We start from the raw sequence: 68,518 nt of genomic DNA, 5'->3' as shown, positions 1-68,518 counted from the left end.
AGGAGCCCTGGACCTGGCCGGCATCCAGCACAGCCTGATGCGAATGAAGCCACGAAGGAGCTCAGTGCAGCCGTGCCAAAAAGGACATCATCGGCACAGACCAGCAGTCTAGCAGTACCAGCAAGCCCAGGCCAGGACGAGCCCACAGAGCAGGACAAAAGCACAGCCCCTGCAGCTCAGCAAGGGCCTGATGCCCCTGCTGGTGGGGGCAAAAGGGAGGTCAGCGGGGCCGGTGCACCCGCTTCCCCAGGCAAGGGCGGTGCGCCAGGGACCCCACGATGCCCCCGGGCAGGGCAGGGCCCAAACCAGCAGCCTTTGGGCATCATCTGCCATGTGCAAGGACAGCCTCTGCGCGTGCACCCCGACAACACCTCGCAGTATCTCGCAGTGCTCTCCATCAAAACAGAGCCGCTGGAGGAGCTCGAGAGGAGCAGCCTGGCACGCACCGGGCACACCTTGGCCCAGCTGCGAGAAGCCTGTTTCCAGAGGAAGAAGCTGAGCCTGCAGGAGAGCGAGGGCGAGGAGGCCAAGGGGAAACGTTTCTCCCTGACAGCGTCAGGATCCCTCAACGTCAAACGCAAGGAGGTGAGTGCCAAGGATGGGCTGGGCCAGGTGGCAACCCTGCCTGCGCTGGGGCCAGCCGCTGGGCCACACTGCAGCAGCGTGACTCTCCCAGTGGGAGCAGGGCCCCGGGAGGCCTTTCGTGGTGGGAAAAGCAGCACCCTTCACAAATGTGCCTCTTTTCTTTTAGCTGCTCGCCAGAAATTCTTTCTATAATTTGTGGAAACCAGAGATAACGCGAGTGGAGCTCCTGAAGGATGCCAGGTGCAAGTGGGAGGTGCTGGAGCGGCTGTATGCCCATGCCCCCAGGAGGGAGCGGGAGGTGGGAGCCAGGAAGAGAGTGCTGGGAGCGGCGCAGGAAGAGCAAGGGGACTGGAGCCCTGAGGAAGAGGAGGAGGAGGCAGATGAAGAGCTTCTGCAAAGGGAGGAGCTGGAGGAAAACACGTCCTTGCGCGAGATCTGGGTCAGACCTAGCCTCAGGAGCCTCTTAGCAGACGAGGAAACGTGCCCCCAGAAGGTGCCTTGCTCGCCCAGCCTCAAGGCCAGAGACACTGCCAGGGAGGCAGCTGGTGACATGGAGAACATGCCTCTGGAGCCAGCAGTGCTCGGAGGAGCCGAAGCAGGGGCATGTGCTTTGGGGGATGGCTTTCAGGAGGCAGGGGACAGCGTGTCTCTGGCGCCATCAGAGAGCACAGAAACAAAGCCAGAGGCCTGGCCTGCAGCCCGAGACCCTCAGGAGGCAGAGGAAAAAGTGCCTGCCTCTGCAGCAGAAGCTGTGCCAGAGGCCCGTCTCTTGGCTGGAGGCCCTTGCGAGGAGAGCATCAGCCTGCCTCTCGAAGCACCACTGCCCGAGGGAAGAAAAGCAGTGTCTTCTGCCTTGTGTGGAGGCCCTCCTCCCCAGGTGAGCAAGGAGCACATCATTGGTCTCCCCATCAAAGGGGTCTGCTGTGTGAGCTGTGTCTGGGGTGTGCAGGGTGGCTGCAGAGAGCTGCCCCGTCCTGTGGGACCCCCCTGCCCATGGTGCCAAGCTGTCACCCTGAGGCCTTTGCCCTCTGCGATATCTGCCATGGGGGAGCTGCCTGGTGCTCTCCGTTTCCAAGTGCCCAAGGCCCAGGGCTGACGTCCCCTCCAACGCCTGCACTGCGGTCAGCCCTGGGCCCTGGATGCAGAGCGAGGAGGGAAGGGGTGACCCCAGCAGCAGCCCCCTCCCACACCCAGTGAGCCAGCCCCCTTCTGCCACCCACCCGGCCACCTCTGTTCCCCCCTGCCCGTCACAGCCCCCAGCCCAGCCCTGCTGCTACAGCCCCACAACAAGCCTTATCCCGTCTCTGTGCCACCCGCAGGTCCCTTGCCTTGGGACTCACAGCTCTTGGCAGCATCCCACAACCCCAAACCCTTCCCCCCGTCCATCCCGGGCACCAGTGTCCTGAGCATCGCCAGCTGATGGCACGCGGTGTGTGTGCTTGCTCTCCCCTTGCAGGTTGCATCTGAGCCCAAAGAGGAGGAGAAGTCATCTCCAGCCTTCAGGCACACACCAGAGGTGGACCCAGGTAGGTACCCAAGTCAAGAGCCCTTCTGGGCACGGCGGGCCCGTCCCAGCACAGCGAGCGGCACCGAGGCCGGCAGCAGTAAGCGCTCGGGGGCTGGCCGTGCCGAGGCCATGACCCCTCGGGAAAGGCCTTGGTGGTGGCGACAGGCAGGTCCTGCACCCCCACAGCCCCTCGCCCACGCCTCTCCTTCCCCCACAGGCATCACCACCCTCCCGGACGCCGCAGCGCCCAGGCGACGGCCCTCGCTGCTCAGGACGGTGCTTCGGGCTCTGCGCAGAGCTTTCTGCTGCAGCTGTGCCACGGGGCAGTGAGAGCAACGGCGCCAGGAGGCCAGTGCCCGGCAGGTGCCCTGAGATGGGGGCTGGCACAGGGCAGAGAGGCAGAGCGACGGAGACTGTCCCGGTTGCTACAGAAATGCTGCTCCATCATGTCCTGTAGCACCCATGTGCCCACACCAACCCTAGCTGGCGACATTTTCTGCTGTGAATAAAACCCTCAGAAGCCTTTTTTCCCCCTGTGTTACTTGGTGTCAGGCAAATCTCCACAGCAAGACTAGTGCAGGCAATGGCAACGAAGCCAGGCAGGTCTGGAGAGAAAGCCGTTCAAGCAGTCACAGAGTCAGAGAGCAGCTGCGGTGGGAAGGGGCTTCTGGAGGTCTCAGCTCCAACGTCCTGCTGCAGGTGGAGGCAGCCAGCGGGGGTTTCCCAGGGCCTGGCAGGGTCAAGCTCTGACTGTCTCTGTTGCACCACCCTCAGGCTTCACAGGCTCTTGGTCCTCTCTGCTGGGAATTTTCCCTGCTGCCACTTGTGTCGTGGCCCCTCGTCCTGTCCCCAGGCACCTCGGGAAGGGTCTGGCTCCATCCTCTCCCCACCCTCCCCTTCGGCAGCTGCAGGCAGCAGCGAGATCCCCCTGCGCCTTCTCTTGTCCTGGCTGAACAGACCCAGCGCCCTTGGCCTCTCTTCAGACGTCCTGTGCTCCAGCTCCCGACCAGCTCGCGGTTGTCCACTGGGCTCGTGCCAATGTGTCCATGTCTGTCTGGGAGTGGGGAGCCCTACCTGGACCCTGTGACCAGACGTGGTCTCTCCCGTGCCGACCCCAGGGCAGGAATGCCTTCCCTCGCCCTGCCGGCTGCTCTCTGCTAACACAGCCAAGTGTGGGGCCGGCCTTGCTGCCCAGGCACGCTGCTGACCCCAGCTCAGCTTGTGCCCAGGACCTGCAGGACTTGATCTGCGGAGCTGCTCTCCAGGGACCAGGCCCCTGCCCAGCCTGCTGTGGGGCTTTTACTTTTCCCAGCAGCCCATTTCGGTGTCCTGTCAAGGTCCCTCGGAAGAACAGCCCTAGGTACCTGCTGCTTTTGTGACCATCCGAGAGTGCCCTGCCCACTTTATGCTGTGAGCTTCCCCTAAAAGTGTCCTAGCTCCACCCACTGCTGGGAGCTTCCTCTGACGGTGCCCTGCACCCACATGGTGTTTCCACCCAGGCTGGTTCCCTGCCCAGGCACCTCCACAGCAACAGCGACATGAGTCTCAGCTCCTCTGCTGTGGCATTATATGCAGCAACATTTCCCTGGCCTCTGTGGAGGGCCCGATCGAGAGCTGGGCATGGACATCCTGGCTCCGCACAGCCTCAATTACCGCCCCGCAGGGCTTGGCACATGGCTGTGCTGCAACCCCAACTGTCCCTTTGGCTCTAGTGGCTGCCCCCACGGGGTTCCCCAGGCCTCCCCCACACCTGGGCACACCTTTGCATCCCAGGGCTCTCCTGACAGTGCTGGCTGTGACCCAGGCCACCCACGAGGGCCTCTGCTGAGGTGCCTGTGAGACCTGGCCCTCCCATGGTGAGCGTGGGACACCTAGATTGGGATCCCTCACAGTCAAGCTGTGCCACCCTAGGGACCTGGTGTTCAGCACAGGGCCGGTCGACCCCTCCTCGTGTGTCCCGTCCTGCTGGGAGGGCAACAGAGGGAGAGCGAACAGCCTGAGTCTGCCCTGGGCAAGTGTGGGACATTTTGGGAGGGAGGCAACTGCAACAGCTGCCACGCTGCAGCAGCACCAGCTGTGTCCCCTCCCTGCAGCCCCTGCCACAGCCCTGCCCACCCCTGCCCCTGCCAGGGCTGCTGCCCCCTCACTCCCAGCCCCCAGCCCCTCTCCTGCCACCGTGGGGACCAGCTCTACAGGCAGGAGCTCCCCAGCCCCTGGCCCTCCCCACCTCTCCCCACACCAGCCATCCAGCCCCAGCTGGATGCCCACCTGCCTCCGTCTTTCCATTCATGGAGTCCCAGAAGAGTTTTGGTGGGGAAGGACCTCTGGAGGTCTCCACTCCAACCTCCCATGCAAAACAGGGCTGCTTGGAGCCCTACGGTCTCAGCCTTATGGTGATCACTGGGCTGTGCCTGACCCCGGTTACCATCCCCAAACCTGCTCTGCTCCTCTTGCCCACGCACTGCGGGACAGCACCCCTCATCGGTGGGGCACTGCCCTCCTGCCTTGCCAACACCCTCAGCTCCCGCTTCCCCTTCCCGTACGAAGCAGCCCCACCCTTGCTGCTCCCAACAACAGACTCTTTGGAGCAAAACCATTGGAGCTGTGATACAGCAAAACCTGCCCTCCTGGCTACCCATCATCAAATCAGTTCCCACGTGGCTGCCCTCCCCGCTAAGGCTCTGTGTGCAGTGTTACCTGGCTAGGGGGTCCAAATCTGAGGCACTCCTTACACCTTTCAATTGGCTGTCAGGCAAGGGTTGCTGTTTGGCATATATGGTCACCTTGGGGACCTACAAGCTGCTTCTGCTTGCATCCCAGCTTCCCTTGCCAAGGTTTTCTTGACTGTAGTGAAGGGGGCAGGTCCAAGGCAGAGATGGGGAGTCAGGTCAGGAGGCCGGGGACAGGGTCAGGTCAGCAACCAAGAGGTGCAGGGCCAGGCACAGGCATGTCCATGACATAACTCAGGCCAGGCCCAAGGACAGGGGCAGCAGCTCCCCAGCAAGGGGGAGGAGGCCCCACAATACACTGGTCACTTTCTGTCTGCCCTGCTCTTGTGCCCAGGAGATCCCCCTCCCTGTCTGCCTGCAGCCCCTCCATGCCCACCCTGCTCCCCAGCACAGCACAACAGCCCTGGCCCTGCAGCCCCTCCACAGCTCCTGCTGAGCCAGGAACAGAGCAACCTAACCTGAGCTGGTGCCCAGGGAAACCTGTTTCTTCTTCTCTTTTTCTACCTGAATGCTGCCCTGCTTTTCTCTAGGGAGGTTGCTGCTCCCCAGAGAGCTTTTCCCCAGGTGAGTGTGTCCGTGCTGGCCTGGCTGGATGTTCCTGCACCCCTCCCCTGTGCTCCCTGCAGGGCCTGGGCTGGCATTGCTGCTCTGCAGAGCGAACGAACTGTGGGGCCACAAGGCCACGAGGTGACTCCTGACTTCACACTGGCCGTGCTGCTTGGGGCAGGAAGCAGACCCCACCAGACAGGGCTAAACACTCATGACACCGCTGGCACATCTCTGTGCTCTTGGATGGTGCTCAGAATGGCACCAGGCTGTTTGCAATGGCAGGAGATGTGTCTGGGTGTGCACTAGCTCCAGCCTGTGGTTTTTCCCTGAGGGTGCATGAATCCCTCTCCAGTTCCCCTTCCCTGGGCTTCCTGGGTCCCTACTGCCTCTCCAGGGATTGCAGAGCCCTCATTTCCCTGTGCAGACCTGGATTTAGTGCTTTACCTTCTGGTTACTCCACCATGGACTGTCTCTACTTTGTGAGACTCCACTCACTGTCCATCCCCAGGCACACACTATGCCTTGAGATCTCTGAGCTCTCCTGAGGGCTCAGATTCCCCTCCAGCAGGATGGGCATCTGTCATCAGCACTGTCACCTGAGAGACAGCCCTCAGCAGACATTTCAGAGACCATTCTCCATCTCCACTGGCACTGGTTGTCTCACTTCATTTGGAAGGAGAGTGTTCCCATCTGCTGACCTGATGGCTGACCAGGCATCCAAGGTGGTGAGGGAAGCCTTAAAGTGGGAGCAAGTGTGGGGAGAGGGTGAGTCAAAAAAGAGGGAGGAAGTGCTGGCCTGGGCTGGCAAGGAAAAGGTGCAGGGAGATGTGGACAAGAGAAACCCCAGAGAGAGAGCAGTGGGAATGCAGGGAGCTCTGCCTAGGGATGGACGATGGGCCTGTCGAGAGCTATGAGTGAGGATTAGCAGGCAGACCAAGAGGGGTGGCCTTGTAGTGGATGTGTACTATGGACTGCCTGAAGAGGGGCAGCCTCTGCAAGCTCAGAGCTGAGGAGAAGAAAACTCTTCCTGCTACCTAGATAGCAGCTCTCAGCTAGGCTCAAAAGCTGAGACCGGAGGCATGGAGGCAATAGCATGGTGCTGTGTGTCTCCAAGGGGACTGCCATGACACTGTGATGGGGGTCCCCATGGCGACCACCAAGGCACTGTGATGGGGTCCCCACGGCGACCACCAGGGCTTTGTGATGGAGGTGGCATCATGCCCACAAGGCCATTGTGATGAGGCGGTCCCCATGGTGACCGTGTCCCTACTGGGACCAGAGCCCCCAGGGGTCCCCACTCTGAGGAGAGCAGCTCGACCAGGAGGGAGCAGCTCCCCCTTGGTGCCAGAGTAGCAGGTCCTCACGAGTGCATCCCGGAGATGGACAAGGAGCGGCAGGCGAACGCCTGCTCCCAGTCCACGGACGAGCACCCAGGCACGCAGGAGTGCAGGAGGAAGGTGAGTGGTGGGGCTGGAGGGAGAGGCAGGCAGCAGGGCTGGGACCTGCGTGCAGAGCACGAGGATGGTGGGGAAGGGGAGGTGGGGCAAGACAGCCAGGCATGAGCTCGCCCAGTGAGGGGGCATTTATTCATGGCCCTGGAGATTTTCTCTCAGATAAAGCACACAGCAGCCTGGATACTCCAAGGCCCACAGGGAGCCCGTGAGCTCTGCACTGAGGGGCAGAGAGCAGCTGTGGGCCAAGCACAGCTGGGCCATGCGTGGCCATGAGGTTCCCTTTGACGTGGGGCTGGGGTTTCCTGTGCTGCAGGGGCTGCTCGTACCAACACAACCACCTCCATCATGTGCCCCCTTCTTCCCGCAGGTGGGCCAGCAGGAGCTGCACACAGTGGTGCAGCGCAGCCGGACCCCGGCTTCGTCCCACCAAAGGGACAGGCTGCCTTCGCTCCCCGGCCCACAGAGCTCGTGGGCCTCTGAACACGGCATCGTTGCAAAGGTACAGAGCTGAGCAGCGATGGTGGCAAAGCCTCTGCCTGACTCCCCGGAGGTGCCAAGAAGCGGGTGGGAAGTGCTGGGAGAGACCAGGAGGTCTCTGCCCCCAGCAAGCTGACTGCCTGCTCTGCCCAGCAGTCTGCAAGGACATGCCTTGGGGTGTCCGAGAGAGCTGCCTTTGCCTGTCTCTTGCCCCACGGTGACAAACCCTCTCCCCACCCGGCCTTTGGGAGCAGAGCAGCAGCCGCCCACATGGGAGAGTGCAGCCATTGGCGAGGCCATCGGGGCCACAGGAAGTTTCCATGTGGGAAGGATGGAGGGCAGGGGGGAGGATGGCAGGAACTTAGCCTTTCTCATGGGCTTTGATTGCAGGTGGTGGAGGACACTGCCAGGGACGTTCCCATTGTGGTACAAGCTCTGCATCGCTCCACTGGCCTTGTAAGGAAGGCTCCTCTGGGGCACAGGGAGACACTGCCTGGCAGGACTCGCGCAAGAGCAGGGACACCACATCTGCCTGGCTTACCACCTCTCCCAACCAAGGCAGCTCGGCAGGCCCATGGAGGCCTGGAGACCTCTGCAGCTAAAACTGCAGGATCTACAAGGCAAACCAAGCTGCCTGCTCTCGAAGCATCCTGCAGGTCTTCTCCCCGAGGCAGGGCCAATGCCATGGACACCAAAGGGGTGGCCAGGAGAACCCTGGAGAGAGAGACCAAAGGATTAGAGAAGCTGGCAGTGAATTCCAGCACAGCTGCTGCCAGGGAACCCTTCCCACCTGTTAGTGCTGCTGGGAAGGCTGTGGACTCAGGGAAGAGCCTGGCAGAGGAAGAGCTAAAGCCATGCCCTCTTTCCTTGCCTCCCCTTCCAAAACGCAAGCAGGAAGCTCACGGTCCCACCCGGGCAATGCAAGAGCTCGTCCACTGCTTGCCTGAGCCCAGGCCTGGCTCTTGTGCATCAGCACTGGAAAAAGCAAGGCTCTTGCTAGATGACAGTACCAGGACAACTCTTCCCCTGACAAGCCAGCAACTCTCCAGAAGCTCCTTCGTTGTCCCAGCAGCACAGGCCATTCCTGAAAGGGAGATGCGAAGCACGCCAGCATACAAGGAGCGGGACGAGCTGCTTTCTGCTCCCGGAGATGCCTGTGCGCAGGAGGTCAAGGCACACTGTTCAGGCACGCTGGTGCAGAGGCAGGACTTGGTGCTAAGCAAGTCCTCAGTGTCCCAAGGTGCAGACCTGCAGCCTCGTGAGCTGCAAGTGCCCCCTGCTGAGACGTGCCAGGGAGAAACAGCCTCTTCTGCCCCGCGTGATGCCCTGCAGTGTGCGACAACAGCCACAGGTGTTTCAGGGGAAGCTGGACTCCCCATGCCCTGCTGTGCTGAGGTGTCACCTGGCTTTGAAGAAGACATCCCTGCCATCTCCCACAGTGACAGGGCCCCACCATCGCCTTCCGTGCCTGAGCCTGCCAGCCTTGTGCAGAACATCCTTGGCGAAGCTGGCCTGGAAATGATGGCTGAGAGCCAGGGCCCTGCCCCACAGGGCCCTGCACCGCCTGCTGGGGCTGTGGAGGATGCAGGCCTGGGGCTCGAGTCTGCTGCCTTGAGCCGTCCTGATGACAGGAGCCCTGGACCTGGCCGGCATCCAGCACAGCCTGATGCGAATGAAGCCACGAAGGAGCTCAGTGCAGCCGTGCCAAAAAGGACATCATCGGCACAGACCAGCAGTCTAGCAGTACCAGCAAGCCCAGGCCAGGACGAGCCCACAGAGCAGGACAAAAGCACAGCCCCTGCAGCTCAGCAAGGGCCTGATGCCCCTGCTGGTGGGGGCAAAAGGGAGGTCAGCGGGGCCGGTGCACCCGCTTCCCCAGGCAAGGGCGGTGCGCCAGGGACCCCACGATGCCCCCGGGCAGGGCAGGGCCCAAACCAGCAGCCTTTGGGCATCATCTGCCATGTGCAAGGACAGCCTCTGCGCGTGCACCCCGACAACACCTCGCAGTATCTCGCAGTGCTCTCCATCAAAACAGAGCCGCTGGAGGAGCTCGAGAGGAGCAGCCTGGCACGCACCGGGCACACCTTGGCCCAGCTGCGAGAAGCCTGTTTCCAGAGGAAGAAGCTGAGCCTGCAGGAGAGCGAGGGCGAGGAGGCCAAGGGGAAACGTTTCTCCCTGACAGCGTCAGGATCCCTCAACGTCAAACGCAAGGAGGTGAGTGCCAAGGATGGGCTGGGCCAGGTGGCAACCCTGCCTGCGCTGGGGCCAGCCGCTGGGCCACACTGCAGCAGCGTGACTCTCCCAGTGGGAGCAGGGCCCCGGGAGGCCTTTCGTGGTGGGAAAAGCAGCACCCTTCACAAATGTGCCTCTTTTCTTTTAGCTGCTCGCCAGAAATTCTTTCTATAATTTGTGGAAACCAGAGATAACGCGAGTGGAGCTCCTGAAGGATGCCAGGTGCAAGTGGGAGGTGCTGGAGCGGCTGTATGCCCATGCCCCCAGGAGGGAGCGGGAGGTGGGAGCCAGGAAGAGAGTGCTGGGAGCGGCGCAGGAAGAGCAAGGGGACTGGAGCCCTGAGGAAGAGGAGGAGGAGGCAGATGAAGAGCTTCTGCAAAGGGAGGAGCTGGAGGAAAACACGTCCTTGCGCGAGATCTGGGTCAGACCTAGCCTCAGGAGCCTCTTAGCAGACGAGGAAACGTGCCCCCAGAAGGTGCCTTGCTCGCCCAGCCTCAAGGCCAGAGACACTGCCAGGGAGGCAGCTGGTGACATGGAGAACATGCCTCTGGAGCCAGCAGTGCTCGGAGGAGCCGAAGCAGCGGCATGTGCTTTGGGGGATGGCTTTCAGGAGGCAGGGGACAGCGTGTCTCTGGCGCCATCAGAGAGCACAGAAACAAAGCCAGAGGCCTGGCCTGCAGCCCGAGACCCTCAGGAGGCAGAGGAAAAAGTGCCTGCCTCTGCAGCAGAAGCTGTGCCAGAGGCCCGTCTCTTGGCTGGAGGCCCTTGCGAGGAGAGCATCAGCCTGCCTCTCGAAGCACCACTGCCCGAGGGAAGAAAAGCAGTGTCTTCTGCCTTGTGTGGAGGCCCTCCTCCCCAGGTGAGCAAGGAGCACATCATTGGTCTCCCCATCAAAGGGGTCTGCTGTGTGAGCTGTGTCTGGGGTGTGCAGGGTGGCTGCAGAGAGCTGCCCCGTCCTGTGGGACCCCCCTGCCCATGGTGCCAAGCTGTCACCCTGAGGCCTTTGCCCTCTGCGATATCTGCCATGGGGGAGCTGCCTGGTGCTCTCCGTTTCCAAGTGCCCAAGGCCCAGGGCTGACGTCCCCTCCAACGCCTGCACTGCGGTCAGCCCTGGGCCCTGGATGCAGAGCGAGGAGGGAAGGGGTGACCCCAGCAGCAGCCCCCTCCCACACCCAGTGAGCCAGCCCCCTTCTGCCACCCACCCGGCCACCTCTGTTCCCCCCTGCCCGTCACAGCCCCCAGCCCAGCCCTGCTGCTACAGCCCCACAACAAGCCTTATCCCGTCTCTGTGCCACCCGCAGGTCCCTTGCCTTGGGACTCACAGCTCTTGGCAGCATCCCACAACCCCAAACCCTTCCCCCCGTCCATCCCGGGCACCAGTGTCCTGAGCATCGCCAGCTGATGGCACGCGGTGTGTGTGCTTGCTCTCCCCTTGCAGGTTGCATCTGAGCCCAAAGAGGAGGAGAAGTCATCTCCAGCCTTCAGGCACACACCAGAGGTGGACCCAGGTAGGTACCCAAGTCAAGAGCCCTTCTGGGCACGGCGGGCCCGTCCCAGCACAGCGAGCGGCACCGAGGCCGGCAGCAGTAAGCGCTCGGGGGCTGGCCGTGCCGAGGCCATGACCCCTCGGGAAAGGCCTTGGTGGTGGCGACAGGCAGGTCCTGCACCCCCACAGCCCCTCGCCCACGCCTCTCCTTCCCCCACAGGCATCACCACCCTCCCGGACGCCGCAGCGCCCAGGCGACGGCCCTCGCTGCTCAGGACGGTGCTTCGGGCTCTGCGCAGAGCTTTCTGCTGCAGCTGTGCCACGGGGCAGTGAGAGCAACGGCGCCAGGAGGCCAGTGCCCGGCAGGTGCCCTGAGATGGGGGCTGGCACAGGGCAGAGAGGCAGAGCGACGGAGACTGTCCCGGTTGCTACAGAAATGCTGCTCCATCATGTCCTGTAGCACCCATGTGCCCACACCAACCCTAGCTGGCGACATTTTCTGCTGTGAATAAAACCCTCAGAAGCCTTTTTTCCCCCTGTGTTACTTGGTGTCAGGCAAATCTCCACAGCAAGACTAGTGCAGGCAATGGCAACGAAGCCAGGCAGGTCTGGAGAGAAAGCCGTTGAAGCAGTCACAGAGTCAGAGAGCAGCTGCGGTGGGAAGGGGCTTCTGGAGGTCTCAGCTCCAACGTCCTGCTGCAGGTGGAGGCAGCCAGCGGGGGTTTCCCAGGGCCTGGCAGGGTCAAGCTCTGACTGTCTCTGTTGCACCACCCTCAGGCTTCACAGGCTCTTGGTCCTCTCTGCTGGGAATTTTCCCTGCTGCCACTTGTGTCGTGGCCCCTCGTCCTGTCCCCAGGCACCTCGGGAAGGGTCTGGCTCCATCCTCTCCCCACCCTCCCCTTCGGCAGCTGCAGGCAGCAGCGAGATCCCCCTGCGCCTTCTCTTGTCCTGGCTGAACAGACCCAGCGCCCTTGGCCTCTCTTCAGACGTCCTGTGCTCCAGCTCCCGACCAGCTCGCGGTTGTCCACTGGGCTCGTGCCAATGTGTCCATGTCTGTCTGGGAGTGGGGAGCCCTACCTGGACCCTGTGACCAGACGTGGTCTCTCCCGTGCCAACCCCAGGGCAGGAATGCCTTCCCTCGCCCTGCCGGCTGCTCTCTGCTAACACAGCCAAGTGTGGGGCCGGCCTTGCTGCCCAGGCACGCTGCTGACCCCAGCTCAGCTTGTGCCCAGGACCTGCAGGACTTGATCTGCGGAGCTGCTCTCCAGGGACCAGGCCCCTGCCCAGCCTGCTGTGGGGCTTTTACTTTTCCCAGCAGCCCATTTCGGTGTCCTGTCAAGGTCCCTCGGAAGAACAGCCCTAGGTACCTGCTGCTTTTGTGACCATCCGAGAGTGCCCTGCCCACTTTATGCTGTGAGCTTCCCCTAAAAGTGTCCTAGCTCCACCCACTGCTGGGAGCTTCCTCTGACGGTGCCCTGCACCCACATGGTGTTTCCACCCAGGCTGGTTCCCTGCCCAGGCACCTCCACAGCAACAGCGACATGAGTCTCAGCTCCTCTGCTGTGGCATTATATGCAGCAACATTTCCCTGGCCTCTGTGGAGGGCCCGATCGAGAGCTGGGCATGGACATCCTGGCTCCGCACAGCCTCAATTACCGCCCCGCAGGGCTTGGCACATGGCTGTGCTGCAACCCCAACTGTCCCTTTGGCTCTAGTGGCTGCCCCCACGGGGTTCCCCAGGCCTCCCCCACACCTGGGCACACCTTTGCATCCCAGGGCTCTCCTGACAGTGCTGGCTGTGACCCAGGCCACCCACGAGGGCCTCTGCTGAGGTGCCTGTGAGACCTGGCCCTCCCATGGTGAGCGTGGGACACCTAGATTGGGATCCCTCACAGTCAAGCTGTGCCACCCTAGGGACCTGGTGTTCAGCACAGGGCCGGTCGACCCCTCCTCGTGTGTGCCGTCCTGCTGGGAGGGCAACAGAGGGAGAGCGAACAGCCTGAGTCTGCCCTGGGCAAGTGTGGGACATTTTGGGAGGGAGGCAACTGCAACAGCTGCCACGCTGCAGCAGCACCAGCTGTGTCCCCTCCCTGCAGCCCCTGCCACAGCCCTGCCCACCCCTGCCCCTGCCAGGGCTGCTGCCCCCTCACTCCCAGCCCCCAGCCCCTCTCCTGCCACCGTGGGGACCAGCTCTACAGGCAGGAGCTCCCCAGCCCCTGGCCCTCCCCACCTCTCCCCACACCAGCCATCCAGCCCCAGCTGGATGCCCACCTGCCTCCGTCTTTCCATTCATGGAGTCCCAGAAGAGTTTTGGTGGGGAAGGACCTCTGGAGGTCTCCACTCCAACCTCCCATGCAAAACAGGGCTGCTTGGAGCCCTACGGTCTCAGCCTTATGGTGATCACTGGGCTGTGCCTGACCCCGGTTACCATCCCCAAACCTGCTCTGCTCCTCTTGCCCACGCACTGCGGGACAGCACCCCTCATCGGTGGGGCACTGCCCTCCTGCCTTGCCAACACCCTCAGCTCCCGCTTCCCCTTCCCGTACGAAGCAGCCCCACCCTTGCTGCTCCCAACAACAGACTCTTTGGAGCAAAACCATTGGAGCTGTGATACAGCAAAACCTGCCCTCCTGGCTACCCATCATCAAATCAGTTCCCACGTGGCTGCCCTCCCCGCTAAGGCTCTGTGTGCAGTGTTACCTGGCTAGGGGGTCCAAATCTGAGGCACTCCTTACACCTTTCAATTGGCTGTCAGGCAAGGGTTGCTGTTTGGCATATATGGTCACCTTGGGGACCTACAAGCTTCTTCTGCTTGCATCCCAGCTTCCCTTGCCAAGGTTTTCTTGACTGTAGTGAAGGGGGCAGGTCCAAGGCAGAGATGGGGAGTCAGGTCAGGAGGCTGGGGACAGGGTCAGGTCAGCAACCAAGAGGTGCAGGGCCAGGCACAGGCATGTCCATGACATAACTCAGGCCAGGCCCAAGGACAGGGGCAGCAGCTCCCCAGCAAGGGGGAGGAGGCCCCACAATACACTGGTCACTTTCTGTCTGCCCTGCTCTTGTGCCCAGGAGATCCCCCTCCCTGTCTGCCTGCAGCCCCTCCATGCCCACCCTGCTCCCCAGCACAGCACAACAGCCCTGGCCCTGCAGCCCCTCCACAGCTCCTGCTGAGCCAGGAACAGAGCAACCTAACCTGAGCTGGTGCCCAGGGAAACCTGTTTCTTCTTCTCTTTTTCTACCTGAATGCTGCCCTGCTTTTCTCTAGGGAGGTTGCTGCTCCCCAGAGAGCTTTTCCCCAGGTGAGTGTGTCCGTGCTGGCCTGGCTGGATGTTCCTGCACCCCTCCCCTGTGCTCCCTGCAGGGCCTGGGCTGGCATTGCTGCTCTGCAGAGTGAACGAACTGTGGGGCCACAAGGCCACGAGGTGACTCCTGACTTCACACTGGCCGTGCTGCTTGGGGCAGGAAGCAGACCCCACCAGACAGGGCTAAACACTCATGACACTGCTGGCACATCTCTGTGCTCTTGGATGGTGCTCAGAATGGCACCAGGCTGTTTGCAATGGCAGGAGATGTGTCTGGGTGTGCACTAGCTCCAGCCTGTGGTTTTTCCCTGAGGGTGCATGAATCCCTCTCCAGTTCCCCTTCCCTGGGCTTCCTGGGTCCCTACTGCCTCTCCAGGGATTGCAGAGCCCTCATTTCCCTGTGCAGACCTGGATTTAGTGCTTTACCTTCTGGTTACTCCACCATGGACTGTCTCTACTTTGTGAGACTCCACTCACTGTCCATCCCCAGGCACACACTATGCCTTGAGATCTCTGAGCTCTCCTGGGGGGCTCAGATTCCCCTCCAGCAGGATGGGCATCTGTCATCAGCACTGTCACCTGAGAGACAGCCCTCAGCAGACATTTCAGAGACCATTCTCCATCTCCACTGGCACTGGTTGTCTCACTTCATTTGGAAGGAGAGTGTTCCCATCTGCTGACCTGATGGCTGACCAGGCATCCAAGGTGGTGAGGGAAGCCTTAAAGTGGGAGCAACTGTGGGGAGAGGGTGAGTCAAAAAAGAGGGAGGAAGTGCTGGCCTGGGCTGGCAAGGAAAAGGTGCAGGGAGATGTGGACAAGAGAAACCCCAGAGAGAGAGCAGTGGGAATGCAGGGAGCTCTGCCTAGGGATGGACGATGGGCCTGTCGAGAGCTATGAGTGAGGATTAGCAGGCAGACCAAGAGGGGTGGCCTTGTAGTGGATGTGTACTATGGACTGCCTGAAGAGGGGCAGCCTCTGCAAGCTCAGAGCTGAGGAGAAGAAAACTCTTCCTGCTACCTAGATAGCAGCTCTCAGCTAGGCTCAAAAGCTGAGACCGGAGGCATGGAGGCAATAGCATGGTGCTGTGTGTCTCCAAGGGGACTGCCATGACACTGTGATGGGGGTCCCCATGGCGACCACCAAGGCACTGTGATGGGGTCCCCACGGCGACCACCAGGGCTTTGTGATGGAGGTGGCATCATGCCCACAAGGCCATTGTGATGAGGCGGTCCCCATGGTGACCGTGTCCCTACTGGGACCAGAGCCCCCAGGGGTCCCCACTCTGAGGAGAGCAGCTCGACCAGGAGGGAGCAGCTCCCCCTTGGTGCCAGAGTAGCAGGTCCTCACGAGTGCATCCCGGAGATGGACAAGGAGCGGCAGGCGAACGCCTGCTCCCAGTCCACGGACGGGCACCCAGGCACGCAGGAGTGCAGGAGGAAGGTGAGTGGTGGGGCTGGAGGGAGAGGCAGGCAGCAGGGCTGGGACCTGCGTGCAGAGCACGAGGATGGTGGGGAAGGGGAGGTGGGGCAAGACAGCCAGGCATGAGCTCGCCCAGTGAGGGGGCATTTATTCGTGGCCCTGGAGATTTTCTCTCAGATAAAGCACACAGCAGCCTGGATACTCCAAGGCCCACAGGGAGCCCGTGAGCTCTGCACTGAGGGGCAGAGAGCAGCTGTGGGCCAAGCACAGCTGGGCCATGCGTGGCCATGAGGTTCCCTTTGACGTGGGGCTGGGGTTTCCTGTGCTGCAGGGGCTGCTCGTACCAACACAACCACCTCCATCATGTGCCCCCTTCTTCCCGCAGGTGGGCCAGCAGGAGCTGCACACAGTGGTGCAGCGCAGCCGGACCCCGGCTTCGTCCCACCAAAGGGACAGGCTGCCTTCGCTCCCCGGCCCACAGAGCTCGTGGGCCTCTGAACACGGCATCGTTGCAAAGGTACAGAGCTGAGCAGCGATGGTGGCAAAGCCTCTGCCTGACTCCCCGGAGGTGCCAAGAAGCGGGTGGGAAGTGCTGGGAGAGACCAGGAGGTCTCTGCCCCCAGCAAGCTGACTGCCTGCTCTGCCCAGCAGTCTGCAAGGACATGCCTTGGGGTGTCCGAGAGAGCTGCCTTTGCCTGTCTCTTGCCCCACGGTGACAAACCCTCTCCCCACCCGGCCTTTGGGAGCAGAGCAGCAGCCGCCCACATGGGAGAGTGCAGCCATTGGCGAGGCCATCGGGGCCACAGGAAGTTTCCATGTGGGAAGGATGGAGGGCAGGGGGGAGGATGGCAGGAACTTAGCCTTTCTCATGGGCTTTGATTGCAGGTGGTAGAGGACACTGCCAGGGACGTTCCCATTGTGGTACAAGCTCTGCATCGCTCCACTGGCCTTGTAAGGAAGGCTCCTCTGGGGCACAGGGAGACACTGCCTGGCAGGACTCGCGCAAGAGCAGGGACACCACATCTGCCTGGCTTACCACCTCTCCCAACCAAGGCAGCTCGGCAGGCCCATGGAGGCCTGGAGACCTCTGCAGCTAAAACTGCAGGATCTACAAGGCAAACCAAGCTGCCTGCTCTCGAAGCATCCTGCAGGTCTTCTCCCCGAGGCAGGGCCAATGCCATGGACACCAAAGGGGTGGCCAGGAGAACCCTGGAGAGAGAGACCAAAGGATTAGAGAAGCTGGCAGTGAATTCCAGCACAGCTGCTGCCAGGGAACCCTTCCCACCTGTTAGTGCTGCTGGGAAGGCTGTGGACTCAGGGAAGAGCCTGGCAGAGGAAGAGCTAAAGCCATGCCCTCTTTCCTTGCCTCCCCTTCCAAAACGCAAGCAGGAAGCTCACGGTCCCACCCGGGCAATGCAAGAGCTCGTCCACTGCTTGCCTGAGCCCAGGCCTGGCTCTTGTGCATCAGCACTGGAAAAAGCAAGGCTCTTGCTAGATGACAGTACCAGGACAACTCTTCCCCTGACAAGCCAGCAACTCTCCAGAAGCTCCTTCGTTGTCCCAGCAGCACAGGCCATTCCTGAAAGGGAGATGCGAAGCACGCCAGCATACAAGGAGCGGGACGAGCTGCTTTCTGCTCCCGGAGATGCCTGTGCGCAGGAGGTCAAGGCACACTGTTCAGGCACGCTGGTGCAGAGGCAGGACTTGGTGCTAAGCAAGTCCTCAGTGTCCCAAGGTGCAGACCTGCAGCCTCGTGAGCTGCAAGTGCCCCCTGCTGAGACGTGCCAGGGAGAAACAGCCTCTTCTGCCCCGGGTGATGCCCTGCAGTGTGCGACAACAGCCACAGGTGTTTCAGGGGAAGCTGGACTCCCCATCCGCTGCTGTGCTGAGGTGTCACCTGGCTTTGAAGAAGACATCCCTGCCATCTCCCACAGTGACATGGCCCCACCATCGCCTTCCGTGCCTGAGCCTGCCAGCCTTGTGCAGAACATCCTTGGCGAAGCTGGCCTGGAAATGATGGCTGAGAGCCAGGGCCCTGCCCCACAGGGCCCTGCACCGCCTGCTGGGGCTGTGGAGGATGCAGGCCTGGGGCTCGAGTCTGCTGCCTTGAGCCGTCCTGATGACAGGAGCCCTGGACCTGGCCGGCATCCAGCACAGCCTGATGCGAATGAAGCCACGAAGGAGCTCAGTGCAGCCGTGCCAAAAAGGACATCATCGGCACAGACCAGCAGTCTAGCAGTACCAGCAAGCCCAGGCCAGGACGAGCCCACAGAGCAGGACAAAAGCACAGCCCCTGCAGCTCAGCAAGGGCCTGATGCCCCTGCTGGTGGGGGCAAAAGGGAGGTCAGCGGGGCCGGTGCACCCGCTTCCCCAGGCAAGGGCGGTGCGCCAGGGACCCCACGATGCCCCCGGGCAGGGCAGGGCCCAAACCAGCAGCCTTTGGGCATCATCTGCCATGTGCAAGGACAGCCTCTGCGCGTGCACCCCGACAACACCTCGCAGTATCTCGCAGTGCTCTCCATCAAAACAGAGCCGCTGGAGGAGCTCGAGAGGAGCAGCCTGGCACGCACCGGGCACACCTTGGCCCAGCTGCGAGAAGCCTGTTTCCAGAGGAAGAAGCTGAGCCTGCAGGAGAGCGAGGGCGAGGAGGCCAAGGGGAAACGTTTCTCCCTGACAGCGTCAGGATCCCTCAACGTCAAACGCAAGGAGGTGAGTGCCAAGGATGGGCTGGGCCAGGTGGCAACCCTGCCTGCGCTGGGGCCAGCCGCTGGGCCACACTGCAGCAGCGTGACTCTCCCAGTGGGAGCAGGGCCCCGGGAGGCCTTTCGTGGTGGGAAAAGCAGCACCCTTCACAAATGTGCCTCTTTTCTTTTAGCTGCTCGCCAGAAATTCTTTCTATAATTTGTGGAAACCAGAGATAACGCGAGTGGAGCTCCTGAAGGATGCCAGGTGCAAGTGGGAGGTGCTGGAGCGGCTGTATGCCCATGCCCCCAGGAGGGAGCGGGAGGTGGGAGCCAGGAAGAGAGTGCTGGGAGCGGCGCAGGAAGAGCAAGGGGACTGGAGCCCTGAGGAAGAGGAGGAGGAGGCAGATGAAGAGCTTCTGCAAAGGGAGGAGCTGGAGGAAAACACGTCCTTGCGCGAGATCTGGGTCAGACCTAGCCTCAGGAGCCTCTTAGCAGACGAGGAAACGTGCCCCCAGAAGGTGCCTTGCTCGCCCAGCCTCAAGGCCAGAGACACTGCCAGGGAGGCAGCTGGTGACATGGAGAACATGCCTCTGGAGCCAGCAGTGCTCGGAGGAGCCGAAGCAGCGGCATGTGCTTTGGGGGATGGCTTTCAGGAGGCAGGGGACAGCGTGTCTCTGGCGCCATCAGAGAGCACAGAAACAAAGCCAGAGGCCTGGCCTGCAGCCCGAGACCCTCAGGAGGCAGAGGAAAAAGTGCCTGCCTCTGCAGCAGAAGCTGTGCCAGAGGCCCGTCTCTTGGCTGGAGGCCCTTGCGAGGAGAGCATCAGCCTGCCTCTCGAAGCACCACTGCCCGAGGGAAGAAAAGCAGTGTCTTCTGCCTTGTGTGGAGGCCCTCCTCCCCAGGTGAGCAAGGAGCACATCATTGGTCTCCCCATCAAAGGGGTCTGCTGTGTGAGCTGTGTCTGGGGTGTGCAGGGTGGCTGCAGAGAGCTGCCCCGTCCTGTGGGACCCCCCTGCCCATGGTGCCAAGCTGTCACCCTGAGGCCTTTGCCCTCTGCGATATCTGCCATGGGGGAGCTGCCTGGTGCTCTCCGTTTCCAAGTGCCCAAGGCCCAGGGCTGACGTCCCCTCCAACGCCTGCACTGCGGTCAGCCCTGGGCCCTGGATGCAGAGCGAGGAGGGAAGGGGTGACCCCAGCAGCAGCCCCCTCCCACACCCAGTGAGCCAGCCCCCTTCTGCCACCCACCCGGCCACCTCTGTTCCCCCCTGCCCGTCACAGCCCCCAGCCCAGCCCTGCTGCTACAGCCCCACAACAAGCCTTATCCCGTCTCTGTGCCACCCGCAGGTCCCTTGCCTTGGGACTCACAGCTCTTGGCAGCATCCCACAACCCCAAACCCTTCCCCCCGTCCATCCCGGGCACCAGTGTCCTGAGCATCGCCAGCTGATGGCACGCGGTGTGTGTGCTTGCTCTCCCCTTGCAGGTTGCATCTGAGCCCAAAGAGGAGGAGAAGTCATCTCCAGCCTTCAGGCACACACCAGAGGTGGACCCAGGTAGGTACCCAAGTCAAGAGCCCTTCTGGGCACGGCGGGCCCGTCCCAGCACAGCGAGCGGCACCGAGGCCGGCAGCAGTAAGCGCTCGGGGGCTGGCCGTGCCGAGGCCATGACCCCTCGGGAAAGGCCTTGGTGGTGGCGACAGGCAGGTCCTGCACCCCCACAGCCCCTCGCCCACGCCTCTCCTTCCCCCACAGGCATCACCACCCTCCCGGACGCCGCAGCGCCCAGGCGACGGCCCTCGCTGCTCAGGACGGTGCTTCGGGCTCTGCGCAGAGCTTTCTGCTGCAGCTGTGCCACGGGGCAGTGAGAGCAACGGCGCCAGGAGGCCAGTGCCCGGCAGGTGCCCTGAGATGGGGGCTGGCACAGGGCAGAGAGGCAGAGCGACGGAGACTGTCCCGGTTGCTACAGAAATGCTGCTCCATCATGTCCTGTAGCACCCATGTGCCCACACCAACCCTAGCTGGCGACATTTTCTGCTGTGAATAAAACCCTCAGAAGCCTTTTTTCCCCCTGTGTTACTTGGTGTCAGGCAAATCTCCACAGCAAGACTAGTGCAGGCAATGGCAACGAAGCCAGGCAGGTCTGGAGAGAAAGCCGTTCAAGCAGTCACAGAGTCAGAGAGCAGCTGCGGTGGGAAGGGGCTTCTGGAGGTCTCAGCTCCAACGTCCTGCTGCAGGTGGAGGCAGCCAGCGGGGGTTTCCCAGGGCCTGGCAGGGTCAAGCTCTGACTGTCTCTGTTGCACCACCCTCAGGCTTCACAGGCTCTTGGTCCTCTCTGCTGGGAATTTTCCCTGCTGCCACTTGTGTCGTGGCCCCTCGTCCTGTCCCCAGGCACCTCGGGAAGGGTCTGGCTCCATCCTCTCCCCACCCTCCCCTTCGGCAGCTGCAGGCAGCAGCGAGATCCCCCTGCGCCTTCTCTTGTCCTGGCTGAACAGACCCAGCGCCCTTGGCCTCTCTTCAGACGTCCTGTGCTCCAGCTCCCGACCAGCTCGCGGTTGTCCACTGGGCTCGTGCCAATGTGTCCATGTCTGTCTGGGAGTGGGGAGCCCTACCTGGACCCTGTGACCAGACGTGGTCTCTCCCGTGCCGACCCCAGGGCAGGAATGCCTTCCCTCGCCCTGCCGGCTGCTCTCTGCTAACACAGCCAAGTGTGGGGCCGGCCTTGCTGCCCAGGCACGCTGCTGACCCCAGCTCAGCTTGTGCCCAGGACCTGCAGGACTTGATCTGCGGAGCTGCTCTCCAGGGACCAGGCCCCTGCCCAGCCTGCTGTGGGGCTTTTACTTTTCCCAGCAGCCCATTTCGGTGTCCTGTCAAGGTCCCTCGGAAGAACAGCCCTAGGTACCTGCTGCTTTTGTGACCATCCGAGAGTGCCCTGCCCACTTTATGCTGTGAGCTTCCCCTAAAAGTGTCCTAGCTCCACCCACTGCTGGGAGCTTCCTCTGACGGTGCCCTGCACCCACATGGTGTTTCCACCCAGGCTGGTTCCCTGCCCAGGCACCTCCACAGCAACAGCGACATGAGTCTCAGCTCCTCTGCTGTGGCATTATATGCAGCAACATTTCCCTGGCCTCTGTGGAGGGCCCGATCGAGAGCTGGGCATGGACATCCTGGCTCCGCACAGCCTCAATTACCGCCCCGCAGGGCTTGGCACATGGCTGTGCTGCAACCCCAACTGTCCCTTTGGCTCTAGTGGCTGCCCCCACGGGGTTCCCCAGGCCTCCCCCACACCTGGGCACACCTTTGCATCCCAGGGCTCTCCTGACAGTGCTGGCTGTGACCCAGGCCACCCACGAGGGCCTCTGCTGAGGTGCCTGTGAGACCTGGCCCTCCCATGGTGAGCGTGGGACACCTAGATTGGGATCCCTCACAGTCAAGCTGTGCCACCCTAGGGACCTGGTGTTCAGCACAGGGCCGGTCGACCCCTCCTCGTGTGTCCCGTCCTGCTGGGAGGGCAACAGAGGGAGAGCGAACAGCCTGAGTCTGCCCTGGGCAAGTGTGGGACATTTTGGGAGGGAGGCAACTGCAACAGCTGCCACGCTGCAGCAGCACCAGCTGTGTCCCCTCCCTGCAGCCCCTGCCACAGCCCTGCCCACCCCTGCCCCTGCCAGGGCTGCTGCCCCCTCACTCCCAGCCCCCAGCCCCTCTCCTGCCACCGTGGGGACCAGCTCTACAGGCAGGAGCTCCCCAGCCCCTGGCCCTCCCCACCTCTCCCCACACCAGCCATCCAGCCCCAGCTGGATGCCCACCTGCCTCCGTCTTTCCATTCATGGAGTCCCAGAAGAGTTTTGGTGGGGAAGGACCTCTGGAGGTCTCCACTCCAACCTCCCATGCAAAACAGGGCTGCTTGGAGCCCTACGGTCTCAGCCTTATGGTGATCACTGGGCTGTGCCTGACCCCGGTTACCATCCCCAAACCTGCTCTGCTCCTCTTGCCCATGCACTGTGGGACAGCACCCCTCATCGGTGGGGCACTGCCCTCCTGCCTTGCCAACACCCTCAGCTCCCGCTTCCCCTTCCCGTACGAAGCAGCCCCACCCTTGCTGCTCCCAACAACAGACTCTTTGGAGCAAAACCATTTGACCCGTGATACAGCAAAACCTGCCCTCCTGGCTACCCATCATCAAATCAGTTCCCACGTGGCTGCCCTCCCCGCTAAGGCTCTGTGTGCAGTGTTACCTGGCTAGGGGGTCCAAATCTGAGGCACTCCTTACACCTTTCAATTGGCTGTCAGGCAAGGGTTGCTGTTTGGCATATATGGTCACCTTGGGGACCTACAAGCTTCTTCTGCTTGCATCCCAGCTTCCCTTGCCAAGGTTTTCTTGACTGTAGTGAAGGGGGCAGGTCCAAGGCAGAGATGGGGAGTCAGGTCAGGAGGCCGGGGACAGGGTCAGGTCAGCAACCAAGAGGTGCAGGGCCAGGCACAGGCATGTCCATGACATAACTCAGGCCAGGCCCAAGGACAGGGGCAGCAGCTCCCCAGCAAGGGGGAGGAGGCCCCACAATACACTGGTCACTTTCTGTCTGCCCTGCTCTTGTGCCCAGGAGATCCCCCTCCCTGTCTGCCTGCAGCCCCTCCATGCCCACCCTGCTCCCCAGCACAGCACAACAGCCCTGGCCCTGCAGCCCCTCCACAGCTCCTGCTGAGCCAGGAACAGAGCAACCTAACCTGAGCTGGTGCCCAGGGAAACCTGTTTCTTCTTCTCTTTTTCTACCTGAATGCTGCCCTGCTTTTCTCTAGGGAGGTTGCTGCTCCCCAGAGAGCTTTTCCCCAGGTGAGTGTGTCCGTGCTGGCCTGGCTGGATGTTCCTGCACCCCTCCCCTGTGCTCCCTGCAGGGCCTGGGCTGGCATTGCTGCTCTGCAGAGCGAACGAACTGTGGGGCCACAAGGCCACGAGGTGACTCCTGACTTCACACTGGCCGTGCTGCTTGGGGCAGGAAGCAGACCCCACCAGACAGGGCTAAACACTCATGACACTGCTGGCACATCTCTGTGCTCTTGGATGGTGCTCAGAATGGCAGCAGGCTGTTTGCAATGGCAGGAGATGTGTCTGGGTGTGCACTAGCTCCAGCCTGTGGTTTTTCCCTGAGGGTGCATGAATCCCTCTCCAGTTCCCCTTCCCTGGGCTTCCTGGGTCCCTACTGCCTCTCCAGGGATTGCAGAGCCCTCATTTCCCTGTGCAGACCTGGATTTAGTGCTTTACCTTCTGGTTACTCCACCATGGACTGTCTCTACTTTGTGAGACTCCACTCACTGTCCATCCCCAGGCACACACTATGCCTTGAGATCTCTGAGCTCTCCTGAGGGCTCAGATTCCCCTCCAGCAGGATGGGCATCTGTCATCAGCACTGTCACCTGAGAGACAGCCCTCAGCAGACATTTCAGAGACCATTCTCCATCTCCACTGGCACTGGTTGTCTCACTTCATTTGGAAGGGGAGTGTTCCCATCTGCTGACCTGATGGCTGACCAGGCATCCAAGGTGGTGAGGGAAGCCTTAAAGTGGGAGCAAGTGTGGGGAGAGGGTGAGTCAAAAAAGAGGGAGGAAGTGCTGGCCTGGGCTGGCAAGGAAAAGGTGCAGGGAGATGTGGACAAGAGAAACCCCAGAGAGAGAGCAGTGGGAATGCAGGGAGCTCTGCCTAGGGATGGACGATGGGCCTGTCGAGAGCTATGAGTGAGGATTAGCAGGCAGACCAAGAGGGGTGGCCTTGTAGTGGATGTGTACTATGGACTGCCTGAAGAGGGGCAGCCTCTGCAAGCTCAGAGCTGAGGAGAAGAAAACTCTTCCTGCTACCTAGATAGCAGCTCTCAGCTAGGCTCAAAAGCTGAGACCGGAGGCATGGAGGCAATAGCATGGTGCTGTGTGTCTCCAAGGGGACTGCCATGACACTGTGATGGGGGTCCCCATGGCGACCACCAAGGCACTGTGATGGGGTCCCCACGGCGACCACCAGGGCTTTGTGATGGAGGTGGCATCATGCCCACAAGGCCATTGTGATGAGGCGGTCCCCATGGTGACCGTGTCCCTACTGGGACCAGAGCCCCCAGGGGTCCCCACTCTGAGGAGAGCAGCTCGACCAGGAGGGAGCAGCTCCCCCTTGGTGCCAGAGTAGCAGGTCCTCACGAGTGCATCCCGGAGATGGACAAGGAGCGGCAGGCGAACGCCTGCTCCCAGTCCACGGACAGGCACCCAGGCACGCAGGAGTGCAGGAGGAAGGTGAGTGGTGGGTCTGGAGGGAGAGGCAGGCAGCAGGGCTGGGACCTGCGTGGAGAGCACGAGGATGGTGGGGAAGGGGAGGTGGGGCAAGACAGCCAGGCATGAGCTCGCCCAGTGAGGGGGCATTTATTCATGGCCCTGGAGATTTTCTCTCAGATAAAGCACACAGCAGCCTGGATACTCCAAGGCCCACAGGGAGCCCGTGAGCTCTGCACTGAGGGGCAGAGAGCAGCTGTGGGCCAAGCACAGCTGGGCCATGCGTGGCCATGAGGTTCCCTTTGACGTGGGGCTGGGGTTTCCTGTGCTTCAGGGGCTGCTCGTACCAACACAACCACCTCCATCATGTGCCCCCTTCTTCCCGCAGGTGGGCCAGCAGGAGCTGCACACAGTGGTGCAGCGCAGCCGGACCCCGGCTTCGTCCCACCAAAGGGACAGGCTGCCTTCGCTCCCCGGCCCACAGAGCTCGTGGGCCTCTGAACACGGCATCGTTGCAAAGGTACAGAGCTGAGCAGCGATGGTGGCAAAGCCTCTGCCTGACTCCCCGGAGGTGCCAAGAAGCGGGTGGGAAGTGCTGGGAGAGACCAGGAGGTCTCTGCCCCCAGCAAGCTGACTGCCTGCTCTGCCCAGCAGTCTGCAAGGACATGCCTTGGGGTGTCCGAGAGAGCTGCCTTTGCCTGTCTCTTGCCCCACGGTGACAAACCCTCTCCCCACCCGGCCTTTGGGAGCAGAGCAGCAGCCGCCCACATGGGAGAGTGCAGCCATTGGCGAGGCCATCGGGGCCACAGGAAGTTTCCATGTGGGAAGGATGGAGGGCAGGGGGGAGGATGGCAGGAACTTAGCCTTTCTCATGGGCTTTGATTGCAGGTGGTGGAGGACACTGCCAGGGACGTTCCCATTGTGGTACAAGCTCTGCATCGCTCCACTGGCCTTGTAAGGAAGGCTCCTCTGGGGCACAGGGAGACACTGCCTGGCAGGACTCGCGCAAGAGCAGGGACACCACATCTGCCTGGCTTACCACCTCTCCCAACCAAGGCAGCTCGGCAGGCCCATGGAGGCCTGGAGACCTCTGCAGCTAAAACTGCAGGATCTACAAGGCAAACCAAGCTGCCTGCTCTCGAAGCATCCTGCAGGTCTTCTCCCCGAGGCAGGGCCAATGCCATGGACACCAAAGGGGTGGCCAGGAGAACCCTGGAGAGAGAGACCAAGGGATTAGAGAAGCTGGCAGTGAATTCCAGCACAGCTGCTGCCAGGGAACCCTTCCCACCTGTTAGTGCTGCTGGGAAGGCTGTGGACTCAGGGAAGAGCCTGGCAGAGGAAGAGCTAAAGCCATGCCCTCTTTCCTTGCCTCCCCTTCCAAAACGCAAGCAGGAAGCTCACGGTCCCACCCGGGCAATGCAAGAGCTCGTCCACTGCTTGCCTGAGCCCAGGCCTGGCTCTTGTGCATCAGCACTGGAAAAAGCAAGGCTCTTGCTAGATGACAGTACCAGGACAACTCTTCCCCTGACAAGCCAGCAACTCTCTGGAAGCTCCTTCGTTGTCCCAGCAGCACAGGCCATTCCTGAAAGGGAGATGCGAAGCACGCCAGCATACAAGGAGCGGGACGAGCTGCTTTCTGCTCCCGGAGATGCCTGTGCGCAGGAGGTCAAGGCACACTGTTCAGGCACGCTGGTGCAGAGGCAGGACTTGGTGCTAAGCAAGTCCTCAGTGTCCCAAGGTGCAGACCTGCAGCCTCGTGAGCTGCAAGTGCCCCCTGCTGAGACGTGCCAGGGAGAAACAGCCTCTTCTGCCCCGCATGATGCCCTGCAGTGTGCGACAACAGCCACAGGTGTTTCAGGGGAAGCTGGACTCCCCATCCGCTGCTGTGCTGAGGTGTCACCTGGCTTTGAAGAAGACATCCCTGCCATCTCCCACAGTGACATGGCCCCACCATCGCCTTCCGTGCCTGAGCCTGCCAGCCTTGTGCAGAACATCCTTGGCGAAGCTGGCCTGGAAATGATGGCTGAGAGCCAGGGCCCTGCCCCACAGGGCCCTGCACCGCCTGCTGGGGCTGTGGAGGATGCAGGCCTGGGGCTCGAGTCTGCTGCCTTGAGCCGTCCTGATGACAGGAGCCCTGGACCTGGCCGGCATCCAGCACAGCCTGATGCGAATGAAGCCACGAAGGAGCTCAGTGCAGCCGTGCCAAAAAGGACATCATCGGCACAGACCAGCAGTCTAGCAGTACCAGCAAGCCCAGGCCAGGACGAGCCCACAGAGCAGGACAAAAGCACAGCCCCTGCAGCTCAGCAAGGGCCTGATGCCCCTGCTGGTGGGGGCAAAAGGGAGGTCAGCGGGGCCGGTGCACCCGCTTCCCCAGGCAAGGGCGGTGCGCCAGGGACCCCACGATGCCCCCGGGCAGGGCAGGGCCCAAACCAGCAGCCTTTGGGCATCATCTGCCATGTGCAAGGACAGCCTCTGCGCGTGCACCCCGACAACACCTCGCAGTATCTCGCAGTGCTCTCCATCAAAACAGAGCCGCTGGAGGAGCTCGAGAGGAGCAGCCTGGCACGCACCGGGCACACCTTGGCCCAGCTGCGAGAAGCCTGTTTCCAGAGGAAGAAGCTGAGCCTGCAGGAGAGCGAGGGCGAGGAGGCCAAGGGGAAACGTTTCTCCCTGACAGCGTCAGGATCCCTCAACGTCAAACGCAAGGAGGTGAGTGCCAAGGATGGGCTGGGCCAGGTGGCAACCCTGCCTGCGCTGGGGCCAGCCGCTGGGCCACACTGCAGCAGCGTGACTCTCCCAGTGGGAGCAGGGCCCCGGGAGGCCTTTCGTGGTGGGAAAAGCAGCACCCTTCACAAATGTGCCTCTTTTCTTTTAGCTGCTCGCCAGAAATTCTTTCTATAATTTGTGGAAACCAGAGATAACGCGAGTGGAGCTCCTGAAGGATGCCAGGTGCAAGTGGGAGGTGCTGGAGCGGCTGTATGCCCATGCCCCCAGGAGGGAGCGGGAGGTGGGAGCCAGGAAGAGAGTGCTGGGAGCGGTGCAGGAAGAGCAAGGGGACTGGAGCCCTGAGGAAGAGGAGGAGGAGGCAGATGAAGAGCTTCTGCAAAGGGAGGAGCTGGAGGAAAACACGTCCTTGCGCGAGATCTGGGTCAGACCTAGCCTCAGGAGCCTCTTAGCAGACGAGGAAACGTGCCCCCAGAAGGTGCCTTGCTCGCCCAGCCTCAAGGCCAGAGACACTGCCAGGGAGGCAGCTGGTGACATGGAGAACATGCCTCTGGAGCCAGCAGTGCTCGGAGGAGCCGAAGCAGCGGCATGTGCTTTGGGGGATGGCTTTCAGGAGGCAGGGGACAGCGTGTCTCTGGCGCCATCAGAGAGCACAGAAACAAAGCCAGAGGCCTGGCCTGCAGCCCGAGACCCTCCGGAGGCAGAGGAAAAAGTGCCTGCCTCTGCAGCAGAAGCTGTGCCAGAGGCCCGTCTCTTGGCTGGAGGCCCTTGCGAGGAGAGCATCAGCCTGCCTCTCGAAGCACCACTGCCCGAGGGAAGAAAAGCAGTGGCTTCTGCCTTGTGTGGAGGCCCTCCTCCCCAGGTGAGCAAGGAGCACATCATTGGTCTCCCCATCAAAGGGGTCTGCTGTGTGAGCTGTGTCTGGGGTGTGCAGGGTGGCTGCAGAGAGCTGCCCCGTCCTGTGGGACCCCCCTGCCCATGGTGCCAAGCTGTCACCCTGAGGCCTTTGCCCTCTGCGATATCTGCCATGGGGGAGCTGCCTGGTGCTCTCCGTTTCCAAGTGCCCAAGGCCCAGGGCTGACGTCCCCTCCAACGCCTGCACTGCGGTCAGCCCTGGGCCCTGGATGCAGAGCGAGGAGGGAAGGGGTGACCCCAGCAGCAGCCCCCTCCCACACCCAGTGAGCCAGCCCCCTTCTGCCACCCACCCGGCCACCTCTGTTCCCCCCTGCCCGTCACAGCCCCCAGCCCAGCCCTGCTGCTACAGCCCCACAACAAGCCTTATCCCGTCTCTGTGCCACCCGCAGGTCCCTTGCCTTGGGACTCACAGCTCTTGGCAGCATCCCACAACCCCAAACCCTTCCCCCCGTCCATCCCGGGCAGCAGTGTCCTGAGCATCGCCAGCTGATGGCACGCGGTGTGTGTGCTTGCTCTCCCCTTGCAGGTTGCATCTGAGCCCAAAGAGGAGGAGAAGTCATCTCCAGCCTTCAGGCACACACCAGAGGTGGACCCAGGTAGGTACCCAAGTCAAGAGCCCTTCTGGGCACGGCGGGCCCGTCCCAGCACAGCGAGCGGCACCGAGGCCGGCAGCAGTAAGCGCTCGGGGGCTGGCCGTGCCGAGGCCATGACCCCTCGGGAAAGGCCTTGGTGGTGGCGACAGGCAGGTCCTGCACCCCCACAGCCCCTCGCCCATGCCTCTCCTTCCCCCACAGGCATCACCACCCTCCCGGACGCCGCAGCGCCCAGGCGACGGCCCTCGCTGCTCAGGACGGTGCTTCGGGCTCTGCGCAGAGCTTTCTGCTGCAGCTGTGCCACGGGGCAGTGAGAGCAACGGCGCCAGGAGGCCAGTGCCCGGCAGGTGCCCTGAGATGGGGGCTGGCACAGGGCAGAGAGGCAGAGCGACGGAGACTGTCCCGGTTGCTACAGAAATGCTGCTCCATCATGTCCTGTAGCACCCATGTGCCCACACCAACCCTAGCTGGCGACATTTTCTGCTGTGAATAAAACCCTCAGAAGCCTTTTTTCCCCCTGTGTTACTTGGTGTCAGGCAAATCTCCACAGCAAGACTAGTGCAGGCAATGGCAACGAAGCCAGGCAGGTCTGGAGAGAAAGCCGTTCAAGCAGTCACAGAGTCAGAGAGCAGCTGCGGTGGGAAGGGGCTTCTGGAGGTCTCAGCTCCAACGTCCTGCTGCAGGTGGAGGCAGCCAGCGGGGGTTTCCCAGGGCCTGGCAGGGTCAAGCTCTGACTGTCTCTGTTGCACCACCCTCAGGCTTCACAGGCTCTTGGTCCTCTCTGCTGGGAATTTTCCCCGCTGCCACTTGTGTCGTGGCCCCTCGTCCTGTCCCCAGGCACCTCGGGAAGGGTCTGGCTCCATCCTCTCCCCACCCTCCCCTTCGGCAGCTGCAGGCAGCAGCGAGATCCCCCTGCGCCTTCTCTTGTCCCAGCTGAACAGACCCAGCGCCCTTGGCCTCTCTTCAGACGTCCTGTGCTCCAGCTCCCGACCAGCTCGCGGTTGTCCACTGGGCTCGTGCCAATGTGTCCATGTCTGTCTGGGAGTGGGGAGCCCTACCTGGACCCTGTGACCAGACGTGGTCTCTCCCGTGCCGACCCCAGGGCAGGAATGCCTTCCCTCGCCCTGCCGGCTGCTCTCTGCTAACACAGCCAAGTGTGGGGCCGGCCTTGCTGCCCAGGCACGCTGCTGACCCCAGCTCAGCTTGTGCCCAGGACCTGCAGGACTTGATCTGCGGAGCTGCTCTCCAGGGACCAGGCCCCTGCCCAGCCTGCTGTGGGGCTTTTACTTTTCCCAGCAGCCCATTTCGGTGTCCTGTCAAGGTCCCTCGGAAGAACAGCCCTAGGTACCTGCTGCTTTTGTGACCATCCGAGAGTGCCCTGCCCACTTTATGCTGTGAGCTTCCCCTAAAAGTGTCCTAGCTCCACCCACTGCTGGGAGCTTCCTCTGACGGTGCCCTGCACCCACATGGTGTTTCCACCCAGGCTGGTTCCCTGCCCAGGCACCTCCACAGCAACAGCGACATGAGTCTCAGCTCCTCTGCTGTGGCATTATGTGCAGCAACATTTCCCTGGCCTCTGTGGAGGGCCCGATCGAGAGCTGGGCATGGACATCCTGGCTCCGCACAGCCTCGCTTACCCCTCGCCCCACAGGGCTTGACACATGGCTGTGCTGCAACCCCAACTGCCCCTTCTGCCCCCAGGAGCCCCCAGGAGCTGCCCCCATGGAGTTCTCCAGGCCTCCCCCACACCTGGGCACACCTTTGCATCCCAGGGCTCTCCTGACAGTGCTGGCTGTGACCCAGGCCACCCACGAGGGCCTCTGCTGAGGTGCCTGTGAGACCTGGCCCTCCCATGGTTAGTGTGGGCCAGCACATCTGTGGGGACCTCTCTGGGGACTGTGAGTGCCTGGAGAGCCCAGGAGACAAGCAGAGCAGCTGCCTCGGCAAAGCACAGGGGAGCACAGAGCTGGGGAGAGGAAGGTTCTTCCTTTTCCCCACAAACCAGCTCCCAGCTGGGCTCAGAAACTGGGCCCAGAGGGCTGGAGGCAAAGACACCTAGATGGCGACCCCTTGCAGTCAAGCTGTGCCAGCCTCAGGGAGCAGCTGGTCCTGAGCATGGGGCTGGTCGACCCCTCCTCGCATGTCCTGTCCTGCTGGGAGGGCAGCACAGGGATGGGGAACAGCCTGTGTCTGCCCTGGGGCAGCATGGGACATTTTGGGGAGGAGGTAACTGTGATAGCCACGGCCCTGCAGCAGCACCAGCTGTGTCCCCTCCCTGCAGCTCCTGCCTTCTCCCCTTCCCTCCCCTGCCCCTGCCTGGGCTGCTGCCCCCTCACTCCCAGCCCCCAGCCCCTCTCCTGCCACCATGGGGACCAGCCCTGCACGCAGGAGCTCTCCAGGCCCCAGCTTTCCCCACCTCTCCCCACACCAGCAATCCAGCCCCAGCCAGCCAGCAGGATGACCACCTGCCTCCAGGTTGTGATCTATCTATTCATGGAGTCCCAGAAGAGTTTTGGTGGGGAAGGACCTCTGGAGGTCTCCACTCCAACCTCCCATGCAAAACAGGGCTGCTTGGAGCCCTACGGTCTTATCTGGTGATCGCTGGACTGTGCCTGACCCCAGTTACCATCCCCAAACCTGCTCTGCTCCTCTTGTCCACGCACTGCGGGACGGCACCCCTCATCGGTGGGGCACTGCCCTCCTGCCTTGCCAACACCCTCAGCTCCTGCTTCCCCTTCCTGTACGAAGCAGCCCCACCCTTGCTGCTCCCAACAACAGACTCTTTGGAGCAAAACCATTGGAGCTGTGATACAGCAAAACCTGCCCTCCTGGCTACCCATCATCAAATCAGTTCCCACGTGGCTGCTCTCCCCGCTAAGGCTCTGCGTGCAGTGTTACCTGGCTAGGGGGTCCAAATCTGAGGCACTCCTTACACCTTTCAATTGGCTGTCAGGCAAGGGTTGCTGTTTTGCATATATGGCCACCTTGGGGACCTACAGCCTTCTTCTGCTTGCATCCCAGCTTCCTTGCCAAGGCTTTCTTGACTGTAGTGAGGGGGCAGGTCCAAGGCAGAGATGGGGAGTCAGGTCAGGAGGCTGGGGACAGGGTCAGGTCAGCACCCGAGGGTCAGGACCAGGCACAGGCATGTCCATGACATAACTCAGGCCAGGCTCAAGGACAAGGGCAGCAGCTCCCCAGCAAGGGGGAGGAGGCCCCACAATGACACTGGTCACTCTCCGCCCTGCTCTTGTGCCCAGGAGATCCCCCTCCCTGTCTGCCTGCAGCCCCTCCATGCCCACCCTGCTCCCCAGCACAGCACAACAGCCCTGGCCCTGCAGCCCCTCCACAGCTCCTGCTGCCCCACAGACAGAGACACCTCTCCCGAGCTGCTGCACAAAGAAACCTGTTTCTTCTTCTCTTTTTCTACCTGAATGCTGCCCTGCTTTTCTCTAGGGAGTTTGCTGCTCCCCAGAGAGCTTTTCCCGAGGTGAATGTGTCTGTGCTGGCCTGGCTGGATGTTCCTGCATCCCCTCCCCTGTGCTCCCCACAGGGCCCTGGGCTGGCAGTGCTGCTCTGCAGAACGAGAGGGCTGTGGGGCCACGGGGTGACTCCTGACTCGGCCTTGGCTGTGCTGGTTGGCTCTGGAAGCAGACCCAGCCAGACAGGGATCACCACCACTGACACTGCTGGCATATCTCTGTGCTCTTGGACAGTGCTCAGAGTGACCCCAGGGCATTTGCAGTGGCACAAGAGGTGTGTGGCTGTGCACTAGCTCCAGCCTGCATTGTTTGCCTGAGGGTGCATGAATCACTCTCCAGTTCCCCTTCCCTGGGCTTCCTGGGTCCCCGCTGCCTCTCACCAGCCAGGCAGGTCCTCCTCAAGACCCTGCCCTGAGGTGTGGGCACACATTGGGGTGAATGCCCCACTCTGGGACATATGCGCACACTTTGGAGTATGTGTGCACATTGTGGGGTGTGTATGTACTATGCTGTGTGTGCACTGTGTGTGTGCGCACACTGGGTTGCCTGTGCACTATAGGTTGTGTCAAAACCGCAAGCCCTGGAGGCCCTCAGGCCCTCAGGCCTCCCACGAGGGGCAGGGAGGGCAGCTGTAATGCTGGAGTGGGGCCAGGCCCGGTCACCTGGATCCCTCGCTGGGCCCTCGGTGAGTGCAGCACCCTGGGAGGATGGGGCTAGGTCTGTGAGGTCCCTTCCCCTCTCAGTCCAGCCCCTCCTGGCCCCATCTCCTCCTGGGTGTTACCTTGCACGGCCATTAAAAGTACAATACTGGTATGTTTAGTTATTCAGAAATAAATATTTTTCTTTTTTTATCTACTTTATAATGGTGTTTACCTAGCAGGAGGCAAAAAGGCAAAACAGTGCTGCCTGAGCTTTTGGATCCAGAATATGCCCTGTTCATGGTGATTCTTGGCCCACTAACAGCGGTCCCACCTGTTGCTGCTAGCAGGTGCTGAGGGAAAGTGTCCAAGAAACAAGGAGAACAAGAGAATGATTTTTGTTCTTCCCCCTCCAGCAGACTTTCCCTGTTTCCAGCAGCTCGAGGCTATGGGACGGGGGCCTGGAAGTGTGTCCGTACCGTTGTGCTGAGGGGCTGGTGAAGCTCTTTGCTATCCATTTGTTTAACCTTCTGTGCAGCCTTGCACATGTTGCCCACCACAAAACCCTCACAGGAGGGGTGTGGGGTGTGTGAAGGAGCCCTGGAGGGCAGATGCCAGCGCTGGTCGCTGTGGGACTTTGCTCATAGCTTCCCTGCATGGTGAACGCTGTTAAGTGTTTCTTGACTGTGGTCTGACCTCTCCAGACAGGCACTGTACCACCACTGACTTCTCCATGAGGACTTTCCTCCTGCCCTGCTGTTTGCTGCCTTCAGTGGGGCGAGAGCCGGGGCAGGTGTCCAGGGACTGGGGGGACGGGAGGGCCGGGAGCGCCCAGGCAGTGGGGTGCAAGTGGGGCTGATGGGCACCATCCTGCTGCTTGTCCCAACTGATGGGCACCATCCTGTGGCTCATCCCAGCGCAGAGGGGCCAGAGAGGAGCCGCCCCCAGCTCGGCCCGGGGCCGCTTGCAGCGACGGCTGGGAGGGCTGTGGGTGCTCCTGGGGGTCACGTCCTGCTGCTGCACAGCGATGGGCTGCTACAGAAACCTTTTTAAACCAAAAAGGAGTGCAAACCAAACACCCCACCCCACCCCACCCCTGCCCGCTGCAGGGCCCCCCCAGGTGGGTGCCCACTGCCCTCCCTCGCAGCTGGGTTCCTGCACGGGGACCACGGCCGGGGTGAGCGCAGCCATAGTGCCCAGCCTGGCCGGGACCCCAGTGGGGTTATCCCTGCCCCATGGCCTGCATGGGGGCAGTGGCAGCCCCCCAACTGCCCACGCAGCCCCAGCCCACTGCAGGGCCAGCCCTGGCCCCCCGGGGCCCTGGGGCGAGGGGGGGCCGTGCCCCTCTGTGACACGGGCTGTGGTCACAGAGGACATCCCGGGTCACAGCCACAGCTCCCCTCTCCCGCCCGGCCACGGCCTCTCCCCACACGTCCCGGCGAGGCCGGGGGAGCCCAGGCGCTGGGGCTGCTCTCAGCACCGCTCTGCTGCCAGGAGCCGCCGAGCCCAGCGGGAGCCGGCGAGGGGAGGCCGGGGCAGTGCGGGGCTGCGGGACGTGTGGAGGAGGAGGAGGAGGAGGAGAAGGAGGAGGAGGAGGAGGAGGAGGAGGAGGAGGAGGAGGAGGAGAGGAGCTGTTTCCTCATCACCTCCCGCTGCGGGGGTGACCCAGGGCGAGGAGGACAAGGATGGAGCTCTGGGACGCTGGCCAGGGGAGGCGGCGTGGGCAGAGGGTGCCAGCGCTCCCCCGCCAGGGTAAGGCCTTCAGGATGTCCTTCCTGGGAGCCGTGGCAGAGATCATTAACTCTGGACGTGGCTGTGGAAACCCTGGTGCTGGGGGGAGGCTGGATGAGTTGGTGGGTGCCCCAAGAGCCCTGACTGACGTTCTCCTCTGGCTCAGGTGCCAGTGCGGCCACCAGGACTGCTGGGTCCTGGCCCTGATGCTGCCCCTGCCATCCTGGGGCCCCCTGGGCAGAAGTCCCTGCCCCAAGGGTCACTGCTGGCCTTGCAGTGGGGATGGCCCACCCGAGCTCCAGGTGGGGGAAGCAGCTGGAGATGCTCTGGTGGCCATGCAGAGCCTGTGTGTGCGGGGATCCCATTCAGGGAAACTGGCCCCCCAGGGGAGAGCCTGGGGATGCCCTGAGCCCCCGGACTACTGTGGGCACAGCACTGTGCTCTGAGGGGTGGAAATCCCTTGCCAATATCCCCAGGGAGGGATGAGGGGGAGATCTGCATCTGGAAGGAAAGGAGACCTGTGTGAAGGAGGCTGAGGGGTCCTGCAGCTCCTGCTGGGCTCTGGAGAGGCCGTCGGAAACACCTGTGCTGGAAATGAATCCTTGGCCTTTGACTCAGCTCAGTGGGGCTTTCTGTCTGGGAGACCGGCCTCTGCCTCTAGCTCCTTCCCACTGGATCTCCTTGTGCCTCCAGACTGGCAGAGCAGGCTTTGAGCTCAGGGACACATTGTGGATGTCCCGTGGCAGGATGTGCATGTCCTAATGCCTCTGTTTCAGCTCCAGAGCCCTCCCGGGGGCAGACAAAAGGTTATAGCTTCAAGGCAGTGCCCACCCCAGCCCTGCCTCCCCTGCCAGGGAATGGGGTGTGTTTGAGGAGGGGGATGCGGTTTGAATATGCTTGCACTTATCATCTCCTTGGTTAGGCATGTGCTGAATGGTTTGAGCTGGCCCACTCAGAGCATGACATGTCTTTCACTTCTTTTCCGGAGACCCTTGCTGTCTGGGAAGGTGTGGCTAACTACATTGTTCATCAGCTGATGCTGAACCAGGTGGGTCTGCCATCCTGGGCCTCCCCAGGAAACCCTTCTTCTGCCTCTTATGTGTGTGAGGGATGACGTCTTGGCTTTGACTTGTCTTTTTGAGAGGGTGAAGAGGAGGGGGAGGAAAGCATCTGGAAAGTTCTTACAAAGAATTGCTCCAAGGCTTCTCCAAAGCTTTCCCAGAGCGCTCCATCTGTCCCCTTTGTATGGCAGGAGCAGGCAGGGCACCGAGCACCATCCCCATGCTCTGACAAGTCTCCAGCCTGTCCACCTAACAGTCTCGTAATTCTTCTCTTCCTTCCTCTTTTCAGGGAGTCAGAGTTATTCGTCTTGGGACCTTTGATATTGTGACTGAGCAAGCTGGTGGTGGGAAGCGTGGTCTTCTGACAGTTCGCAGACCCGTGTTCCATCTTTCGAAGAATATTGCAGAGGTTCATGGCCTCACCTATGATAAGGCCTATGTTCCTGGTAAGGAGACAGGCTGAAACTTTGGCTTCCGCGTGGGACATCTGTGGGCTGTGCATAACTGCTGTTCAGTGTTAGACAGCCAGAGTTCCTTCACCAGCTCCTGAGAACACCTTCATTTCCTTTAATTATCCTGTCATCCTCATGTACAATACAAGTAGACTCCCTTTCTCTCGGCCTTGCTTTAACAGCTGGTTACACACCAGAGGTATTGGGGATGCTTCTTCTCATCAGATTTCATTAAAACCATTGGTCTGTGTTTACTGCCACACCAGACCGTGTAAAGGCAAATACCAGCATTCATGGTGGCTCTTGCACTCTCCTTCTACTTAGAAGTGGGTCCAAGGCAGCTGTAGAGAGCCTTGAAATGGAGATGGGGAAACTAGTGTGTTTGAAAAGCCGTCAGAGGCCAGCTTTGTGGAGATGGTTGGTCAGTGCTGCCAGCACTGCAGCGGTAGTGGACATTGGTGATGCCTGTGGGGCAGCAGGAGCTCCGAGCTGTGTTTGGAGTGGGTCTTTCTTTTGAAAGGACTCCATCTTCTCTGTGATGGCAACATCAGTCTGGCACTCCTTGGAGATGGACCTCTGGCACCAGAAGCAGGGATGTTTGCTGTGCACTTCTGAGGGTGCTGGGGGTGGCCAGAAGGATCTGAAGGGGTGTCATGCAGTGCTTGTGTTTTCCTTCCCCTCTTTCCTTCCTTGCGTTCATGTGACGTGGCACAGCTAAATCTCTCCCGCCCTGGAAGGCATTGAGTGTGGGCACAAGTATCATGACCTGGCAGCCACTCCCTCAGCATGGGAACTGGCCCCCTTTCTCCTCTCCCTGTCCTGCCATCATGCCTCATGGTCCTACGAGATGGCTAGGGCCCTTTCTTTCTATGTCTGTAGGGAAGAAAGCATTGCGCTTGGCCCATTGCACTTTGTACATCCGGTTGTAGAGTGCTTTGAACTTCTCCTAGGGAGCAGTGATATCAGCTTCCTTCAGGAGCTTTCCCAGATGTTTAAAGACGACAGCTCTGTGGCAGGGTCTTGCTTGAAGACCTCAAAGCTGCCCATGCTCTGTGTTAGCCTGCTGCGCTTGTGACTTTGTTGCTCTTTTGCTACTTCCTAGGTCATAAGCTCTCTGAGCCCCTGAAGTATGCTTGCATAGCCTCAAACATCTCTGTTCCTTGGAAAGCAGTGGAGGCTTGCATAGAAGAGACCATGCATCTTTTCTCCTGTTGCCTCGAGAGTGGGAAGAATGCTGCCCTTGTGTTGAAGGACATCGGCATGCTTGTTATTCAAGGGGTAGATGTGAAAATGAGATTTTACAGAGACTTTCTGAGAAGGCTGAATGGGACCGAGCAGCTGCTAGAAGCTCTTCTTGGGGTAAGTTTTCCATTTCTGCAGTGCTACCTGTGGTCCTTTTGAAATCATGAGTGAATGCAATTCTATTAGCCTGCCATGACCTGTTTAGGGGCATGGACAGTCCTGGCCTGCAGTAATGCCAGCTCCCTGGACAGTTTGTCTTGAGCATTCAGAGGATTTGGCAGCAGAGAAGACCCTGGGAATAGGCTGTACTGGGTCCACCCAAAGATTCATGCAGCCACATGCACTGCTTGCATGTGCTCTGGGAAAAAGTCCAAGGAAAGGGCAGGTCTTGTGTGTTTTTTTTCCCAGTAGACTTCCCATCTTCCAGACAGCCATGGTTTAGTGCCCCCTTGTTTCAGGCTCACATTTGAACCCATGTGTCCTTTGGCCATGTCTGAGATGGTAAGGTAGTGAGTTCAACAGCTTCCCCTTAAGCGAGGTAACAATATTTCTAGGCATCAAGGGACATGTGCGTCCCTTTGGAAGCTTGGCCTGAGCCCTTCATGGGATGCCCTTGCACTGTGGTGTGGTGAAGGAACAGTGAGTTCCTTCCCTCCTCCTCCTGCCTGGGCCATCTGGGGTGTCAGACATCTCTGGCCAGTCTCTGGTGACTTCAGTCCTCTCTCTTTGAAGCTGGAGGGCCTGAGCATGTGTCTTCTTTCCCATATAGCAGCTGGCCAGAATATCTCCTCACTCTCATCCTCTTGCTCAGTGGTGTTTTTAGGTCTGTGTCTGTGTAGGTTTATTTTTGTAGGGCTCATTGCTCACCCCACTGACTGGGCAGGAAGCAGAGGCACAGGCAGAGCAAGGCCCAGGTGGGGCCAGAGCCCTGTTGCTGCTGTTGCTGTGTTGATCTAGTTGTGCTGACCAGCTCTTCCCAGGGCCCTACACTCTCACCAGCACACAGGGAGTCTTTCTGTCCTGAAGTGTGCACCTGCCCGCTGCTAGTGGTGGCTGCAGCATGTCACAGAGAGAATCACTGGAGCCCAATGTCCTTGCCCAGGTCTCTAGTGCAGTCCTGTGCTTCAGCCTGGGCTTTCAGGTGCAGCTGGAAAGGGGAGGTGTGGAAGCAGGCTGAGCTGAGCCCCTTGAGGGTTAAGCCAGAGATGCAAGCAGGCTGTAGCCCAGCCCTGCTTCCCAGCTCTGTCTCTTCCTTCTGACTTAGTCCGTGGTGCCTTCTCAGTCAATTCTCTGGGCCAGGGCCTTTTCTCCAGCCTTTGTTCCCAGTGGGTCCCAGAGCAAGACCCTCACCTGCCCCTTAAAAAGACACCAGAGACTTGGCCTTCATAGTTGGAACCCTCTGTGCAAAGGGAAAGGAAGAGCTGCGTCTCTCTATTCCTCCATGGTGCACAGGCAGCCGTCTGAATGTTAGGAGAGACTGTGGGGGTTAACCCCACGTCTGAGCCCTTTGTTCTCAGCTCAGGAGGCATCAACTCAAGCCAGCAGGGAAAGAAAACGGAGCAGCCAGGGTGCCCGGCTAGTGAAATGCCTTCCCCTGTGCTTGCCTCCATTGACTCCTGCATTAGGAAAGACCTGGTGTCTGGGCTGAGTCTCTGCATTCTCAGCCTTGCAAAAAGCAGTGTTCCTAGCCTTTCTCATGTATTTCCCTCCAGCTGCTCTGCTGTATAACTGAGGGGCTGCTGTGAGGAAGAGAGAGATTCAACATTTCAGAGAGGCAGCACCTTCTCTGAGCAGTGGAAAAGTTTGCTGCCCCTGTGAGCGATGAGATACTTTCCTTGGCATCATCTCACATGTGTCTCTCACCTTTGCAGATGCCAGAGATGAGGGATTCAGTCCTCTTGGGCACTGAAACTGCAGCTTCTCAGACCTGGTCTGGTCATGTCATTGTCTTTCCTGAGTGAGTATGGTTTGTTGCTTCTTAGCCCCTGGCTGGCCAAGCAAGCAGCTTCTCAAGGCATGTTTGGTAGCGTTGTGTTGCCAGCGCTTGTGAAGGCTGTTCAGAAAGTCATTTGAGAATAACTCTTTCCAATGTGAATTCAAGTACAGGTCCATACTAGTCACTGGCTTGGGACATTTCCATGTCTTCTGAGAGACCTGTGTGAATGAAATGTGTCCTGCATGCATTTTCTTGGGTCAAAGGTTTTTTTGATGGGAGGCCCATCTAGGCCCAAGTGAAGCCAGTGCCCAGTGGGGTTTTTTGGAGAGCTTTGTGCTGTCTCCCATTGTGCTCAGTGTTTTGTTCCATTACCTGCCTGGGAGATGGAGGTTCCTTTTTACAGATGCACAAACATCAGCTTGGGAGGGCCTGCGAGTGTTTTGGAGGGTGAGAGAGGAGTTAGAAATGGTGCTGGGAAGCTGTAGGGAAGGAGAGTAGCCTGTTCTGCCTGAACATGAACATGAACAGGAGATGATAGATGGTCACAGTGGCAGCCCAGAGGATCTGGGTTAGAATGAGCTTTCCTACAAGGAAGGATAGGGAAGCTCTTGAAGAGCCTGAGGAGGAAACTCACACCCCTCCAGGCTCTGGAGGTCTTCATGATGTCACTCAGCTTGCTAGGATGCTCCTCCAGAATCTGGTATGTTCTGTATATTCTGCTTTGGAAAAAGGAGGACTTCACAGTAGCTCCCAAATGCCCCTGTGTCTCCCTTATTCACACAAGGTGCAAAGGAAGTGTGGTGTCCTTCATTTGAACTGGTGCCTTTTTTCCTGTTTCCAGGTACAAGCTTGAGAGGAGAGCTAGAAAACCACCTGTGGCACCTGCGAAGCCCAGCCAGGAAGAGGAGATGGGAAAAGACAACGCGAGTGGCAAAAAGGGAATGGAACAGCTGGTTCCTGGCAGGGGTTTGTGCCTTCTCCTCCTGTGCTGCTGGGTAGGGCATTGGAGCCAAGGCTCCAGTGCAATGGCTCCCAGGGGTAGCATGAGGCACTGGAGGTGATGCTGCTTACCCAAGATGGGAACTCTCAAGGGACTCAGGATGGGAAAAGTCAGATGGTTAAAAAGTCTGGTAGCCTGTGCCAAGACTTCCTTTCATTTTCAAAGCAAGGTGTTCTAACCTTTCTTTCCTACTCTCTCCTACACATTCCCAAAACAGTGCCTTTGTGTTGACTGTGTCTACAGAGGAGTTGTAGGCATGTGAGATCAGTAGACTGATCCAAGGATCGGCTCGCCTTGTGTGAAATTATGGCCCCCAGAGAGGCTCTGTTCGGTCACCAGGACATCCCAGCAAGCCCCCTTTTCCATCGAGTGAATGGGATAGAACATGAGAAAATCAATTCCACAAGAAAAGATATTGCCCAGTAAAAACGAAAAGACAGATAGTCTAAGCCAGTGTCTGGAAAGACCAAAGACCACCCAGGAAGCAAGCTTTGAAAGGAATCAGCTTGAGGCCTGCCTCACAGATTTATCACAAGCTTGAGCAGATCTGCCTATCCTTCCTGTTCCAAAGGTCTCCACAATGCTGTCCTGAAGTGTTTTCTTGCCTCCTGCTTGCAGGAACTCTTCCTGCCAAGCGTCTCCTCTTCAGGGAGAGGCATCCTCCACCCAGAATAACAGCTACCAATATGCAGAAAGGAAAGGGGAAGAAAGCTGAGGTCAAAGCGTCTCGTGGCAGGTGAGACACTTGGAGGCATGGAGGAGGGTGATCCTGCAGCCTTGTGCTTTTTTGAGTGAGATGTTTCCTGTGGACACGAGGTTTAGGGCAGCTCTGAATGCCTTTTCTCACATGGCACAGTGACTCCTGATCCCACGATGGCAGGACTGCCTTTACACCCCTGATCACTTTCTCCTTCTTTGACCCTGGGTCTCCAGGAAGAATCAGTTTTCCATACCTAAGCACAAGGTAGCTGGGACCATCGAGGAGTGTTTAATACATTTGCCAGGATGGGGTAAGTGTGTCTCACAGAGCCTGTCTTTGTAAAGGCCCCTGCTCCTCTCCTTGCTGCCTCGAGAGAGAGCCTGTGCCTGGGCATCCTGAGCGTTCCTTCAGGCACATCATGGAGCCCTGGGCACTTCAGCTGGGGGTGATCTCTGTGTCTGTGGATGTGAACACAGGCAGTCGACCCCACATCATTCTGCTGCGGGACTGCCTTCTGCTGCAGAAGCAGGTGCCCAGCTTGGGAGCACAGAGTGGAGACCAAACTCGCGCTGTGCTCACACCACCTCCCCACAATGTGTATTTTCAGTGTGCTCCCAGCCATCGGAGGGAGCTCCTCACAGAAGGTGGAGAAGGGCAGGAGGAAGGACAGTGCTGAAGCCATGCCCCCACCTGAGAAACTGGTTAAAAAAATCCAGAAGATGCCAAAACAGGTACGTGCTACTGGCTGAGGTCCTCCTTGTGCACTAAGGACTTCTAGGGGCAGGGGGTATGAAAGACCCCTTCCTGTGTGTTCATTTGGCCCTTGACCAGCCTTGTCGTGCTCTAGTTTTGCAATGCATTTGTCACTAGTGCGTTCTCAGGAAACACATCAGAAGGCCCTCTTTGGCCCTGTTTCTAGCGGGAATGTACCTGCTGGGCCTTTCAGGGACAGGGCATGGGCACTTTCTGTTTAGCTCAGTGATCATTTAGCTCCTTGGTCAGATCAAAAATGCCATTGTCAGACCTGCCAGTATTAGCTGAAGGGCATAAGAGCGCTGACAGGCAGGCTCAAGGCAAGGGGCAAAAGAGAGAGTGAGAAATGACCTTCGTGCCCTGGAAAACAACAGATGCCAGTAATAACCTTTGCTGTTTCTTTTCTGTGGCCCTCCAGGTGGAATATCACTTCAGAGTAATGGGGGAAGGGATTCTTGTCTTTCCTCCAATCTGAGCCCCTGGGAAGATCTTCCTTTCCTATGTATTTTGCTGACAAGACAAGCAAGGCAACTGAAGGCAGAAGAGCACCTTTGGAGAAGTCATGTGAAGAAACCACAGTATTTCCTCTGGAGCCATTTTCCAGAAGTATCCGTAAGAGGCAAGGAACCCTGAGGAAAATGGGGCTTGTGGTCCAAGTGAAGTCCCACTGTTACTAAAGGCCCGTAGTTGGGCTTTCGGCTGTTGGGGAAGCTCAAGTGAATGCTGATGCTGAGAGTAACAGCTGAGGTCATAAGGGATGTTCAGGCTCATTTGTTCTGACCTGCCAAACCTCATAGTAGGATTGCATTAAAGGTTCCTGCTCTGCCAATGGTAATTTCTTCCCCTCATTTGCAATGCTATGGGAGATGTCTGATGGAGATAGGGGGTTAGTGGGCAGCCTGGCCCTTCCCTCCCCAAGGGCAGTGGGCCTGAGAAGGAGAAAATTGGGTTTATGGAAACAGAGGGGATTTGTAGCCCAAGAGACAAAGCACAGCACAGAGTGGGGGCTGTCCTTGGCATCCCAGCCACAGATGTAGAGGGACAAGTGCTGAATGCGAGTTGCAGGGAGGAGGCTGTTTAACCAGCTGCCATGCAGCAGGGACTTCAGTGAGAGCTATGTTTCCTACAAAATGCTGAATCTCTGGTTGTGATTAATTCCCCAAAGATTTCTTGGTGCTGGTGTTTGGAATCAGAGGTGTAAAAGAAAGGGAAAAGCAGGATCTGATGTGGAAGAGAAACAGCAGAGAGGGCTCCATCTGGGACCCCTCATGAACATCCCTCTGAATCGGCTCCTTCCTGCTGAAAGGGCACAAGGCAGGACAGAAATGCAGTGACTCCCCTGCAGGAGTCTAGCAGGAGGCTAAAAGCTGACTGCAAAACTGTGACTTCACAACAGCCCCAGATCAGAGACCGAAGGTCATCTCTCCTGCACCTTGCACACAGACTTTGCTTTTATGTTCTCTGTCCCCTCAGCAGCAGCTCACAGCACAAACATTTCAAACCTCCCCAGTGTGTGTTTCCTTACCCAAACACACTCACGCATCAGGCTGCCCTGTCCAGCCCAGCTGCAGCACCTTGCAGCTCCCCATCCCTGCACAGAGCAAGAGGACCTGCTCCTGCAACCCCACAAGCTGCTTTGGTCCTCTTGCCAGCTGTTGCTGCTGCTGAACCCTACGCTCCCGTCAGGTCTCAGCTGCAGCTGTGACCCAGGGCATGCTGCTCTGTCTCCAGTCTCAGCCTCTCTCCAGGCAACAAGTCAGGCCAAGGATCGAGCACCGACTGGACTGAGAGGGCTGTCCTCTCCCCCGAGGTTGTGCTTGGGGTGGAGGAAGGCCTGACCCTGCCACAGAGGTCTCTGGCAGAGCTGTCTGTGCATCAGGCAGATGGCAGAATCTCTCCCACGTCCCCACGCACTTGCTGGGGCGAGGACTGAGATGGCCTCTTTCACTGCCCCGTGGGACTGCACCCTCCCTTCTCCCCATTCAGGAACGAGATGTGCAGACAGGACCACCCAGCACGGACACCTGCTGTTCCCTCTTCAGTCCTTTCCATCAAGGATGGGGAGGGCACAGCTCAGCTCAGCTCAAGGTCAAGAGGACTCACGTGCATCCTCCGTGCTGCTCTCCAGCTTCTCTGGCCATCCCACATGGTCCAGAAAGGATGCCCCACAGCAACACGCATGTGCCAGCCACCAGCAGATCTGCTGTCCCAGAGCTGGCTCCCCAGGGATGTACCTCTGGAGAAGCTTGGCTTTTGTTATGAGTAAACACAAATGGGAGGAGGGGTGAGAGGAAGGGGCTGTCCATGCAAACAAGGTGATTGTCTTGCCAGCTTTGAGAATGAGCTTGAAAATGCTAGTCTGTAGGGACAGTGACTGCAGGACAGTCACTATCCCAAAAGACTCCTTCCAGGTGGGTCTTGAGCCAGAAACAGGATCATCTTTGATAAGGATGGGGTTTGAGCCCTGTGCACAGTGCAGAATACATTAGCAGTGCATCGCTGTAACCTCTTGGCCACGCCGTTGTTGTTCATCTGTGGCTGTTCATGTTTCCCTCTCTTCTCTTCTTTGGAGGATGACACAGGACAGAATGGACAGCATTCACTAAGCCCTGATTTATTGTATTTTAGCCATAGTATAGTGTATGTGTCTCGGGCTTGGTGCTGATCCTTACACTGTCAATCCCCCTTCCTTATTCCGTCCCAGTATAAAACCCCTCAGTAAGACCAACCTCTGCACACACAGAGGTGTGAATGGGAAGGTCAGTGGCACCAGCCCCACCAGCAAGGACCCCTCTATTCACAGCAGCCCTGGTTCAGGAGACAGGTCCTTCCCTGAGCGATTCACCAGCCTGAGCCAGAGCCACGGGGTTACCACAAGTTTGTCTGTGCTAGTGCATGGGGACCATGAGCAAAAGCCAGGGTGCCGGGCAGCACAGTCCTCCAGGCACCCCACCAAGGGGCACCGTCCCTGGGTGGGCTCGAACCACCAACCTTTCGGTTAACAGCCGAACGTGCTGCCCTGCTGCACCACAGAGACCCCACCACTGGCATCAGGACGGTCCCTGGTGCTGCTGGAGTGGGAACGTCCCTGAGGCCAGGCACGTCCCCAGCCCCAGGGAAGGGGGTGCTGCCCTTCACCCACCACCAGGTGCTGGTGGTCAGAGCAGAGCAGGGGGAGGCCTGGTGACCAGGTGAGGGGCTGTGGGCAGCTCCCTGCCCAGGATCACCTCTACCTGCTCCCGTGGCCCCTCCACTGCACACCCCGGGGAGGGAGGGCAATTGAAGTTGTGGGCACCTCACCTGGGGAGGACATTTCCCTCACCGTGTTCACTCCTGCTGTTGGTGTCAGGGACAGATGTGCTGCACACAGGAGTGCTGCACAGGGTGGCAGAGGAGACTCGGGGAAGGGATTTGTTCCTCTCCATCAACCTTCCCTGGGAGGGCCAGAGCATGGGAGCAACGCCTGCAGCAAGTCTTCTCCTGCCCCCATCGACTGCAGAGATGTTGGAGGGGCAGTGTCCCATGGTGCAGCCCTGGTCCAGGACTAGTCCCAGCTGAGAGGCAATCTCCACTTCCCCCATCCCAGCCTGTGGCCCAGTAAGAGGGTTTGAATGCAGTTTTCTGCTGAGGATCTCAGAGCAGCAGGGGAGAACAGGGCTGTGCTTGTCAAGGGCACATCATGGGACGAGTGTATGTCCCACCCTTCAGCAGGTTGTAAGGGGATGTAGCTCAGTGGAAGAGCGCCTGCTTTGCATGCAGGAGGTCCTGGGTTCGATCCCCAGCATCTCCAGGGGTGTTTTATGTCCTGACTCTCCATCCCCTTGGTCCTCTCCAGAAAGTGTAGGCTTACGGTAGTAGCAAGCCAGCACCTTGGAAAACCTGCTCAGCTGAAATGACATCCCTGGGCAAGGGGAGAGGGAGTTAAAACTGATGCTGTTGGGACATGGATTTTTGTGTCACTAACTATTGCAACAAGCTGAGCGGCCAGCAGTAGGCAAACAGGCAGGAGCTGAGAGGTCATCCAGTGCATCAAAATGCCCTCTCAGGAGAGGGCTACATCCCCTTTCCTTTCACAGCAGCTGATTGGCCAGCAGTAGGTGGGCAGCCATGTGAGGTCATCAAGGGTACAGCAAAGCCCATGAGGAAGACATAAGAGCCTGGAGGGAGGAAGGAGGGAGAAGCAGGTAACATGACAGCACTGGCCTAGTGATTGTGAGATCACCTCTATGACTGCAGTTGATTGGGCACTGTGAGGTCCTCAGGGGCAGGAGAAAGCCCCCAGGAGAGAGGGCAGAGGCAGAGGCAGGCAAGGCTGGCCTGGCTGGGAGCTTGTTTGTGAGGTCACTTTTATTGCAGCAATCTGATTGGGTGGCAGGCAGGCAGGTGCTGTGAGGTCATGAGGCAGATGAGAAAACCTTCCCCATGGAGAAGAGAGCTTAGGGGAAGGGGAGAGGGAGAGGTGAGTGAGAGGGATGTGTCTAGGGCGTTGATTGTGAGGTCAATTCCTTACATCAGCCGGACTGGCCATTAGCATGTAGGTCAGCAGGAAGGCATTGTGAGGTCATCAAGAGCATCAGAAAACTGCCACCAGCAGAAAGGAGAGCTAAGGGGGAGGCAGGTAAAGGGGGGAAACAATGGGATGACGATGCAAACATCTTTTGCACTGTGGCAAGATCTTTGGAACTGAAGTTGTAACTGTGATACAAAGATGACATTCCCATTTGTTTAATACAGTCCTTTATCAATAGGAATGGATCATGCATGCTCTGGAGTGGGCATGTAGGACCACAGGCCAGCTGGATAATAAGGATTAACTGGAACAACCCCATTCAGGGACTCTCACCTGCTCCACCTGAAGATGCTGTTGCAAGGACACCTGTGGCAGAGACTACCCTCAAAAGCCAGAGAGCAGCCAACTCTCCTGTTTATAAGATTTGGATTCCCCACATGAGCATTCCCTAAGCAAAAGTTCCCAATGGATTAGATTTTTTTTATATCTATATCTATACATATATATATGTGTATATAAACACTCTGTTCATGAATGTCTGTGAAGCAAACAGATCATTTGGATGCATCAAGTTCTGGTTATGGACCTAGGCGCTCACGCTGTGCCCCTCAGCTCCCGCTATGGGCTCTGTGTGGAGCTTTAGAGCCAGCACGCTGTTTCCTACAGCCAAGGTGAGAGATCTGGCTGCGGGTCTGATCTTGGTGCTGGCAAAAGTCTCCTGAGGATGCCAAAGACATCATCCTGGAGAGGGAGCAGGGGTATGTCTTCATTCTGTCATTCTTGGCCCATCTCTGGGTCAAGAGATGTGTGTCTGTGTGGTGATGTTTTTGCAGCTGAGCAGAGGGGTCCCTGTGCCAGCCCTCAGGGAGAGCGTGTCCTTTGGGTGAGGGCTGAGCCTGGCCCCACATCTCCCCATAGGGAAGGAGAGGGGCAGTGCCAGCCCTGGGGCTTGCTGAGCAGGTGGTCACCCCATGGCGGAGGGGCCATGGGATTGATCAGAGCAGGCACTGCTCTTCTGCACCCTGGCTGTTGGAAGCCCGCATGAGAAAAGTGTTCACAGAGCGAGACCCCCACGGAGGTGGGTAACGCACATGGGCACTGCAAACACAACCCTTGCTCCTGCTGGGGCTCAGGCTCCAGCACCGCATCTCCCACAGGGAGAGATGGGCCAGGGCTAGGGAGGGAGGGGGCTGTCTCAGGGCAGGGGGCTGCCAACAGGGAGGCTCCAGGTCGCGGGGCTGGAGGTGGTGTCCGAGGCCTGGCTGCCCCCAGAGCCTTCAAGGTCACCTTAGCCCTGCCCCACTGCTTCAGGGATTTGCTGGTGACACCATCATTGTCACCATCAGCAGCACTGGTGCTTTCCCCTCATGCCTACACTGGGAATCCAGTCCCCTCCCATAATCACTTCCCACTTCTGCACACATGGCCCAGCCCTCCTGCAAGGTCCCCAGCACCAGTGCTCCATCCTGGATAGGAGCCAGGATGTCCACAGCTCTAGGACGTGCTGCTGCCCATGGAGGGTCAGCGCAGGGCCTGGCACTGGAGGAGCTCCCAGTGGGGCACGGGGAAACGCTGCTGCGGGAGAGGGTGCTGGTGACAGCCACCGGCTCCCTCCTCTCCTCGAGGGCAGGATCCTGCTGTTTGCAGTGCTGCCGAGCCCTGGCCGTTCCTGGTGGGGAGCCTGGCTTTGCCCTGTCCCGGCTGGAGGAAGAAGGGGCCTCACACAGCCCTCACTGCTCGGCTGTGGCTTGGCTGCTGGGGGAGAGGAGAGCTGCCCCTCTCCTGGGACCCAGAGTTGAAACCCTCCTGCGAAGCAAAGCCAGCGCTGGGCAGAACTGGGGCTGGTGGAGTTACCCTCTGCCTCCTTGAGAGAGGCACCAGACCCTGGGCACACAGGTCTGATTTTGTCTGGTGGCCTGACAGTGCCGGCTGCAGGGGAGAGGCGAGCTGTGCTCAGGCAGCTGGGCAGGGAGAGCTGGCGGCAGCTGCACGGCCCCATGCTTGCCTGGGGCTGGGAAGGCTGAAACCAGTAACTTGAGTGGAGGATGGATGCATAAGTAGTGGGAGGAGGGGATGATGAAGGAAAGAAAAAAATGCAAAGGAAAAAGTAGGGTACATAAATAATTTCAGTGTAGGAAAAGAAAATTAAAGCAGGAAAAAATGCTACTCTCAAAAACTGCCAGTTTAGTCACAGAATCTCAATGGTTTTTTACATATAGATATTAACATAGATCCTATAGATCCAGACACAGAGGCATTTGGTGACTCTTCCCCATTGCAGGAGATCTCTCTGAGTAGAGCAGGTGTCAGCTCAGTGTGGGAAAGGAAATGAGCCAGGACAAAGGTGGAGTGTGTTTTTGTGTGCTCGGCCTTAACCCCACTGCCCATCAGTGTGTGGTATGGGGAACCCCTCCGGAAGGGCCAGCGGGATGCGGAGATCGGAGACCTGCCCCCATCTGGAGGAGGGAGGGCAGTTTGGGTGCCAGATGCTGCACAACCACCAAACCCTCCTCCCCACTTGGCTCCTGTGTGAGAGGTTCTCGCCTGTGGGCAGTGGGGCTCAGCCCGTTAAAATCCCGGCCTAGGAACAGGGATCCTGTCTCAGCGCCCATCGGCACCAGCTTTAGGGATGGACATGAAATGTTTTCTTCCATCAAAATACGCCCTTATGAGCAGCCTCGCGGATGGACCCGTCCCGAGGCTGGGGGCTGATCCATGACTTTGGGCTGGAGCCCGTGTGTTGGGGTGATCCCTTCTCCAGTCCCCTGCCCTCTTCCTCTTCTGCCTCCTGCCCTGCTGAAGGAAACGTCCCTTCCCACCGCTGCCTGCTCCTGTCCCCTGCGCCCTGCACAGACCCAACCTGGCAGGCACCCCAGGCGAGGCAGCTCCTTCTCCTGCCCCCGCAGCCCAGCAGCAGGAGGGCAGAGGGGTGGGGGTGGATGGGAGCAGGAGGGGGGTCCCAGAGCGGCCCAGGGCCCTGGTGCTGCCTGCCGGGAAGGAGCCATCTCTGGGCTGTGCCAGGAGTGCTCGGGGGTCCATGAGGGCTGCGGGAACCAGGAGCAGCCCCTGGAAACAGGAGTCCCTGCAGAGCCAGAGGAGGGGAAATCCCAGCCCCAGGCACCCAAACAAGCTGCTCTGTGCCATGTGCTGGGGCAGCGGGAAGCAGAGCTGCCTCCCAACCGCTGTGGGGAGGTGATCCCTGGGCAATGAGCCCTCTGGGGTTGGCTGGGGTGTTCAGGGCCCTGCTGCCACCTCCAGGCTCACTCCTGTGGGGCCGCAGAGCAGGGCTAACCCTGTCACTGCAGCTCTGTGGTGGCCACCATGCCTTGGGTCAGGGAGGCCCAGGCAGAACCCCTGGGAAAAGAGCAAGCGGGGGCACTCCCGGGGTGAGGAGTCTGGACCTCCCTGCCAGAGGGGCATTACGGGACCCTGCATTACAGGACCCTGCGGAGAGACCCACTTTGGCTGGAAACTCTTGTGTGTGGTTGCAGGATGGAAATGTCTCTGCCAGCAGGAATATCCTCCAGCTGGGCTACTCACTATTCCCACCCTCCAGGGACCATGGGCACTTGCAGGCACACAGCCTGTCTCAGAGCCTGCTGCTCCCGAGACGTGCCCCTTCCCTGCTGCAGTTTCTTGGTGCTTTGCTCTCCCTGATCAGCCTCAAGGAGACACCCCAACACGTGGAGGGAAGCACCAGCTCTGGAGCAAACTCCCAAATGGTTTTAATAAGAACAAATACCAATGCATGGCGTAAAAGTAGAGACATGAAAATAGAAAAAAAAGTGCTCTAATAGAAAAAATTTTGACACCAGTGGGAGAAGGGAGACTGGTGTCTGGCACTCAGGGCTCTCCCAGCTGCACAGACCTCTCTTCCATCCCAGGAGCTCCCAACCGCATGGCAGAGGTGGGCTCCCCTGGCCCTGGGCTCGGGGACCTTTTGGCACCAGGGTCCAGTCTCACAGCCTTGGTGTCCTCATGGGGATGTGCCAGAGACGCCTCTTCAGCATCATCGTACCCCGTGTCCACGGGGGGCAGGGATAGGGCAGCTCTCTTGGCTCCAGGGGCTCTGTCACTTTCGCGGGAGTGCAGGCTCTCCCCTGGAAGCAGCAAGGTCGGTGTGTTGCAGTTGGCCCTGTGCGTGTGCCCCTCCTGGGCTGTAAATCCCCTTCCTCCCCCTCCTCTCACTTCCCCGGGATTTTCAGCCTGTTATCTCACCCCAGTTTCCCCACTAGGAAAACTCCTGGGGCAGGTTCCCTCCCCATCCCGGCAGGTCGAGCTCTCAGTGTGCAGCGACTCTTCGGGCTCTACGGACGGCACCCCAGGCCCCAGCCCCACTGTGTTTCCCCCTCACCTCTCTGGGCCTCCCCAGGTCCGACTCCCTCCTCCGCTTCCCTAGGTGCTTCCCAATCTCCCTGCCCAGGAACAAGATCCTCCCCAGGGTCAGAGACTTCCCTGGCATCATCATAGCCATCTGCTGGGTCACCTCTGGGCAGAACAGGGACATCTGAAAGGAGAGGGGAGCAGGTGGCAATGAGAAGAGCCCTCCCGCAGAGCAGAGGAAGCAAGGGCGTGCAGGAACGAGGAGGGGCTGAGATGCTGGTGTTGGTGGGGTCACAGGAGATCCAGCATCCTGCCCACCTCCCCTGGGGTCGCAGGAGCGTGTGTGTGACAGCAGGGATCCCTCTCGCCCAGCTGCAGGGTCAGCAGTGCCAGGCTCTGCACCAGAGCTGTCTGTGGAGACTCCCTGTGTGCTTGGGGAGATGCCGGTGCCTTGCGGCTCGGCTCCTTGGGGCGAGCTTGGGGCCTGCTGGAGGCAGGGACAGGTCGAGCCCAGGAAGTCCCCCTGTGACCCCGTAGGGCACAGGGCTGCGGGCACCCAGCTCAGATGGGCATGTCTGTCCCTCGCCCACTCTGCACGGCTCTGGAGACGCTCCCGAGGGCAATTCCTCCCCACCCCGATGGTGACACTCAGTGACACTGCTGCTGGTCACACAGCTACAGGGAGGAGAGACCGACCTTTCCTCTGTCTCCCCCTCCATTACCTGGTGCTGACCCAGGACCATCCTCCTCCTCACTGTCTCTAGGCTCGGGTTGCAGCTTCGTCAGGGACCTCTCTGAAGAGGAGCCTGGCAAGAGGAGCAGCAGGTGCTATCGGAGTGAGCCCTGATGACCCTGCTCATGGCCAGTGCTGCTGGGGATGGGCACCCACACAGCAGGGACTGCACAGGGAGGAGGGCTCAGGGACTCCTCCTGCTCCCATGGGACAACCTCATCTCAAAGGGCCTTTCCAAGCTGCCCGGGAACAGCCCCCTCCCTCACCCACCAGGCACAACCTCGGGGTGCAGTGGGGCAGGCAGGGAGGCGCTGTGCCCTGGGCTGGGACAGGCAGAGCTGGTGGGGAGGCAGCTCCTCTCCTGAGCCCAGCACTGCGCTGCTCTCCCCTCAGACCCCCATGGCCCAGCGCTGCGGGGATCGCTGGCCTGGGGGCTGCCAAGGTCCTGCCCTGGGTCAAGGCCAGGGGAAAGGGCCCTGCAGACGTGCTCCCTCCCACGAGGGACCCACACTGACCTGAGTGACTGAACTGCGCCTCCTTCTCCCACGCCCAGCTGTAGTCGATCTCCTGGTACACGGCCTCAGAGAAGGGCTCCAGGGACCTCCTCGAGCCTGAGACAGAGGCAGGGTTGGCACAGGGACATGGGGACAGGAGATCAGACCCCGACGCAGTCACCCAGCCCTTTCCCCTGGGCTAGCCCAGGACTGACCTCACAGCCCAACCCCACTGCTCTGTCTAGGCACCACAGCCACGTCCCCAGTGACAACAGCATCCCTGGGGAGATGGCCTCGGGCAATGTCACCCTCATGCTATCTCTTCAGAGACAGCCCCATGCCCCTTTTGGCCCAGGGTCTGGTCCCTGGTCTGACCCTGGAGCAACTCCTAAGTCTCCTCTCCCCAGGGAGCTCCCCTCTCTCTGCCAAACGGGCCCATAGCATGGCCCCTGCCCCACCACGGGTGGACAAGGCTGGATGGAGGGAGCAGCCCAAGGACTGGACACCCACACCGAGAGATCCCCCTGCCCTGCGCTCCTCCCGGTACCACTCCTGCCCCACAGCCTCCCCTCCAGCGCTGCCCAGAGCACGGCCAGCAGCATCCTCAGATGTCTTTTGCTGCTCCCATCTCCCCCAGCCCCTTGCTGCAATCTATCTCCTCACTCATCACCATCTCCTCCCAGGTTTGGGCTCTCTCCTCTCCTGGTTGCTGGTGTCCCACAGCCAGACAGTGAAGGGACAGGGAATAGGACAGGAGGCAGCACCCCTACCCCAGCTCCGTTTGTGCCCCTCATGGACAACCTACAGCATCCGTGGGGCTGCCAAGAGGCATCGTCCACCCTGCGACCAATGAGGAAGGACCCACCTCTGCGCTGAGCCCTGGCACTTTGCACTTGCCCCACCAGGAGGGCCAGGAGCAGGCAGAGCAGGGCCCCCAGGATGATGCAGATGACAACAGGCACCGAGACTCTCCCGCTCTCCCTCGCACGGACCTGGGTAGCATCTGCATGGGCAAGGACATGGACGAGGCAGCCTCTGGCCTGGGGGAGGTAGGGGCCCAGGGACACCCCACTCCTGACCCTCCCACACATGGCAGCATGGGGAAGGGGCACAGGGGTGGGTCAGGGGCAACTCCACATTGCTGGGTGAATCACAGCCCTCCCCAAAGCCACCCACTCCCACCCCAGAGCCTCTTCTCTGTGGCTTCGCACCCCAGCACAGAGCCCCTTCCCTCGGGCTGCAGGTCACAGCCTGGCCCTCGGGAGATCAACCCCCAGGGAACAGGGGAGATTACCTGCTCGGAGGGGTGATGTTGTCATCATCCTGGGTGCTGCTGCAGAGCAGAGAGAGAGAGAGAGAGAGAGAAACATGCATTTGCGTGTGTGTGTGTGTGTGTGTGTGTGTGTCTGCAGATGTTCCCTACAAGTCCCATCTGAACTGTCCTTCTCTGGGTCCCCGTGAGAGGCCCAGGGCCCTCTACTCTGGGCCATGGGGACAACAGTACCAGCAGCCCAGGGGATGTGCCTGGGGGACGGGATGCAGGAGTCCCACTGCCAGAGGCCTGACGACACCTGGCCCCACAACAGCTGCTCCCACAACAGCTGCTCCCCACCTGGCACCAGACACCTGACCTCCCCAGGGACATCCTTGCTCTGATGAGCTCTGGGGCCTTGTGAGGACCCAATTGGGAAACATGTCCCAAAATGAGGGGATGAAGTGCTGCCACTCACCAGAGCAATTCACAGAAGCATCTTCCTTGTGCTGGCAGGTATCACTGTCCCCAGGCCGGGCCCAGCAGTCCCAGAGAGATAGCTCTGTCCCTCTGCACTCCACCTGCTTCAGCCAGATGGGACCCGTCCCCTCCCCAAACACAGCCTCCCCCATGACAGACATGGCAGGGCCACAGCCCAACTGCCTGCATGCAACCTCGGCGTCCTTCGTGCCCCAGGAGTCGTCGCATACTGTCCCCCAGGAGCCATGGTGCCAAACCTCCACTCTGCCCGAGCACCGGTCCTCTCCTCCCACGGCACGAATCTTCTCCATCTCTGGAAAAGGTAGAAACCCCCACATCACTGGGGCAGCTGGGAGAGCCTGACCAGGGAAGAAGGACACACAGAGGAGCAGTACCTGTGCAGCTCGTAGAGTTGGGGCACTTGGCCACTGGGGCTGAGGAGGTTTCTGGTCGTCTCCCTGCAGAAGGAAACACTGTGCTGAAGGGGCTGCTTCACGGGGGTCATGCAGGTGGGAGCAGGACTGACCTGTGCGTGAACCTCCCAGTGCCTCCTTGGTCATGGACACAGCTGAAACTCCCAGTAATGCAGTGTATAACAGTGCTGCATTCCAGGGCTGCCCTTGACTGTTCACCCTCCAAGGGCTAATGACTAGCAATGGAGCAGACGGATGTTGCCAGAGGGGAGGCTTGTCTGAGCTCCGGTGCCAGCAGTGCCCTGGCCAGTGCTTGTTTCCTACAGAACCCTCAGCCACCAGGACTGGTTGCACTCTCTCCCTTCCCATTCCCTCAGCAAAACGCAGCCATGAGTGGGATGCTCTGCATGGACTTCCCAAGCTAATAGGTGGTTGTTTGGGCCCTCTCTACGGGCAACAGAGAGCAACAGGCACCTCCGGAAGTGTCCAAGGTAAGGTGGAAGAGGCACTGCCTGGAGGTGCCTCTGCCTCTGCCTCTCCTCGGGCTATGCAGGGAGCTCAGGACAGCTATTGCTGATGGAAGTGTGTCACTCTGAGAGCTGATGTTGTGTTTGTGTCACTGACAGCAGAACGGCCTGAAACGCAAAGTAAAAGCCACTCCAAGCTCTTTCTCTGCGTTGCACCTTGCTGAACAGGGAGCAAGACCTGGTGTGAGCCTTTGTGCCCAGGTAGCTCCAGCCTTACCACTGCAGGTGATGTGGGTCTCTTCTCGTTGGTCATCGCATGACTGTGGGTTCCAGGGAGCAGAGGGGCACTGCCAAAAGGAGCTGTTTGTCTTCCCACACTCAACATGATCCAGCCACGTGGGGCCAGACACCCTGCCACTTGGAACATTTATTTCAATGGACCCTCCATCTCCACAGCCCAGCTCTTTGCACACCAGGGACACGGTGTCAGGAGTCATCGAGTTGGAACAAACACTGCCCCATGTCCCGTTGTAGAAAACCTGCAGGCGCCCAGAGCAGCCATCGCTGTTCTCCAGCCTCAGGGCCATGAACTCTGGAAGGAAAGGCACAAAGTTGGAGGGAACAAGCTGGTCCGGGGGTGAGGAGAGAGAAACCTAAAGCACCCCTGACAATGCCCCAGGTTATTCTGCAGCATCCATGGGCAGGAAGGGTTACTCCAAGAAGCAGGGACCCTTCTGGCTACCTCAGGGCTCAGAGAGGCAGAGGGCACTGCTGGCAAGTCACCCTTTCACCCAGGGAGCAGAGAGAAGTCCCTGAGGTGCAGCAGTGCCCTCCCCTCTAACCCTTGCGGACGGCTGGGCTCTCCCTATAACCCTCACGAGGTCCAATGGGGACAGTGCACAGGTGTCCCCAGGACGGGGGCAGGAAGGGGGCTCGGGGCAGCCAGGGGCAGTCTCGGCCATGCCCTGCTCTCCCCTCATCCCTACCTCCCCGGGCACCACGCTCCCATCACCACTCCCAGCACAGACCTGAGCAGACGACTCCTGCGTCCTCTTTGTGCCTGCAGTTGTGCTGCCCCCAGCCCCCGTGAGGGCAGCCCCAGAGAGCAGCTTCACCCCCGGAGCAGTTCACGTCGTCCAGCCAGATCTGCCCAGAGCCTCCCCCGAAATGAGCAGAGCTGGTCGCCTGCACAGCCACCCCACAGCCCAGCTGACGGCAAACGACGGTGGCGTCGGACAGGTCCCAGGAGTCATCGCAGACGGCCCCCCAGGTGCCCTGGTAGTAGATCTCCACTCTTCCAGCACAGCGCCCTGTCCCATTCACCAGCCGGACCCGCCGGCTCCCTGCAGCCAGGAGAAACCCCGTTCGTCAGGCCTTACGGCATGGGGCAGTGCAGTGCTTCGGGAACTGTCAGAGCGACTCACCCGAGCAAACCACCCCCACGTCCTCAGCAATTCCTGCTAGCGCTGCCTCAGGCAGCGAGGTGTTGCAGAGGGTCAGGCGAGTCTCCTTCCCTGCACACTGGACCCTTCTCAGCCCCACAGGGCCCCTCCCTCGCTCCGGCTTTGGTGGGTTGTAGGCCTGCTCTGCCTCTCCGCACTGGAGCTGCCGGCACACCACGCTGGCATCGTTCATGTCCCACTGGTCATCCAGGACTCTGCTCCACGTCCCATGCAGGGGCATCTCCACTCGCCCATCACACCGGCTCCCTCCATCCATCAGCCGCAGGGATCCAGAAGGCCCTGCCCAGAGAGAGAGGGGGAATGCCCTGGACTCTCTGTGACACCGAGGAGCCCTGCACCCTGCCATGTGTCTCCCATTCCTGATGCCTTTGGACACCCTGGAGCTCGCCCATCCGTATCCAGCTCACAGTGAGGAGCTCAAGGATGGCAGTTTTCCAAGGGATTTGTTGTCTTTTTTCACTCTAATCATGCACAGGATGAACATGAGCCTTGCTCCGTCTCCACGCTGGGACTGGCCCCTGCTGTGACACCCAGGGGAGAGCCCACACATCTCTGCCCCTCCGCTTCCTCTTATGGATCGGGGACTGGGAGCTGGTGTCCTCAGCCGGAAGCAGAAGGAGGGGGTCTTTCTGACAAAACAGCATGAGTTTGGAATGCATACTGACAAGAAGCGAGGGCACATCGCAGCCCTGCTGTGCAGCTCAGCCTCAGGGACTGCTCCTGCCGGATGCACCCAGGGCAGCCCCTGCGGGCAGTGGGATCGCGGTCTGCAGCACTCTCTGCAGGTCTAGGATGGGGCTGTTTGCTAGAAGGAGGGAACTGTGTCCTGCAGCCTCATCCTGTGCCTGTGCTGCAGGAGGAGAGTAGAGGAGCCCAGGCCTCATGCTCGCCCCCGGTACTTGAACTGTCTGCCCTGGGGAGGCAGAGATGCCTCCTTTGTGCTCATTCCTCCTTTCTCACAAGGCAAAATGATCTGCCTGCAGGCAAAGCCCTTTGAACCCCTCCACTGGAAGCCAGGGCTTCTCCAGGAAGAAATTCAGTTTGTCATTGCTTTGGGTTGCTGTGTCACACACAAGGGGCAGGTTGAGTTAATCCTGCATTTTCCCTGAACTCACCTGAGCAAACAACACCAGCATCATTGTCATGTGAGCATGGGAAGGCCCCCAAGGCAGTCACAGGGCACTGTCCCAAATGGGATTCGGTCCCGTCACAGTGGAAGGTCTCTCTCCAGACAGGGCCAGTTCCTCTCCCAAAATGCCCTCCTCCAGGAACGGACTCAGCAAACCCACAATTGAGCTGATGACAGAGAACGTGCGCATCGGAGATGTCCCAGCGAGAGTCACAGAGGGTTCCCCAGGTCCCCAGCACCTGGATCTCCACCCGCCCCGAACACGCCGTGCTGCCATTCACCAGCCTGAATCCTGGGGAAAGAGGAGAAAAAGTGAGGAGGGCTTTGTGCTCTTGCACCCTCAGGTGTTCAAGGAGACGCCAAAGGGATAGCAGCCCTTTCTCCTCCTTCCACATCATTTTAAGATTGCAGACAATGACTCCACCCCTCCTGGACTCACACCACGCTGAGCACAGTCACTTCCCTCCTCCCCTACCCCACAGCACACAGCTCACAGGAGGCATTTCACACCTCCTCCCTGAATGCTCACGTGTGCAGGTGACACCAGCATCATTCGCGTGGGTGCAGGTCTGGTTGCTGAGGGACATCCTGGGGCAGGAGGAGAGGAGGGATTCATTCCCCACACACTGCAGCTCTTTGTCCCAGGTGGGACCGACCCCCTCTCCAAAGGGAGCTGCTCCAGGGACGGACAGGGCTGTGCCGCACTGCAGCTCCCTGCAGATAACGTTGGCAGCTTTGAGATCAAAGTGTGAGTCACAGACTGTTCTCCACTGGTCTCCATCTCTGATCTCCACACGTCCTGAGCAGGGGCTGTCTCCTCCAACCAGCTGGACAAATCCTGGAAAAACTCACCGATGACAGGGAGTTCACAGAGGCTTCTGGCAGTTATATACCTGCCTCCCACATGATTTCCAAGGCAGACACATCCAAAATGCTCCACAAACATCCCAGCAGCAGCTGTCAGTAGGTGTTGATGACACAAACCCCTCAGGGCCCCTTGCACCTCCTCTCACCCCCACACAGCACCCAGGACTAGTGACTATCCCAGACCCCACAGCTACAGGTGCTGCTCAGGGAAATGCTGCTGCCCCAGACGCCCAGCCCTGCCCGGCACAGGCACTGCAGCGCCTGGTCCAGGAAAATGGGCCCAGGTGTTCATGGCTGCTGCAGCCTGCTCAGCCCTCAGCCTCTGGGGAGCTCAGGGCCAGGCTAGGAACTTGTCTTGGAGCAGCCCAAAATGCAACCTGTTCCCGGGGGTGTCCTGGAGTGTTGGGGTGTCTGTGCAGGGAGACATGTCCCAGGCACAGAAATGGTGCAGCTGTAACCAGGTCAGTGTCTGGGCCAGCTGCCCCCTCTGACACGAGCCCGGGGAGGGGTGTCTTCAGGCAGGGCCACAGCGCGCTGCCTGGGGTGCATATGTCACAGGCCAGCGACCAGGCAGAGGAGCAGGGGACCTGTGTACAGCCCTGGGCCGACACCAGTGCACACTGCAAAAGCAGGAGCAGATGAGTGTCAGTGCATGCTGGCAAAGCCCTGTGGCATTGGGCAGTGTGGGGAGCTGGGGGCCAGCAGGAGTGGCTGGACAGTGGGTCAGCACTGCCTGGACTGGTTGCATTCCCCATGGGGCTGTGACAGCCCTGGGGACCCTACAAGGCTGGCCTGAGCATGCGGTGACATGGGAGGGAGCAGCTGACAGCCCTGCAGCCACCAAGCCCCAAGCCCGCACGGGACCAGTCCTCGTGGGGCAGCCCTGGGCATGGGGTGCGAGGTGCTGCATTCCACCCTGCTCCTCTGCCCTAGGCCCTGCTCTTCTCCCCTCTGAAAAGCCCCTTCGGTTCAGCCGAGGGACTTGCATTGGTGAGGGGAATGATCCAAGGGGCCCCAGCCATCTCCTCCCATTCCCTGGCTGTGGGGTGCCGAGCAAGTCGTCCCTTGCATCTGGGGCATGGCCAGCATTGGCCCAGCATTTGGCCCAGCATTGCCAGCCAGGTCCTGGCAGAACTGGAGGAGATCAATGGAGACCAAGAGACCTCGCGGGGAAGGATGGGGGATTCATCTCCCAGCTTGAAGCACCGCCTGAGGGTGGGCTGAGCCCCCCAGGACCTTCACGAGGTCTGTGCAGCACTGCAGTGGGATCACCCGGGGCTTTCCCCAGGGACATCAGCAGCAACAGTCCCAGCTTGGCAGCCAGGATAGCCATGTCAGGGCCTCCTCTGGTACCCATGCGTTTCTCCTTCAGGGCACAGCCTGGTTAGTCCCCCGATCCCAGGCCCAACCCCAAAAGTGAGGCAATGTCTGACTCCTTACCTGAACAAATCACTCCAGCGTCCCAAGCATGAATGCAGTTATGTTCACCCCGACCGGCATGACTACACTCGGACAGGGCAGTCTCGGTGCCTTGACAGTCAAGACGTCTCAGCCAAATTGGGCCAGATCCTGGCCCAAAATATCCATATTGAGGGGCTTGGAGAGCAGATCCACAGCCCAGCTGCTTACAAACTACAGCAGCATCTTTCATGTCCCAGCCATCGGCACACACTGTCCCCCACTGGCCCTCGTGTTTCACCTCCACTCTCCCAGCACAGCGCCTGCCTCCAGCCTCCAGCCTCACCTCCGCAGCACCTTCAAACACAGACACGGGTCCTGTTAGGAGAGCACCCAGCCCCAGCACTGTGACTGTGCGACGTCCCCTGCCCGGGGTCGAGTCCCAGGCACCAGGGTGTGATCCCTCTCCCCTCTGGGCTGTCCTGGGGCAATGTCGGGGTCCCTCCTCTCCCCACATGCTGCACTGGGCTGGGGGAAGCACAGAGCCTTTGGCACCTCCTCCCACCCCTCCACCTGGCCCATGACCACCTGGACACTGTGTCAGGCTCTGCACAGAGCACCCACTCCTCCCCAGACTGCTACCCCATGAACAGCCCTGAACCCCCAGCCTCCACACACACTGCTGCTCTCTTCAGAGCCCCCAGACCCCTGCCCCCAGCCTGCCCTAGGCACCACTCAACCTCACCCACCTCCCATAGGACTTTCCAGGTCCCCAGGGAGCACCAAGATGATCCCCATTATCCCTACCAGCCTATATCCCCCCTCGCCCCGGGCATGAATCCAGCCCCTGACCTTGGCCAGGGAAGGACACCTCTCTGCTGGGCTGTGGGTGTAGGCACCCTGGTCCCCTTCTCTCCGGGGGTGGGGGGGCGGGGGAATTGCCCCTCCTCAGGTGAGGGTCACCCCAACCACAGGGCAGTGAACAGCACAGAAACCCTCCGAGGCACTCCGGGGCTTGACTGTGCCCTAGGAATCACTGAGTGCTGCAGTCTACAGCTGACCCACTGCCAGCTCCAGGGACACAGCGCTGGGGGAACAAGGCATCCCAAAAGGGTGCCCAAGATCGGGTAGCTATAAACACACTTAGGCACCAGCTGCTGTAAGCACATGAGCCCTGGAAGCACAAATACCCTTCTCCCACCCACAGAAGCACAAGGAAACACACAGGGTGGATGGACTTGAGCACCTCCTGCCCCTTGTCTCACTGCTTTGTGGGATGAAACCCCTTTTCCAGAGGGATCCCGATGACCCCACTGGTGCCCGTTGGTCCCAGGGCCGTGGGACAAGGAAGCAGGCACTTACCCCTGCAGGGCTGCACCCAGAGGAGCAGCCACAGCACCTGAGGGACGAGGAGTCCCTCTGCCTCCATCCGCAGCCTCCTGCCCTGACGGCACTGCCCTGCTGCACCCCACTCCCTGCCGCAGCTGCCGGCGACTCACAAGGGACAACAAAGACAGGAGGGAAATATATATCTGCAGGAGCTGGCCCAGCTGCAGGAGGAGCCAATCGAAGCAGCAGGCACCTTTTTAGACTTTATCTGGGGTTATCTCCCTTCTGACACAGCACAGCCCTCCAATGAACTTCTCCAGCGCCATTCATGACCATATATGAGAGATGGCTCCGCTGCGGATGTCACGGTCGTTGCTCTGGGGCATCATCATAGGACTCACCCCAGTGGGACAGGGCAGCCTGTGGCAGGGAAATGGGCCTGTCACCCCTTGTACCCCAGTGTGGGGACTGGGAGCTTTGAGCATCTCATACGCTGTGTGTGCCCTAGCGCCCAAGGTGCGAGTGTCTGGCTGTCCCTGTGCCAAAGGGACTATGGAGCTGGGACTGCGCCTGGGACAGCTGTGTCAGGAAGGGAAGGAAACAGAAACAGCCCCTGACCCTGCTACAGCCCTGCTGTGCCAGGAGCAGCAGCAGTGAAAGGCCTCTTTGCCATGGCCAGAGACCCATCCCGTGAGCTCGGGTTCGTCGATCCCTTCCCAGACAGCCCGCGGTGGGTGCCTTGGCCAGGAGCAGGGAGCTGGGGCATTTCACTCCTCTGACAGCAGACAGGGAAGCCCAGGCGTTCAGACCCCCCTGACTCTCTGGGAGTTCCCCCAAGGGCCCGTTATTCCCTCGCAGGGGCTGATCGGGAGATCAAAGCCTCGCCTGCAGGTGCACAAACCACAGCCCACGTGACCTCGACAGCCTGCGCCACGCTCTCCCTGCAGCAGCGCCCAAGCCAGGAAGATGGTGGTTTCTCTCTGGGCTCAGTGCCCCAAGCAGTGTCACTGCACGCAGCCACTGTGCCAGCTCTAGTCCCAAACCTGCTCCCAGGGGTGGGGCTGCTCCTGCTGCCTTTGCAGATACAGGTGCTGGGCTCGGGTCCTGGAGGGGGATTTTTCCCCACAGGTGACCAAACCTCTCCTGGGCCCCTACACTCAGGGCCAGGCAGGAGGACAGGTGTCTCCTGTGCAGCAGGGTCCCAGGGCTCACAACTCACAGCACTGCTCCAGCCCAGGGCCACTGGCACCCAGCACCTCTCCATCTCTTTGTAATTCCTGTCCATCACATGCTGTCATTTATGCAAAACAGCACACACATTTCATTGCAGTTTCTCATTAGTGATGCTGCATCTCACCATGCTGCTATTGCACACCTTCATACATTTCAATGCCATTATACTTTCACACATGGTTATGTATTTTACTTTTCGACTTACTGAGTGGTTTTCTACTGAGAAACGCTCAGACATTGTATCAGGCTCTTTGAATATTATTGTCACTTTCTTTTTTCACATTACTGTATTATGTTCCTCTTCCATGTGATGCTGCCTTATCCTCTCAGGAGCACCTTTCATTCAATATATTTACCTTCCCAACAGGCACATGGTTTGGATACTGATTGTGAGGACACTGCTGCCTGAGTGCCTGATAGGTCAGCAGCAGGCACATGGGTGGGACATGTGCTTTTGAGGTCATTCCTGCTGGAGAAACTGAGAGGCCAGCAACAGGGACGTGGCTTGAATGCCATCAGGTCAGTGCTCCCTGAATACCTCATAGGCCAGCAACAGACACAGGGCTTGGATCTTGATTCTGAGATCACTTCTGCCAGAGCCCTTGATCGGCCAGCAGAATGCACATGGCATGGAAGGTGATTGAAAGGCCACAGCTCCCTGTGATTTGGAGGTCACTGCTGCCTGAGTACCTGATAGGCCAGCAGCAGGCACTTGGCTTGCAGGTTGATTGAGGCCACTTAGGCCTGAGTATCTCATAGGCAAGGAGCAACCACAGGGCTTGGCTGCTGACTGCGAGATCACTTCTTCCTGAGTACCTGATAGGCCAGTAGAAGGCACATGGCTTGGATCTTGAGTCTCAGGTCTCTGCTGCCTTAGCATGGTGCATCAGGGACACAGAGGGGACCGGACTAGACATGGCAGCAGGCAGGGCCCCCAACGGCCTGGAAACACAGCAAGGCCAACTCTCCATCCCTTGAAGTTGCTTTTATTCCCCCAAAGGCTTTGAAAGTGGGCTTTCTCAGAACATTCCTTTTCAGCCCTGGTCATGTTCAGTTCCAACCTCAGAGAATCAGATGAAGTGGTCCCAAGGGGCTTCACTTGGCCACATCTTTCCTCTCTCTTGTGCCTCTTCTGCTGCCAACAAGAGGCCTCTCTAGACATTTTTCTCATGCCTTTCTTTGGGGGTGACATTACCTCTGTCTCCTCCAAGAGCCTTTACACCCATTCTCCAATCAGAACGTAGCAGATTGGACAGAGAAGCAGAGATGTCGAACATGTTACAGTCCCAAAGGTGATATTAAAGCAGGTGTACACATAAGAACAGGGACCCAGTGCAGACCTCGTAGGAAAACCTAACAAGCTCCCTGCTGTTGAACAGGGCAATTTCTACAGCACAAAGGCCCTGGAAAGCAGAGATTACTAATGCCACTGCTCACACCAGCTCTGGATTCATTTAGTGGCCTATAAAAGTCTTGCTGGCTCCCTGGCAGGCTTAACAGGATGTACAAAGTCACACTCAATGTCCATGTTTGCCAGAGTATAACATCTTCATTTTAAATGTGCTAGTACTAAATAATGATGATGGAGTGGAATAAATTCATGTGCATGCTGCTGGCCTATGAGCTGCTCTGACAGAAGTGACCTCACAGCCAACATCCAAGTCTTTTGTCTCAGAACTGACCTCCCAAGTGCTTACCCCCACCATATACCTTCTGCTGACCTCTAGGCTTCAGGGACAGAAGTTTCCTTAAAAGAATATCCCCTGCCATGAACATGCTGCCGGCCTACCAGCTTCTCCCACAGAAGGGACCTCACAGTGACATTTACATTTACATGTGCCTGTTGCAGGCCTATAGGCTGCTGGGACAGGAGTGACCAAAAAGTCAATTCCCAGCCATATGCTTTTGCTGCTGGCCCATCAGAGACTTGGAAAGAGGTGACCTCACAGTTACCTTCACAACAATGTGCCTGTCCCTGGCCTATGAGCCTCTGAGACAGCAGTTACCGCACTATAACTTCCCTTGCCAATGAGACATGCTGACCTATCAGCTGCTCAGGCAGAAGTGATCTCCAGAGCACATATCCCAGCCACGTACTTGCCGCTGCCCTACCAACTGCTCAGCTAGAATTGACTCACATTCACATTTCCAGCCATGTGTCTGCTGTGATCCAACCAGTTCAGCACTCGGCAGTGACCTCACAACCAACAGCCAAGCCTTGTTCCTGCAGCTGGCCTATCAGCTACCCTGGCAGAAGTCACCTCATCATCAATAGCCGAGCCATGTGCCTCCTGCTGGCCTGTCAGCTACTGGCAAAGAACTGATTGGACAAAGGTGATTTTCTGGCATAGCTCTTGTAGACAGCCACGACCTCACTACCCACATCCCGGCCATGCAGCTAGTGCCCCCTGCAGCTGCCCCTGCCCTCCCCCAAGGCTGAGCCAGCTCCTGAACGGCCTCCCTGGTTCACCTTGTGGCATCACACAGTGCAGCAAAACACCCATTTTGTACAGTTACTACCCCAAAAGAAGATCAGCATCTGCTCTGTATTACCTACCCCTAGTCTGTGACACTTAGGAACTGGAGAACAGCCTGCAAGTAATTCTCGGCACCATTTTCTAGTGGCAGGATTGCACGGGAGCTGCGCTCATGAAGCTGCAGACAGTGGGGCCTCACGTCCCAGGCAGAGGGAGAAGCCTTCCCGCAGCTCAGCAGTCTGGTTCCTTCCCCAGGGCTGAGCAAACCCGGCAAATCATCAAGGGCAACAAGCATTCTCCTGTTCTGCGGTCTGACCTTTGGGAGCTCCTGGAGGAAAGCAGCCCGGCCGCCAGCACCGCTGCCCCCGCCCCAGCGCCAGGGCACCCGCCGGCGTTTCAACGCCCGCGCAGCCCCCCAGACCCGCTCTCTCCCGCTCTCTCCCGCTCTCTCCCCTCCCGCTTTTCTCCCGCTCCTCTCTCACACCCGCTCGCCCAGGGACCCGTCGCGGGTCGGGGCTCGACCCTCCTCTCCCCGGGGGTGGCTGCAGAGCAGCGCAGCGCCCTGCCCCGGGCGGAGGCCTGGCTGCGGAGGAAGCCGCCCGGCCGGGCTGTCGGCGCCGAGGGGCCTCGCTCCCGACGCTGCTGCCTGAGGGGCTGTTTGCGCCCTGCCCCGAGCGACCGTCCCGGCTCTGCGCTGCCCTGCTCGCTCGCGCCTCCGCTCTCCTCTCCCCTTCCTCTCTCCCTCTTCTCGTTCACGTCTCTCTTTCACACCTTTTCTTTCCCTCCCTCCCCCTCGCTCCCTCTTTCTCTCCTCTCTCCTCTCTCCCCCTTCTCCTCTCCCTGAGGATGCACCCATGCTGGTCTCTGATTGGCTGATAGAGCCGTCACTCCAAGGGATCTCCGCCCTCCTCCTCTTGCTGGCCAATGGGAAGCCCGCACTGGGGGCGATGCCATGGCAACGTCCTGAGCTCGTGACCCAGCGCTGCTTTCCCCTCCGCGATGGCGCCATCTTGGTGGCCGCTGGCGGGGTGAGATGCTCCTTCAGCGCTGATCAGCTGCCGTCCCGGGCGGACGCGAGTGGAAATGCGGCTCGTGCCCGGGTCGAGTTCGGACACTGAAGACGGGACCGCAGCCCCGCTGAAGGAGCCCTGGCGTTTCTCCGTTCCTGTCTGTGCCTCGGTGCTCGAGGCAGCCCGCGCGGGCGCTGTCTCCTCGGAGCCCGGCAGCGCGGGAGAGCCGAGCGGTGGCCTGTCTGACACGTACAACCACGGGAGACCCGCCTGCGGTTTACACCGCAGGAGAGACCAACGCCTCTCCGTGTCGGACGAGTGCTGTTAGCTCCAAGTGATTTATTACTATCGTGCTGAGCAGTTTAAGTACTGTACAATTTACCATAATTTCTTTCTCACATTTTACTACCATCTTAAGAATTTCTCTTTTTCTAATACAAAAGGTGGCTTTTTCACTGCACTCAGTGGGAGGGAAAATGAACCTACATGCAGTGTGTGATTGGAAAGTCTCAAACACTTGTTCTGAAATGTCTCTATCAAAGGTGAACATTTGAACAACTTCTTTTAGCTTTGAAGAACCTGGCTCAGTGTCAATTTGACTTTGTCGTTATGCACATTCTCTATTGAGATGTCCTACTGCTTGTAGGCATTGTTTCAAACCTTTCTAATTCAGCTGAAATACCTTCTTCCAGAGAGTGTCACAGTCTGAGAGAACTGTTTTTTTTCCTCTCTATTTACAAGACACAAGTTGATAGGTATGACCATACTAGAGGTATCCTCTGAGCAGGGAAGACTTATCTTCTTCCTCAGAAAATGTGAAATAACAGTGAGAAGGTGGTGTATGCACCTTGTGCTGCATTCTCTGATTTGCTTTTTTGTGATTGTTGAATGGATGCTCTGTTTACAAGCAGCTGCTCCAGGACTTGGTCGTTCAGTCTAAAACCTATCCAAAATAACAGCTGGGGTTGCAAGATGCAAAAAGACTGCCTGACGCCTTCTGTCGCAAAGGTGCAGCCAGCTGTTAATCTGCTGTGATTTTGCTCCTCGGTTACTAAATCTTATTGTCCATCGTGCACTGAAGAATGATGTTTGCCTGGGGCGTGAGGTTAGACTACAGGCTGAAAGGGGCTGTGAAGCTTCCTGTGCTTGTCCCTGTGACTGAGCTTTGGATTGCTGTGAGCCTGTTTTCCTTGACATCTCATCACCTCCCAAAGAATCTCCCGGGTCCCGTGGTTTAGTCACCTGTCACAGGACAATGTGTCCTAGAATCGTTATCATAAATGGACTTAAGCTCCCTTGTGACCGTCTCCCTTCATTGCGAGCCAATTCCAGAATTTCCTTGTCATGTATTTGAGGCCTTCTCAAAGCCAAACTGCTTTTAGGGATGGCAAATCTATGTGTATTAGTGCCTGTGACAGCATTGCCTCTGAGCGCAACTGGTTCCCTGTCCGTAGAGCTACTTCTGTAATCTAGACTACCCATGTTTCCTCTGTCTTTGCTTTGCTCCATTACATTAAATTCTCCTAGTGTCCTTTTGAATGATAGGCACTTCGTTTTTGGATCACATTCTTAAGCTGCTGTTGTTGCTTTTTGTTTTAATTTCAGTTCTCTTTTTTTTTTTTTCTTCAAGAGAGATCAGAATTGTCCACAATATTTCATATGATCTCCCTCAAGTGCCACTGTGAATACTTGTGTCTGCTGGGTAAGTATTGCTTTTTTCATGATTCTGCTGGTGCATTATTAGCCTGTGACTAGCTGACACACTCAATTTTGTATCTGAATAAGAAATTCACGGTGACTTCCACATTTGCTAAACCCTGGTTTAGAGCAGAAATTCTTGTGCTTAATGCTGGGTGCCACAATGATGTTCCTGTTCTCTCCTCCTGGGTGCTCCCTGTGGGTACCACTGCCCTGCCCTTTGAGAACTCTAGGGTAAAAAGGAAAGATAGATTCATGTAATTCAGGAATCTCTGTGGTTGTCCTCCTTTTTACTTTGTTAATCACTTTTTTTTTTTTTTTTTTTTTTGGTTAACATGTCCTGGGCCATGAATAAACATGTTAACAGAGAGGCAAGTAGGCCATGACCTCAATTGAAAAGTACAGGTTTTCTTGCATTAAAATATGCATCCATTTTCTCATCTCTATTAGATTAAAAGATGTAAGCCTAAAGTTGAATGTCTCATGTCTCTAGTAGGTAAACCTAGATGGTTGTATTCCAATGGTCCTTCCTTGCTTTCTGCATGGCAGACCTGTGAGCTAATCTTTTGTGCATCTGCAGCTCCTCGATAAAGTTACTATGTTGCAGAGCCTGAACAAAGTTACCCTGTAGGCATCAAGTGTGCACATATCAGCTCTTCTGCATGTTTGTCTCCGATCTTGCTTGTCTTTTCATTAGGAAAACCTTGATATGTACTCCCGAGGAGGAAAGAACAAGACTTGATGATGAAATTGCTGACAATGAAGATGGCAGTGTAGGTTAGTTCTGGCTTTCAATTTTCTTTACTGTGTTCTGGCCAAAAACTTTACCTTCAACAATGGAAATGAGCTGAGCTACTGGACATTTTTCATCTATTCACATTTGTGTATAGCCTTAGAACTTACAGGCCATAGTCATGGATGGACTCCAGGGCCCTGCTAGTAAGCTCAGGAAAGAGAATCAGAAAAAAAAAAAAATCAGTCCTTTCCCCAAGTGCTTACAACTAGCAGAAGAGAAGGGCAACAAATGCAGGTGGGAAGACAAGGCAATGGGGAGTCTTATTCTGAATGATAAGCACTGCTCTCACTGCAGCAGTAGCCTGATATTTTTCATGGGTTTTGAGCATCCCAGCAAGAATTTTCAGGAGGTAATAGGAATATGATGCATCTGGAAAGCTCCTGCCAAGTGTGAAGACAGCAGGGGAGAAGGGAACATGCTTCTGCTTTTTTGTGTTGAGCAGGCAGAGTGGGAGCTGCTGTCAGGGCTGGCTTGGAAGTCAGAGCTGTCCTCTGGGTACTTAGTGGGAAGTAACATAGGAAGGAGGAGAAGTCGTGCAAGCCCTTAGCAACTTTG

General features: G+C 59.0%; 1 protein-coding gene and 2 non-coding genes across 6 annotated transcripts; 1 reads left to right on the top strand and 2 right to left on the bottom strand.

Moving 5' to 3' along the window:
* Nucleotides 1-44,854: 44,854 nt before the first annotated feature.
* On the bottom strand, nucleotides 44,855-44,928 carry TRNAN-GUU (transfer RNA asparagine (anticodon GUU)). The gene has a single exon. It is a non-coding gene; the product is annotated as a tRNA-Asn (tRNA).
* A 681-nt stretch (nucleotides 44,929-45,609) lies between these two features.
* Nucleotides 45,610-45,681, top strand: TRNAA-UGC (transfer RNA alanine (anticodon UGC)). The gene has a single exon. It is a non-coding gene; the product is annotated as a tRNA-Ala (tRNA).
* Nucleotides 45,682-50,175: 4,494 nt separating this feature from the next.
* Nucleotides 50,176-60,905, bottom strand: LOC138063556 (antigen WC1.1-like). Of its 4 annotated transcripts, none has more exons than XM_068923179.1 (15): nucleotides 60,783-60,905; nucleotides 59,463-59,777; nucleotides 57,685-57,993; nucleotides 57,142-57,447; nucleotides 55,988-56,305; nucleotides 55,592-55,906; nucleotides 54,841-55,155; nucleotides 54,079-54,141; nucleotides 53,682-53,996; nucleotides 53,246-53,284; nucleotides 52,817-52,954; nucleotides 51,973-52,068; nucleotides 51,447-51,530; nucleotides 50,756-50,908; nucleotides 50,176-50,501 (listed from the first exon to the last, which is right to left on the bottom strand). In XM_068923179.1, exons 1-15 carry the CDS (start codon nucleotides 60,847-60,849, stop codon nucleotides 50,245-50,247), a joined length of 3,090 nt encoding a protein of 1,029 aa, XP_068779280.1. In that variant the 5' UTR covers nucleotides 60,850-60,905; the 3' UTR covers nucleotides 50,176-50,244. The 4 variants fall into 4 exon arrangements, with proteins under 4 accessions (XP_068779280.1, XP_068779281.1, XP_068779282.1 ...); XM_068923180.1 differs by having other exon boundaries at nucleotides 53,246-53,281; XM_068923181.1 differs by lacking the exon at nucleotides 51,447-51,530.
* Between the last annotated feature and the right edge of the window lie 7,613 nt (nucleotides 60,906-68,518).

Source organism: Struthio camelus, chromosome 32, assembly GCF_040807025.1.
Source record: "Struthio camelus isolate bStrCam1 chromosome 32, bStrCam1.hap1, whole genome shotgun sequence".
NCBI lineage: Eukaryota > Metazoa > Chordata > Aves > Struthioniformes > Struthionidae > Struthio > Struthio camelus.
The sequence above is the reverse complement of the archived record's forward strand: the minus strand, read 5'-3'. Positions and strand labels throughout refer to the sequence as shown.

Coding starts and splice junctions, on each gene's coding strand:
- LOC138063556 (XM_068923179.1), bottom strand. CDS start 60,849: ATGGAGGCAGAGGGACTCCTCGTCCCTCAGGTGCTGTGGCTGCTCCTC. Junction 55,907..55,987: donor CGTGGGGGTGGTTTGCTCGG/GTGAGTCGCTCT, acceptor TCCTGGCTGCAG/GGAGCCGGCGGGTCCGGCTG. Junction 50,502..50,755: donor ACCTGGGGAGGCCCAGAGAG/GTGAGGGGGAAA, acceptor TGCTGCTTCCAG/GGGAGAGCCTGCACTCCCGC.